Source organism: Nomascus leucogenys, chromosome 4 (assembly GCF_006542625.1).
Source record: "Nomascus leucogenys isolate Asia chromosome 4, Asia_NLE_v1, whole genome shotgun sequence".
In the NCBI taxonomy this organism is placed as follows: Eukaryota; Metazoa; Chordata; class Mammalia; order Primates; family Hylobatidae; genus Nomascus; species Nomascus leucogenys.
The window spans coordinates 71,232,122-71,299,766 of NC_044384.1; the positions used below are offsets into that span (position 1 = coordinate 71,232,122).

General features: G+C 40.1%; 1 protein-coding gene, 1 non-coding gene and 2 pseudogenes across 2 annotated transcripts; 2 read left to right on the top strand and 2 right to left on the bottom strand.

The window, feature by feature from the left end:
• Positions 1-20,166: 20,166 nt before the first annotated feature.
• Positions 20,167-22,146, bottom strand: LOC115834647 (annotated as a pseudogene).
• Positions 22,094-57,674, top strand: ANKRD62 (ankyrin repeat domain 62). Its single transcript, XM_030810783.1, is given in 15 exon segments — positions 22,094-22,556; positions 23,227-23,341; positions 23,480-23,653; positions 24,243-24,349; positions 25,697-25,834; positions 28,249-28,316; positions 31,774-31,844; positions 35,911-36,083; positions 44,302-44,335; positions 44,607-44,748; positions 51,519-51,732; positions 53,324-53,504; positions 54,659-54,710; positions 54,713-55,581; positions 56,609-57,674. Coding segments are annotated over 15 exon segments (2,748 nt in total). The 5' UTR covers positions 22,094-22,338; the 3' UTR covers positions 56,801-57,674.
• On the top strand, positions 27,064-27,169 carry LOC115834864. Its single transcript, XR_004029865.1, has one exon. It is a non-coding gene; the product is annotated as a U6 spliceosomal RNA (small nuclear RNA).
• Positions 30,474-31,089, bottom strand: LOC100591746 (annotated as a pseudogene).
• Positions 57,675-67,645: the final 9,971 nt, after the last annotated feature.

Sequence of the window (67,645 nt, forward strand, 5' to 3'; positions counted from 1 at the left end):
GGGCTCCATGGCGCCAGGGAGGAGGGGCTGGGAGCCGGGGAAGCCTGCGGGAGGCTGACTTGGCATCCACAGTGTGGGCCGGGGGCCCCCTGGGAAGGGCAGTGACATGAAGGGCTGACCGTGAGGCCCCATCATGGGGGCGTTGGGGTTGTGGGGGGACGGCTGGGAGCCGGGGGGGGCCCTGGAAGAAGCCAGCTGCCATGAGGCCTGTGGCCATTGCGTCACCTGGGGCCATACTCCCCATCACAGGGCTGGGGGCGGCTGCAGCGCTACAGTCCTGGAAGGCCTTGGCCTCGCCAGAGTGCTCGCAGGCCTCTCTTCCGTCAGGCGCTGCGCAGTACAGGTCCCAGAAGACGCACCACCAGGAGTGCAGGAACCCGGGGCGCTCCCCCAGCGTGTTGTTCTTCTCCCATCGGATCTCAGACAGGAAGGTCTGGGCTGACTCCTGGGCACCGATGTGCAGCAGGTACTCATAGACGTACAGCGCCAACCACCTTCCGGCCAGAAGAGCCTCTTCTCCAAAATGACCCAGAGGCTGGGCAGAGGGGACAGTCATCCTTGTGGAGGGGTGGGGCATCCCAAGTCAGCTTCTCGCGGGCCTGGCTGTCGGAGGGCACGGCCGAACCCTTGCCCCCTTGGCGTACATGTTGCTCCGCGCCGCCGCCGGGGCCCACACCTGTCAGGCGGCGCCGCGGGCCGCGCTCGCCGTCGCCATAGCTACCCCGCGCCCCGGGCCTCACAGCCCCGAGTCCCGGGCAGGCACTGTGGGCATCGTCCGCGCGGGGGAGCTCCAGATGGCGGCAGCGGCGGCTCCAGCTCCGGCCCCGGCCGCAGGGTGGCTTTTTTTCTTCTCATCACATTTTATCAAAAATCTAATTTTAATGTCACATACTACCCACTATATTTAAATGTCACATACTACCCACTATATTTAAATAGTATAATTTTATAACTACTACATATTTAAGCTATTTCCGGTGTTCATGTTGGATATTGCCAGGAATTTTCAGTCCCTAACTGTTCCGATAACTTTTTGCTGATGAGTGCTGTATCTCCTGAAAGACACTGGGCTGTGGGGCTTGGCTTCTTTCTTTCTATGATTCCCAACACACACGCTATGCACACACTCTCTTACCGCCCAATTGCCCTGTTGTTTCTGAGAGTGGGACTAGATGTAGAAAGATATAGAAGTCAGGGGAAGGTGGGGTGATCATGATAATGATAAGAGCAAGAGTCTGGCTTTCTCAGAAGGAGGCTTCTATTCAGGAAGGACACAGTTGCCCAGTTTCTATTTAGTGCGAATCTTGTGTTTCTGAGTTAGGGGGAACACTGTGGGAAAAGAATGAAATATACTTGTATCTTCTTTAAGGCTGGCTTGTTTGCTTGGTTTCCATGGGAGACATACGCATACGACACTATAATTTGAGTTTTGCAATTCAGTTAAACTGACCTACTAGTGAAAATTCCTTTACGATTCTATTTAAGATTCCTAAAGGGATTTTTACTAGTAGCTCAACTTTGTGTGTGTTTGTCTACTTTCCAGTGTGTCTACATCTACTTTAGTGGGAATTGGTAGAGGAAGCGTTATAGACTGCCAATCAGAACCAATCTTAAACCAGAAATCTTGTAGTCAAAGATTATCTTGGAAAACTCATTATTTGATGACGGAGTTAATTATTTAGGATTTATGTTTCTTTTGAGAGTAATATGAAAGCAAGTTTTGGAAAGAAACAATGTTAAGGTGTTGCAGCACCCTCCGTGCAGAGATGAGAGTGTTGAAGCATGGATGTTTGTGAACAGACCTTCCCTAGTCTCTACAAAGAGTGAGTAGGTGTGGCGGAGTCTTTTCAGCCTGACTGGCCAACCCAAAATGAGGGCATAACTCATGTGTTGAGCTCATTCAATACCTTCTGGAGTTGAGCTATTTGGATATTAAAAAATTGCTAAGGGCCAAAGAAACAAATATAATATCCGTTTGCACTTACTGGGACAACGAAAGAAAATTGAAAAATTCAAAAGCTAAAATGGTAGAAATTAATAATGATAAACATTCATCAGTTCTGTTCAGGGAAGTTAGTGTATGAAATTTTTAACCTAAAGGGCAAATGTCTTGGCTGCACATATGCCATATTTGGGATTAAAGGATTAAAGACAAACATCTAATAGAAGAGACAATTCACACAACACACAAATAAAATGTTAAAATTGCTGACAAACCTAAGAAAATTTATTACTAATTATAAAAATATAAGCTAAAATAAAATGTTTTGTAAAAGATAAAACAGATTTATAAAAACTCAATTCAATTGAGCACATATATTTGAATAAATTCGAGGGTTAGAAGTTTGATAGTGTTAATCAAAATTTTACATATACATGTAATTATACTTCTACGAATTTGCCCTAAAGGAATAATTGAATGAATGTTCAAAGATATAGGTAAAGTTGCTTATCGCATTCTTATGTATAATAGCAAAACTGTAGATATAAATTTATATACTAATCAGAAATTAAATTTTGTTAAATTATGGAACACCATATAAGCAGTAAAGTGATTACATGGCTATATTTATAGACATAGAGTTAATTATATATTAATATGTAATTAAAGCAGGATTCAAAACAGAGTGGTTGTATTTTATATGTGCTGGTCTTAGTGTGTGGAGTGTCTATGCAAAAATAAAAGATTTTTAGTATTTTTATGTTTTGTAAATCATTATGATATTTTACAAATAAGGAAAAATATAAAGCTATTTATTTTGAAAAGTGCACTGTTGAACATATGTTGATAGTGAAACTGATGAATTCTGACTTTTGTCTTTTATGAAGGGATCACCCACCCATCATATAAGATGATAAAATATTAAGACATTATGAAAACTGACAAAGGATACATGGTTGATAAAAAGCAAAATATAAACAACAGCAATTGTCATATACTTATGGGGGTGCCATCTAGATATTTATGATCAGACCGGGGAAAATAGACATTGCAAGGGAATTAGGTAGATGTGAAAAATGATATTTAAAAAATAGTGTCATTAAATATGAAAACTATTAATTAAGGGATGATAAGTAATGTTTTGTCTTACCTCTACATTTTACAATTACTTTTAATCTATTAATGATAAATCTCGTGTGGGAAATAGGACTTGGAAAATTTTATAGCTCTCACCATTTAACCTAAAAGGCTGAAATTACTTATTTGCTGAGAAAATTGTGTTACTCAGGTACATATCATCCATTAGAGTAGCCATTTCTGGGGTTAAACAGATTTCAGCTAAATTTCAACAGAAGATCATCTTAGTATTGGCAAAGTAAAATGTCACTATTGGTTAATTGAGAAGAAAAATCTATTTTTCTCTTAGAATTTCACATTATGTTCAATGTTCAATGCATGGTAAAAAATCTTGGCTCCTTTGATTAGATATGAAAATCTCTTCCTCTGAAGAGTTAAAAATAATGTAAATGAAGCTTCTGGCAGAAGAGCTATGAGTGGTACAATTTCCTGATATTTTAGTTTCATCACCAATTTCCATGCCAGGTCACATGTTCAGCTGCCTGGCAGCCTCTACAGTATGTGAAAATATTTCCCTTTTTATAGGAATATGCTGGCAACAAACCACCACTTCCATGAATTATTAATCCTTTTCTGCTGATTATTTTGAAGAAGCAGAGGGGCAGGTCCACATTCAGGTGGCTCTCAGTGGCTGAGACATGCTTCATGAAAAACTGTTGAATTAGATGAAAACTGTGCTTCCTTTGACCACCAGTTTTACCACTACATTAGATAACCTAGAGGGAAAACGAAGTTACTTTTTTCTGTACTAAAAATTGAGCAATGAATCCATTGAAAGAATGATTGGTAAAAGTAATCGATGAAGAAACATGACCAAGTGAATAATGAATTTACAATATGAAGACAGAGATGTCTGCTTTTCCAGTGATGATGTTCATGAAAATATAAAACTGCAAAATGAAAGGAGCCTGTTAAAAACCATTTTGTGGCCAGGCGCCGTGGCTCACACCTGTAATTCCAGCTCTTTGGGAGGCCGAGGTGGGCAGATCAAGAGGTCATGAGATCGAGACCATCCTGGCCAACATGGTGAAATCCCATCTCTACTAAAAATACAAAAATTAGCTGGGCATGGTGGCACGTGCCTGTAGTCCCAGCTATTCGGGAGGCTGAGGCAGGAGAATCGCTTCAACCTGGAAGACAGAGGTTGCAGTGAGCCGAGATTGCGCCACTACACTCCAGCCTGGGCAACAGAGCCAGACTCCGTCTCAAAAAAAAAAACCCTTTTGTGTTATATTAAGGGAGGAGAAAGACTGAAGAGTAACTTGTCTAAAGAAATAAGGATAACCAGAGGCAGAGCTGTTACTAGAATTCAAATGTCTGATTTCAAGTAATAAGCAAAGCCCTGTGATTTTAAACCACTATTACAGAAAAATCAGAGGAAATAAAAAATAATCGCCCTTGTTCCATCAGCTGTGGAGAGTATATTGGTGAATGACCTTTTGTCTATGTATATTTGCACAGAACGAACTCTCCCTGTGCTTGTGGAGTGTTAAACAAAATTAACACAGGAGAATTCTCAGGGCCTGGATGGAAGGTCGTGTGTGAGGAGGTTTGATGACAGAGAACTTCTATAGGCATTCACAGGCTTCCAGAATTCATCATCAGACACTAAAACTTTGTGGAATAAAAAAGGGGTTTGTTTTTTTTTAATTATAACCAGATGGCAGAAGGAAGACACATGATAGGGAGGAGAATAAAAACAGGAATATGGAGAAGGAAGGGGAGACTAGAACACAGTCCCCAAGATAAGACAATCCAATGAGTAAATAAGAACATTGGCCCTGGGGTCCCTAATCTCTAACTCTTGGTTTCCTCACCTGAAACAGGGGTGTAGTAATAGTACTAATTTCACAGAGTATTTGAGAAGTTTAAGTTAGCTAATATATAGGAAGTTAGCACCTACTTGGTAAGGGATTAATAACTGTAAACTATTTTATTGCTGTGTTAATTTGGGGGAAACGCCACTCTTGATTTAAAATAGGACTAAAGATGGCTAGAAATTGTTTTTTTTTGTTGTTGTTGTTGTTGTTTTTGAGACGGAGTCTCGCTCTTTCACCCAGGCTGGAGTGCAGTGGCACGGTCTCGGCTCACTGCAAGCTCCGCCTCCTGGGTTCACGCCATTCTCCTGCCTCAGCCTCCCGAGTAGCTGGGACTACAGGCGCCCACCACCACGCCCAGCTAATTTTTTTATATTTTTAGTAGAGAGGGGGTTTCACCGTGTTAGCCAGGATGGTCTCAATCTCCTGACCTTGTGATCCGCCCACTTTGGCCTCCCGAAGTGCTGGGATCACAGGCATGAGCCACCACACCCGGCCTAGAAATTGGTAAACATGCTTCCTCACAACCTAAAATTTGGATGCTCAAGGAATTGTTCTTATTTTCATTGTCTATATTGAGTGCTCTTTGAGATACAGGTATCAGAGCCCCGACTTAAAATGAGAATAGGTGACCCAGGTTATTTTTTCTTCCCTGTAACCGGGAAGTGAGGGAAGGCGAGGACATCCTGATGGAGTGCACAGAGGCAGATGGGGATGCCATGAGGAGTCAGCCTCCTTTCTCCATCCCTGCTTCCTTCTGCACACGTGACCCATTCTTCCCTCTTACACACTGGCTGTTGCATGTGGCAGCAAACTTGGTCATGGGTGAGCCTGGCTTTCTGGCAGCTGAGGAGAGAGAGCTTCCTACCAGATAGGTGGAGAAACTGGCAGAGGTTCCATCTTAACCCCATGTAGCTAATTGTGGTGCAGCAATGTTATCAGAGAGGAGGCAAAATGGAAGCCACAGAGGTTGACAGGAAGATAAGGTGGAAGAAGGAGGATGAGAGGAGAATGGACAGGCAGATCTGGATTCATTCGTAAAGGGGCAATGGCTGGTTTACTTATTGAGGAGGAAACATCCTACCTGAAAGGAGTTTAAAGGCTGGTTTGTCACCCTGGACACACGTGGTAGACCCTGGGACCTGCTGTGCAGCTGAATGCAATTTAGTCCAAGGTTTGTTTACTGTCTCTGGACTCTGCCATCTTCCACTCTGCATTTCAATTCTGTTGACTGGATACTGGATCTACAGAGGACTGTTTCTGAAAGTGAAGAATCACAATTCATTATTTCTAACTGCTTCTTCTAAGATTTGAAAGGAAAAAATCCCTTCTATGAATTACAGTTGGCTGTCCGTATCCATGGGTTCTGCACCCACAAATTCAACTGATCTCAGATCAAAAGTATTTGAAAAAGCATATTTGAAAAAAATACAACAATAAAAACAATACAAATGTAAAAAAAGTACAATATAACAACTATTTACATAGCATTTATATCTATTACTAGGTATTATAATTAATCTACAGATGATTCGAAGTATGCAGGGGATACAAGGTTATATACAAATTCTACACTGTTTTATATCAGGGATGTGAACACTTGCAGATTTTGGGGTCCACAGGGGTCCTGGAATTAATTCCCTGTGGATACTGAGAGATGACTGGACCTCCATTCTCCATGCTATATATTTTCCTTTTAATTATTGTTGCTGTTTTGGTTTCCCTGAAAAATACAACATGTTTTAAACTTCTCTATATTATAAATCTCATTTAAAAAGTGTTGAATCAAGGAAGTCTGCCAGCTACTTCTTTCCCCGTGTTGGACTGCTTTGGCGAAAGTGAGTAGTATTACCTTACCATGTAAAGCATGGTTAATGGCTTTAAAAGAATTCCCCAGCAACTGAATAACGGGCTGCCAGAAATATTCTTGGTGCCAAAGGATCTGGACGTGTCTGTTCCATTTATTGTGTGTTTCTTGTTTCATCATGACTAAGTGTTCACAAAAGACATAAAAATCCAAACCTCTAGGGTATGTGGAGTTTGAGGGCAGAAACCATATTTTAATATATCTAGTCTCATACCTAGCATATTAAGATCATTAGGAAAGTATCAGTGGCAAAAAATGATGAGCCTGTGGTATGTCGGATACTATAATTATTAATTAAGTTGATTTCTGGTGAATAGAAAGAAGTCGTTCTGCCACTGCTGTTGTGCCTGGTTGAGTGGCCTAATGTTTATTCTCAGGAGTACTGAGTGTCTTGCCCTGAAACCTTTTGACTTGTCCTGCCTGTTTGAATAAGTTTACATTTTGCAGAAATAGGAAAGTGGGTCTTATTTTTAAATTAAAACACCCTGTTAAAAAAGCCTGTTAAAACACTCCCTGTTAAAAAAGACAATGTAGGGGCTGGGCGCGGTGGCTCACGCTTGTAATCCCAGCACTTTGGGAGGCCGAGGCAGGCGGATCACGAGGTCAGGAGATCGAGGCCATCCTGGCTAACATGGTGAAACCTCGTCTCTACTAAAAAATACAAAAAAATTAGCCAGGCGTGGTGGCGGGCGCCTGTAGTCCCAGCTACTCAGGAGGCTGAGGCAGGAGAATGGTGTGAACCCGGGAGGCGGAGCTTGCAGTGAGCCGAGATTGCGCCACTGCACTCCAGCCTGGGCAACAGAGCGAAAAAAAAAAAAAAAAGACAATGTAGTATAGCAAAATCATTTAAATTAAAAAATTTACCTGAATAATAAATGGAACCTATTAAGAAAAAAATTGAACCTATTAAAAAATAGGAATAATACTGAAATATCTGAGAAAACAATGGAAATGCAGAAAAATGTAAAAGGTGCTTTGTTTCTTCCATGAAGCAAGAGAAGTCAAGGCGAGCAGCATCTCAACCTGCTCACTGTCCAATCCTTCCCTCACTCTGGGGACCCTCCACACTTGGCCTGTGCTTGGCCACCTGGTTCTCACTTTGGTAGGAGATTCTCATCTCTCCCACCTCGTAGTCTAGGCAGGCAGTTGCCATTGGCCTTGAACACATTGTGGCTTCCACAGGTTATGTATTCTCTGCCAGTCTCTTAATTGCTAGGATTTCAGGGGCAGAATAATTGTCTGAGAATTACACATCGTACACATGTATCAAAATATCACACTGTTCCCATAAATATGCGCAATTATTATGTGTCGATTAAAAATAACACTATTTTTTAAAAGAATTCCTGAGAAAAGGATTCTTAATTGTTTTGCATGTGACTCACAGGACAGAAGACATTCACATGGGACCCACTCCCCTGGGCCAGGGGCCAAGAGAAATTCCTGGGCTGGTTAGCTGAAAGTCCGTGTTGTTTTTACTCCTACTCAGCAAAACATACTGGAATTCAGCCGGAGAAGAATGACTTCATGTGAGAATATAAGCCTGAATCTGCTTTATGTGTGTGTGTGTGTGTGTGTGTGTGTCTAATCCACATCTGAAATTTAGTCCTTTATTATTTATCAAAATGATTTAAAACACTCCATCATGACCAACTAGTATGAACCCAGGTCCCCTGGCAAAACCCCATGATCATGATCTCCTGGGACTAGTTGAGTCCTTAGAGAAGGCCAGAGAATTGGCCCTGGGGCCTCCCACTCCTCTTGAGAAAGCCTAATGTCTAGGAGACACTGAGTGGCCGTCCGAAGATGAAGCCTTTGAGGCAGAGTTCTCAAGAAATAAACCTAAGCACCGTAGAGTTTAATTTGACTTTAGAAAAGGAAGCCAGGTAGCTTTTCCGCTGCCTTTTAGCTGGGGACTCAGTGCTGAACCCACCATTTCCTATTGACAGAAGTAACTCTATCAGAAAGGCAGTAATTATCAATAACTACCTGCTGTGATTATCAAGCAACTAGTGCACAACACAATTTATGAATTTAGGGCTAGGTGGGTATTTACCTGCAATAGTTACTGAAATCAAAATATGTTTACCATTGATTAAGCATCAGGAAAATGTAAACAAATGCCATGGGTTAGCACAAATCCTTAATTTTGGTAAATGCAGAATTTTTATTAAAAAGGTTTTTCCTAAAATTTAGCACTTTTACTTATATCAAGTACTCAGAAAATTATTATATGCCTGTGATGTAGGGAAGAAAGATTACATAGAAAAATTGTATAACATCTTTTTTATACCCAGCTGTCCTTCTCTTATGGATTTGGATATACTGTTCTTGATATCAGTTGGAATAGCATTTTTGTGTTCTTCTGATTTAACACGTTTAGCTTAGAAAAAAAAAAGAAAATGTGAATTATGTGCTTCAACACTGATAAGATAAAGGCATGATGGGTCATGTGTTGGAACTTCAGTGTCACCTGGCTTTCCAGATTGCTCCACAAAATTACAAGTTGAATTTTAGAATGTACAGCTGTTTGATTATGTTTAACAGGAGAGTTCCACCATATTTCTCTGAGCAAGACCCACTTAGATTTTTAGAGAATTATTGGAGTGGCCTAATGCTTTACCAGAGGGGTTGGCATAGAGAGTTCTGTCACATGCAGATTTTGTTGTTTTGTTTTTTCGAGATGGAGTTTTGCTCGTCGCCCAGGCTGGAGTGCAATGGTGTGATCTTGACTCACTGCAACCTCTGCCTCCATGTTCAAGTGATTCTCCTGCCTCAGTCTTCTGAGTAGCTGGGATTACAGGCGCCCACCACCATGCCCGGCTAATTTTTGTATTTTTAGTTGAGACAGGGTTTCACCATGTTGGCCAGGCTGGTCTCGAACTTCTGACCTCAGGTGATCTGCCTGCCTTGGCCTTCCAGAGTGCTGGATTACAGACGTTAGCCATTGCGGCCGGCCACATTGCATGTTATATGCACTTAAATCCCTATGTGGACTCAACTTCTGTAAATGCAGACTTTTAATTAAATTTTCTGTACTCTACAAAGGCCATCTGGGACTGGAGGTGGGGAATAATGCATTTGAAGAAAAACCAGTCATCCTACCTAAACCTAAAACCAAATATCTAGCGTGTGTGGAAAAGCCGGACAAAACTGAGTCCTTGATGTGCACTGATTATGTGTCTCCCTTCCATTACGGGCTCAACATGGGAAGAGACATTCCAGCAGATTGGCTTTGAAAGGTAAGCAAGGGTTAGCATGTCTCCATTTTAGTTACTCTTGTCTTCTAAGTAATTTTTTCTAAGTAATTTATTGATTATAAATCAATAGTCCTGTCACCACCCTTTTGGTAACTGTATGTCCTTGATCAAGTCATCATTTTGCCCCTCTGAGTCTCAATTTCTTTGTAGAGCATTACTTTATAAAGCCTTGCCTGCACACAGAGTGGAAATAAAGATGGAATGGGGCAATTGATGTGAAAACACCTCTTGAACTGTAAAACAGTACACAAGGTAAGTTATGGAATTAGAGAATCCCAGGAAATGGTTGACTCTCCCCTAGCTTCATCACCTCATATGCCATAATCAATTCTACAGTTTTAGAACAGAAAAGTTTATATTTGTATTGATGTCTTCCCAATTATTAAAATTGTTAGATCTTTTTAGCTTTAAGTGAAAATCTAAGATGATGTTTTTCTTAGCTAAGAGTATCACTACACCAGCATCTCCCCAAAAGAAACAAAAATAGACTCATTAAAACATCAGAAAATGTGCTGGTAGGTCAATGCAGTTTTTTTTCTTTTTTCTCTCTCTTTCCTTTCCTTTTCTTTTCTTTCTTTCTCTTTTCTCCTTTCCTTCTTTCTTTTCTTTTCTTTTTTTGAAACAGGGACTTGCTCTGTCACCCAGGCTGGAGTACACTGGCATGATCTCGGCTCACTGCAACCTCTGCCTCCTGGGTTCAAGTGATTCTCTTGCCTCAGCCTCCCAAGTAGCTGGGATCTCAGGCACCCACCACCACACCCCGCTAATTTTTGTATTTTTAGTAGAGATGGGATTTCACTATGTTGGCCACACTGGTCTTGTACTCCTGACCTCAGGTGATCTGCCCACCTCGGCCTCCCAAAGTGTTGGGATTACGGGCATGAGCCACTGCACCTGGCCGGTCAATGCAGTTTCTAAACCACCTGCCCTTGGAATTGAAGGGCAGCATTTTGCACAGCTCTCTGCCAGTGATATTTAGCATCTTATCTCAAAGTTTCAATGGAAATATGGCTATTAAAAGAAAAAAAGTCATTTTAATTTTATTTTACTTTCACAGTAGGTTTTGACTAGTTCTTTTTATCATAGTGAAAATGTGTTTTTCTCTGTATTGATCAAGCTGACAGAGCACTTAAAGGATATAAAGGAAATAATAAAGTACTTGAAAATGCATTATTTCTCTTGTAGCAATAAAGAATAGCACATCACCAGACCCACTGTGGTAGCACTTTCTTTGCCATTTGTTACATGATTCAAGGATGATTTATTCCTCTACCTACACTTCCAGTCACATCAGTACCATCGCTGTTTGGTGTCTCAGTAATTGCTCATAATTCTTAAGGTATTGGGGAAGTTGATTTGGGATGGTCAGATCCCACAGGCCAACTTAAAGAATGGAAAGTCATGCCCAGCTTCAGTTCCATGTGAAATCTTTTTCCAAAGCATCTTTCCTTTGATCCTTCTTTCATATTATCAAACATCTCAAACATACACAAAAATAGAGATAATAGTAGAAAAAGGTCACCTATCCACTCCCCAGCTCCAATTAAGTCTTTGCCACATTTACTTTATGTATTTATTTTGGCTGAAACATTTTAAAGAAGATCTCAGATACTATGTCATTTCATCCCTACATAGGTCAGCTTCATCACCTCATATGCCATAATCAATTCTATAGTTTTAGTGCAGCCATTTCTGGGGTTAAACAGATTTCAGCTAAATTTCAACAGAAGATCATCTTAATATTGGCAAAGTAAAATGTCACTATTGGTTAATTGGGGGCCCTATCTGGGGCTGCACTGCCCTTGGCGGGGAGCGGGTTGGGGGCGCTATCCCGGACTGTATTGCCGGCAGCAGTGAGGTGGGTTAAGGGTGCTATCTAGGGCTGCACTGCCCACGGGGGCGGATGGGGTGTTTCGGGTTGAGGGCGCTATGGGGTGCTGCAGAGCCTACGGTGCGGGGAGGGGGCAGTTTGGGTGTGCTTTAGCTAGGATTTTGCTTTAGCTAGGATTTCCAGTACTATGTTAAATAACAGTGGTGACAGTGGGCATCCTTATCATGTTCCAGATCTTAGAGAAAGAGCTTTCCATATATCCCCATTCCATGTGATTCTAGCTGTGGGTCTCTCTCGTGTGGTTTTTATTATGGTGAGGTATGTTTCTTCTGTACCCAGATTTTTGATGATTTGTAGCATGAAGGGATGTTGAATTTCATCAGATGCTTTTTCAGTTTCAATTGACATGATCAAACGGTTTTTGTCCTTTATTCGGTTGATATGGTGTATCACACTGATTGTGTGTTGAATGGCCCTTGCATCCCAGGGATACATCCCACTTGATCATGATGAATTATCTTTTTAATGTATTGTTGAATTTGATTTGCTGGTATTTTGTTGAGGATTTTTGTATCAATATTAGAGATACTGGCCTGTAGTTTCCTTGTTTGATGTCTTTGTCTGATTTTGGTATTGGGGCAATAATGGCCTCATAGAATAAGTTTGGAAGTATTCCCTCCGTTTTTCAAAATAGTTTTGAGTAGGATTGGTACTAGGTCTGCCCTCCTGTTTTTCAAAATAGCTTTGAGTAGTATTGGTACTAGGTCTGTAAATGTGTGGTGTGAAGCCATCAGCAATGAAGACATCAGTTCCTGGGCTTTTCTTTACTGGGAGACTTTTCCTGATGGCTTCAATCTCATTACCTGTTACCGATCTGTTCAGGCCTTGGATGTTTTCGTGGTTCAACCTAGGTAGATTGTATGCATCTAGGAATTTGTCAGTTTCTACTAGGCTTTCCAATTTACTGGCCTATTAAATATCCAGTTATGATCCTTTGAATTTCTGAAGTATCAGTTGTAATGTCTCCTTTTTTTTATCTCTTGATTTTATTTATTTGAATCTTCTTTTTGCTTAGTTAGCCTGACTAAAAGTTTGTCAATTTTGTTTAACTTTCCAGAAAACCAACTTTTTGTTTAATCTTGTGTATTTTCTTCATTTCAATTTTATTTCTGCTACAATCTTTACTATTTCTTTTCTTATTTTGGGTTTAGTTTGTTCTTTACTAGTTGTTTAAGATGTATTGTTTATTTGAAGTTTTTCTTCTGTTTGGATGGTAGGCACTTATAGCTATAAATTTCTGCCTTTCTACTGCTTTTTGTGTATCATAAGTTTTGGTGTATTGTGTTTTCATTACTACTTGTTTCAAGAAATTTTTCAATTGCCATCTTAGTATCTTCATTGACCCACTAGCCATTCATTCATGAACGTATTGTTTAACTTCCATGTGATTGTATGGTTTCCAAAATCACTCCTTGTATTTATATCTAGTTTTATTCCTTTGTAGTCAAAGAAGATGGCCATGGAGACAGCAGCATGGTTGAAGTGGTAGGAGGCGGCCGTCAGCAAGAGCTGCTCCATGCCTGGCTGCTGGAGGCTAGAGCCTGTGGCCCAGTGGCTCGCCTACTGTGGTTGGTGGTGGTGGCGACAGAGACTGCAGCAGTACTAGAGTGGTAGGACAGGGGCTATCTGGGGCTGGACTTCTCACAGTGGAGGGTGCGTTGGGGGTGCTCGCTGAGGCGTCACTGCCTGCGTTGGGGGTACCTGTTGGTAGCACTATACGGGGCTGCACTGCCCATGGTGGGGAGTGGGTTATGGGTGCTCTCTGGGGCTGCAGTGCCCATGGAGGAGTACAGGTTAGGGGCACTAATCAGGTACTATGCTGCTGGTGGCTTTGTAGGGGGTGGAAGTGGGGGGCGCTATTGAGGCAGGACTAGCCATGGAGGGTGGCTAGTTGGGTGCTGTTGGGGGCTGCACTGCTGGCAGCGGTCAGCAGAGGTGGCAGCGACAGTGGTGGCATCCAAGGAAGGAGCAGTTCTCCTCTCCCTGGACTCCACACTCCAGAGGGCGACCTCCTGTTGCTCATACTGGAGCGCGGCAGGTGCACAGTGTTTCTGTGGGAATCCTGAGCATGGCAGAGCCCCCACACCCACCGTGGTTACTGGGCCTATGCATTCTGGGTCTGTGCCACAGAGACTGCCTGGCACCTCTGGGTATGGAGTAGCGGACACCACGGGGAACAGGGCCCTGTGTGTGGAGGCATCCAGAAAGGGAATTGGCACCTGGATGCAGAGGGTTGGCTTGATCTCTGAGTTTCTGCTGCTCCTGCTCCCCGAGGAGTGCAGCCCCAGTGGGCCCAGCAGTTCCTGTGGAGTGGGGAGCTGGGCTTTGTGGTGTCTCCAGCACCCATCTTAGGCCCCAGTTCCTGGCCAGCTTGGGCCAAAAGGAGAGGCTGGACTTTGGAGGCTGGGTGTGAGTGCCTTTGCTGAAACTGGCCTCTGCCACCCAGTGGCCGGCATGACAAGGTGAGGCTCTGACGCTACCACCCCTTGCATCTTCCTCTAGGCTCTTCTGGCTTTGTCTGCCCAGCTGCTCCATGCCAGGAGGAGGAGGAGACACCTGCCGTACGCTGAAGGTTGCAACACTGCAGCTCGCCTCTCTGCAGCGTGCCAGAGAGGTAGGAGGGTGGCAACACTAGGAGGGCAGGTGGCAGCAGCCAGGGTGAGGGCAGGCCTATGGCAGTGGTGGAGCTGCGGCGGTGGCCAGGTGGCAGGAGCCTTGTAGGGAGGGCCGGTGCATTGGCATTCAGCCTGGCTCCGCCCTGTCCTGGACTGCCCTACTGTTACCTGGCTGTCTTGGCCCTGCCCTGCCCTGCCCTGGCCCCACCCTGGCCCTGTCTTAGCCCTGTGTTATTGTGTCCCTGCCCTGGCCCTACCCTTGCACTGGCCCTTCCCTGGTTCAGGTCCTGGCCCTGCCTCTGCCCTGGACCTTCCCTGAATCTGTGCTGGCCCAGCCTTGGCTCTGATCTGCCCCTTGTGCTGACCCTGGGCCTGCCATGGCCCTGGCCCTGCCAAAGGTCATGGTCCTGGTCCTGTTCTGGCCCTGACCTGGACTTGGACATGTCCTGGCCCTGATTTGTCCCAGCCCTGCCTTGGCCCATCCCTGCCCTGGCCCCACCATGGCCCTGCCCTTTTTGCCCTCTGCCGGCAATGACTTCACCCTGCCATGGCCCAGTTGTGCCATTGCCCTGCCTTACCCTGCCCTGGTTGTCCCCTGGCCCTTCCTGGCACTGGCCGCTCCATGGGCCTGCCCTGACTCTGCCGTGGCTTTTGCCCGGCCCTCACTATGGCCTGGTTCTGGCCCTGTCCTGGCCCCGCCCAGGCCCTGGCCCTGACCCTGGTCCTTCCATATCCCTGGCCCTGACCGTTATCCAGGCCCTGTTCCTGCTGCTGCCATATCCCTGGCCTGGGACCTGGCCCTGCCAGGGACGTGCCCTGACTCTGCCATGGCTCTGGCCCTACTCTGCCTTGGTCCTGGTCCCGACCTAGACCTTTTCCTGGCTCTGCCCTGGCCATGGTCGTTTCCTGGTTCTGAGCTGGCACTGGTCGGCCCCTGGTCTTGGCACGACATGCCCTGCCGTGCTCTGGCTGTGTCATCACCCTGCCCTGGACCTGACCTTGTCCTACTCTGGTTTGACCCTGCCATGGACCTACCTTGGCCCTCACACTAGCCTTGGCTAGGCCATGCTCTGGACCTGGCCCCAGCCCAGACCTGGTCCTGGTCCTGGCCCTGGCCCTTGCCCTGGCCTTGGTCTTGCCATAGCCCTGGCCCTGGCCCTGAACTGGACTTGGAGATGTCCTGGCCTTGAAGTGACCTGGCCCTGTCTTGGCCTGTCCCTGCCCTGCCCCTACCATTGCCTTGCCCTGTTCTGCCCTGTCCCGGCAGTGACCCGGCCTTGCCATTGCCCTGCCCTACCCTGACTTGGCCGTTCCCTGGCTCGGCTCTGGACCTGGCTGTGCCCTGGACATGCCCTGACACTGCCTCAGTCCTGGCACTAGCCTGGCCCTGCCTTGGCATCATGGGCCCTGCCCTCTCTATGGACCAGCTCTGGTCCTGACCTGCACTGGCCATGCCATGCCCTGCCCTGCCCTGACTCAGCCCTGGCCTTGGCCTTGCCCTGGTCCTGCCGTATTTCTAGTCCTGTCCCTACCCTGACCTTGGCCCTGACCCTTACCCTGCTCTGGCCCTGCCCTGGCCCTGCCCTTGTTCTGGCTCTGCCCTTGTTCTGGCCCTGCCCTTGCCCTACCCCAGCCCCTGGCTGTGTCATGGCCCTGCCCTGGACCTGTCCTGGCCCTGGCCCTTCCCTGCTTGAGATCTTGCCCTGGTTTTGCCCTGGCCCTGAACCTGAAATGCCTGGCCCTACCCTGGTCTTGCACTGCTCTGGCCCTTGCCCTGACTCTGGCCCTGTCACTCTCCTAGCCCCAGCCCTGTCGCTGGTCTTGCCATGGCCCAGACCCTTCCATGGCCCTGCCCTGACCCTGTTCTGGACCCTGGTTGTGCCATGAACCTGCACTGTCCTTGCTCGTGTTTTGCTTCTGCCCCGAACTTGGTCCTGCCCTTGCCATGGCCATGGCCCTGGCTCTGCCCTGGCCATTCCCTGGCCCTGCCCCAGTATTGGCAATGTTCTGGCCCTGCCCTGGCTCCTAACTGCTGTGGTTTTCCCTTGGCCCTGTGCTACCTTGGCCCTGCCTCTGCCTTGGCTCTGCTCTGGGCAAGGCCTTGGCCTTCAGCCTGGCCCCGCCCTGGACCTGCCCTTCCATTACCTGGCTTGTCCTGGTCCTGCCCTGCCCTGCCCAGGACCTTCCCTGAACCTGCACTGGCCCTGCCTTGGCTCTGGCGCTGTCTCTTGTCGTGACCCTGGTCCTGCCTCTTGTCGTGACCCTGGTCCTGCCAATGGTCATGGTCCTGGTCCTGTTCTGGCCCTGAGCTGGCCTTGGACGTGTCCTGGCCCTGATTTGTCCTGGCCCTGCCTTGGCCCGTTCCTGCCCTGGCTGCACCATGGCCCTGCCTGTTCTGCCCTCTCCTGGTGCTGACCTCACCCTGCCATGGCCCATTGGTACCGTTGCCCTGCCTTATCCTGCCCTGGTTGTGCCCTGGCCATGCCTGGCGCTGGCCCCTCCCTGGACCCGCCGTGACCCTGCCTTGGCTTTTGCCCTGCCCTTATGGCCTGGTTCTGGCCCTGTCAAGGACCTGCCCTGACTCTGCCATGGCCCTGGCCCTGCTCTGCCGTGGTCCTGGCCCTGACCCTGCTCTGCCATGGTCCTGGCCCTGACCCAGACCCTTTCTTGGCTCTGTCCTGGCCCTGGCCTTTTCCTGGCCCTGAGCTGGCACTGGTCTGCCCCTGGTTTTGGCACCACCCTGCCCTGCCGTGCTCTGGCTGTGTCATCACCTTGCCCTGGCCCTGTCCTTGCCCTACTCTGTCTTTGACCTTGCCCTGGCCCTACCTTAGCCCTCACCCTAGTTTTGTCTGGGCCTTGTCTTGGGCCTGGCCATAGCACAGACCTGGCTGTGGGCCTGGCCCTACCATGGCTCTGCCCTTACCATGGCCCTGCCCCAGACCCTGGCCCTGCCAGGTACCTGTCCTGGCCCTGCTCTGGGCCTAGCTTTTTTCCTGGTCCTTAGATGACCCTGGCCCTGCCCTTGCCCTTCCCCTTTTCCTGGCATTGGCCTTGGACATGACTGTGGTCCTAACCCTGGCCCTGCCCTGGAGCTGCCACTGTCTTGGCCCTGCCTTGGCCTTACACCTACCCTGCTCCCGGCTCTGGCCTTGCCCCCGGCCATAGATGTGCCCTGGTTGGCCCTGCCCTGCCTTCCCCCTGTGCTACCCTGGGTCTGCTGTACCCTCCCCTGCCCTGAGTTTGGCCCTGCCCTGACTCCGCCTTGGCCTTCACACTGGCCCTAGCACAGACCTGGCCCTAGCCCTGGCCTTGGCCTGGCATTGACCCCTGCTCCTGACCTTGATCCTGCCACGGCCCTGGCTCTGGCCCTGTCTTGGCCCTGGCCCTGAACTGGTTCTACCCTAACCCTGACAGATTACATTAGAATATTATTTAAAATTTTTATTTTAGATTTTTAAGATAACTATAGTAGTAATAATATATCATATGTTATTTATAATAGTAATAGTATCTGTAGTAGTTAATAATCGCTAAAATTTTAACCAGTACTTTCTTTGCTCCTGGTACTGTTCTAAGAGTATAGCTGTATAAATTTGTATATATGTGAGGCATTAATTCTCACAATAACTCTATAGGCTAGGTACTTACAGCATCCCCACTTCCGAATGTAAGAAACAGGCATAAAGAGGTTAAATACTTGGCCTGGTGCAGTGGCTCACACTTGTAATCCCAGCACTTTGGGAGGCCAAGGCTGTCGCATCTCTTGAGCTCAGGAGTTTGGGACCAGCCTGGGCAACATTGTGAAACCCTGTCTCTACTAAAAATGCACAAAAATAGGTGATTGATTTGTTTACATTCCTTATAGGATTCTGGTTATAAAACATTGGTCAGATACACAGTTTGCACACACTTTCTTCCATTCCGTAGCTTGTCTGTTCAGTTGTTTGGTGATGGCTTTTGCTCTGAGTCAGCTCTTTCAGAAGTTTATTAGATCCCACTTGTTAAGCCCTATTGTTTTGGCGTTGCTGTTGGGAAACCCAGCCTTATCAATTCTTTGCCCAAGCCCATGTCAAAAATGGTATTTCTCAGGTTTTCTTGTAGGATTTTTATAGCTCAAGGCCTTCCATTGGCATCCTTCATTTGCCTTGAGTTGATTTTTGCATAGGGTGAAGGTAAGGGCCCAGGGATATTCCTTTGCACATGGCTGTGCACTTTCCCAGCACCATTGATTCCATAGAGAGTCCTTTCCGCATGGCTTATCTTCCTGGATGTTATCAAAGATCAGGTGGTTTTTGGTGCGTGGGTGTACTTGTGAGTCCTCTTTTCTGTTCCAGTGGTCTGTGTGGTGGAAACGGGTCCCTAGCTTTTCCCTGACATTGGAAATTGGGGAGTGTGATGCATGCGATGGAGTCTGGATGTCTTAGGATTGCTTTGGAAATTTAGGAAATTTCATGGTCTCATGTGAGTTTTACCATTGCTTATTCATATTTCTTAAATCACATTTGACAAATAGTAAATGATTACACTGCGAGGGTAGATTGGGACATGTTGGTCCACGTGTACACTGTGGAATGATGACATCATGCTATTGAGTGTCTCCATGACCTCATACCACTGTGAAAATTTCTTTGTGGAGGCCAGGCACAGTGGCTCACGCCTGTAATCCCAGCACTTTGGGAGGCCGAGGCAGGCAGATCACGAGGTCAGGAGTTTGAGACCAGCCTGACCAACATGGTGAAACCCCATCTCTACTAAAAATACAAAAATTAGCCAGGTGTGGTGATGCATGCCTGTAATCCCAGCTACTCAGGAGGCTGAGGCACAGAATCATTTGAACCTGGGAGGCAAAGGTTGTAGTGAGCCAAGATTGGCCACTGCACTCCAGCCTGGGTGACTGAGCAAGACTCCGTCTCAAGAAAGAAAAAGAAAAAGAAAATTTCTTTGTGATGAGAACATTCTGAATCCTCCTTTTCAAGCTTTTTGGAAAGAGGTGCGATGATGCCATGAACCGTCATCACTCTGCTGTGGAATAGAAGAGTGGAATTCCTCTCTGTCATCTGAATGTTACTTTGTACCTGTTTCCAGTCCCTGCTCAAGTCTTCTCTTCCGCCCCCCATCTGTGGTAACCAGAGCTGGGGCTGTGCTTTCCTGCCCGGTGGAGCTTTGGCTGATGGAAAGGTCTGTCTAGGGACAGGGGGCAGGGTGGAGAAGGAGGCTCCAGGAGGCCCCTGCCCCTGTGCGCAGGCAGAGCAGGCTGTGTTCCAGGAGCCCGGGCTGATTGAGGAACACAGGTGGATTGGTGAGAGCACGAGGGGTTGGGGAAATGCCTGGCTTTTTTTTTCCAAAGTTGGGAATGAGGGGTCCTCCCCTTCCCATGAGAAACCTTTATTTGTCCCAACTGAGGGGTGGGTGTGGGGTGTTAAATTTAAGATTTGAAATAGGTTGGGATGCCGTACAGGGGGGTCCGGGAAGGGGGCTGGGGCCAGGCAGCAGGTCAGTGCACCTGAAGCTGGGGGTGCCCATGGCAGAGCCCTCCTGGTGGATCAGGGGTTGGGCCAGCTTCTTTGCCTCCTGCTCCACTGATTGGCTCCTGTACCCCGTGTCTTCCTTCATCTCTGCTGTGCTGGGCAGCTTGTCTCAGGTCTCTGGACCCCTCAGCAGCCTCACTCCCTCCTTTAGGCCAATGCCAGACAGCACCTCCAGCAGACCTGCCAGGTCCTCGCCAGCCAGCTCATAGCTGTGCAGGAGTCTGTCACTGGGTGAGGCCGTCTGTTGGTACATGTCCACCAGGCTGTGCAGCCCCAGCTGCTCTGCCAGCTCTGCTCAGCTGCCCTGGGCTTCTGGCCCGTCTAGCAGCTGCTCCAGGTTCTGCAGGGCTGTGTCACCAAGTGACAGCCCTGGCCCTGCAGGACTGGGTGGGGTCAGGGGCAGCTAGCTCCATGGTGCTCAGAGTGGCATTTAGCAGCAAGGTCTTCACCTTGGTGCTGTGGATAAGGTTGAGGCATGTGGCCCCGGAAGCTGCTTTGGGCGTCCTTCTCAGGCCCCTCTGAGTCCGAGTCGTTATCAGAGGTAGGGGGTGAGGGCAGTGGGCACAGGGGCTCCTCGTTCTCAGCATAGATGTCAGCACTAGCCTTCAGAAGGAGGGTGAGGGTTGGGGACTCCAGTCCAGCTGCCAGGTGCAGGGATGTGTTTCCCAAAAATGTGTGAGCATTCCCATTGGCCCGAAGCTTGGTGACCAGATGGGTGACCAACCCCGGCTCCTGCATCTCTGTGGCTAGATGCAAGGCTGTTTGGCCCCCTGCCACTCTGTGGCCTCCACTTCAGCCCCACTGTCCACCAGCAGATCCAGGCACTCGGGGCTTTGGGCTCGGGCCGCCAGGTGTACTGCAAAGTCAGGCATGTGCAACAGCCGAGGCACAGCGGGAGCTGCACTCCAAAGCAGTGCATGCAGCAGCTCGGAGGTATTAGCGCCTGCCTGCAGTGCCAGGTGCATGGCTAAGTCTCCATGCCGATCAGCAGTGCTGGGTCTGCACCCACCTGAAGCAGAAAGCTCACCACCCTCATCTGCCTGGTGATCATTGCCAGGTGCAGGGGTGTCTGGTGCAGGTGGTTGGTGAGGTTGGCGATGCCAAGGTGCTTGGTGTGGTAGATGACATGGGCTATGTGCTTGATGACCCTGGTCGGCCCATGGATGATGGACAGGTGTAGTGGCGTGTCTCTGTTCTTGTCCTGCTCCAGCAGGTGGCATTGTCCCGCCAGCAGTGCGCGGGCGTCCGTGGTGACACCATAGTTGAGTAGGGCCCGGGCACTGCGCTGTGCCGTGCCACACCAGGCCGAAGAGCGTTGTACTCTTGGGCTCACTGCAGCATCTCCGGGGCCTGCGGCTGGCACTGGGGCGGGGTCCTGGAAGGGGCTAGGGCTATGGCCATGCAGGGCCAAGGCTAGGGCTAGGGCCAGGTCCGCACTAGGGCCAGTGTGAGGGCCAAAGCAGGATCAGGGCAGAGCCAAAGGCAGGGCAGGGCAGGGTAGAACAGGCCCAGGGTAGCACAGGGGGAAGGAAGGGCAGGACCAACCAAGGCAGATCTGTGGCTCTGCAGCTTCCTCCTCGGAGTCCTTGCCGGGCACTGAAAGCCTGGCTTTTTTTTTTTTTTTTTCAGACGGAGTCTCGCTTTGTCGCCCAGGCTGGAGTGCAGTGGCGTGATCTCGGTTCACTGCAAGCTCCGCCTCCCAGGTTCACGCCGTTCTCCTGCCTCAGCCTCCCAAGTAGCTGGGACTACAGGCGCCCGCCACCATGCCCCTAATTTTTTGTATTTTTAGTAGAGACGGGGTTTCACCGTGTTAGCCAAGATGGTCTGGATTTTCTGACCTCGTGATCCGCCTGCCTCGGCCTCCCAAAGTGCTTCAATCACAGGCGTGAGCCACCCAGCAGGCGGCGCTCGCGAGAGTGCGCGGCTCCCGCGAAGGGCCTCGTGGGCAGGCTGAGGTGCGCATGTGCCCTGGTGCCTAACGGTTTTGGGGTGGGGGTGCGTCACCAGCAGGTAGCGCCCGTGAGTGGAGGGCGCCAGGCTCAGGGCTGTTTCTCCGCGGATTGCCTCGTGGGCCGGCTGAGGTGCGCATGCGCTCTGGTGCTTAACGGCTCTGCTGGGCTAGGTGCTCCTCCGAGCGGCTGGAGACTGGAGTGTCCCTGACGGAGGTTGCGGCTGGACCTGGTTACGTGCTGGTGCTGTGCTCCAGAGCGGCAGAAAACGAGTGGGAGCTGAGGTGTCTTGAAGCCGTCCCTCAGCCTGGGAGAAGATCTTTGGCTTCAGGATGGGGGTCAGGGAGTCGTTCCTGGGGGCCTGCAGGAGACGCATGGCTACCTGGAGGGAGAATCGTGGCAAGCATGGCTTCTCAAATCCTGGGTACCGAGTCCGGCAGAAGGATCTGGGCATGATCCACAAAGCTGCCATCGCAGGTGACCTGAACAAGGTGATGGAGAGCATCTTGCTCAGGCTGAATGACGTGAACGACAGGGACAAGAAGAACAGGTAAGGGGAACAGGAAGCCGGCGCTGGGGGCTGCGGAAGGAGGCCTGGGGATATGGGAGAAGCCCCTGTTCCTGGTTTCGGGATGGGGGAGATACGGTGCGGGGTGAAGGCATGGGTGAGGTGGAAGTCAGGTGAGGGTGGGTGGGGTGGGGGACTGTGGTGGGGGTAGAGTTGGGTGGGGTGGTGGGGTGGGGACTGTGTGGGGAGTGGCTGGGGGCGTTGGATGTTGGGGGACGGTGGTGGGGTAGAGTTGGGTGGGGGACTGGTGGGAAGTGGAGTTGGGTGGGGGTTGGATGGAGTGTAGGACTGGTGTGGGGGGTGGGTGGGTGGGGGACTGTGGTGGGGAGTCGAGTGGAGTGAGGGTTGGATGGGGTGGGGGTTGGATGGAGTGAGGGGACTGGTGGGGGCTAGAGTTGGGTAGGATGTGGGTAGGATGCAAGGGTGGGGGTGGGGGTTGGGTGAGTGCTGTCACCAAGGGCACTGGGCTTTCTACTCTGGCAGGCTCAGAGCACCTGGGATGTGGAAACCTTGCCTTTCTTCACAAGAAAAGTAACTATTTGTTCTGAAGGCAGAGGGATAACATACTATTTGATGTTTACAATTACATGCGTCGTTGTATGTTTTGGGACTGTGCACTACAATTGCCTAAAACGACCTCTCACTCTCATAGGACTGCTCTACATTTGGCGTGTGCCCATCGCCGTCCGGGAGTGGTAGCTGACTTGGTGGCCAGAAAATGCCAGCTTAACCTCACTGACAGTGAAAACAGGACAGCTCTAATCAAGGTATATGGTAGCCAACTCTTTCAGCATGGGATGGATTTAATTTAAATTCACAGAATAAAATTGAAATGTAACTAGTTGGTGAATCCTGTGGAAGATTTCCTAGAATTTACAGTCTATTTCTTGGTCTAATACTGACAGGCTGTACAATGTCAAGAAGAAGTTTGTGCATCCATCCTGCTGGAACATGGTGCCGACCCAAATGTTAGAGATATGTATGGCAACACTGCTCTGCACTATGCCATTGATAATGAGAATATATCAATGGCAGGGAAACTGCTTGCATATGGTGCAGATATTGAAGCAAGAAGCCAGGTATGATCAACCAATGTTCTTTTCAAAATATTTCAAGTATATTTGTTTTACCATTGACATATGATTTTTTTTAGTAAAACATCTGAAACTAGAAGGAAATATATTACATGCAAATATTTGCTTTACATACAACTATTTAAAAACACATTCATAACAAATATGAAAACACGAGGTCTGTAGACTAAATGTGTCCCATAGATTTAGTTTAGTTTACCTCCATAAGTTGTGTCAACATGTAAAATTTAGGAAACTCATACACGTGTCTAGATTTTGGGCTTCTCTTAAAGGATCACATCTGGATTCCCTTGAGCTCATATCACTGTTCAGTATGCTGTGCAGCGGTTATCCCTTTATGTGAGGCGTATGTGCTCCAGTCTGCTACTGTGCCTTCCAGACACCCTAGGAGGGGTATCTATCTGAAAGGGAAGGAGCAGCATGTGGGCAAGCACAGTGGAGTGAGAAGGAACGGATTGCTTTTTATTTACTTTCTGCTTCATGTTTAAGTTCATAGGCTCTTAACATAAGGTTTTCAGTTCAGTTGGGAAGTATGTAATTTTGTGAATTATAAATTGTTTTTGCTGTTTTGCAGGGTGAACATACATCACTTTTGCTTGCTGTAAATAGGAAAAAAGAGCAAATGGTGGCATTTTTGTTGAAGAAAAAACCAGACTTAACTGCAATAGATAATTTTGGAAGGTACAATAGTTCTTTTTTTGTTCATTTTTAAACCTGAGTGGTGTTCTAGAGTGGTAACAGTCACTTGTCAGAAATATTAAGTTGATAAGAGTAACTTATTATTATTGGGATAGAGAGAAATACCAGCACAAGTCATCAGGTAGAAAAACAATTATTTGGACTGGGCAACATAAAAAATAGTGTATTGCAGGATTTGTCTTCTCTTATTATATTGACTGATGTTTGTTGATGGATGAGATGATACTTTGAGTCATATGATCTTATATTAACTAAAGGGATTTCATATTGGTTTTACTTGTTTTAAAAGTGTAGACTTCAACTTTTAGTTTACTTTGTGACTCAATATTGAAATTTCTTAACTCTTTTATAGTAGTTTCAACCTCTGCTTCTTACATGCTTTTCCTTTAAAAATACTATGTTAAAGATAAATTAGAGTTGAAAATCATTTTGTCTCTCGGATGACTCTTTGCTTTAGCTTGCTTTCTTTCAAGAATATTAATGTCAGGTTATTCCTAAGTGACTATTAATTGCTATTTCCAGATACTGTGGGTTCATTGGGTTTTTTCTTCTTTTTACTTCTAGTGTATTTTGAGGTTATTTTTAATTAGTATGGGCAGAGGGAAAAAAGATAGCTTCAACTGGGTAAACTTTTCTTTTAATGACTACAAGCCGTGGGTGAAAATGAGAAAAAAGAGATAGGCTATAGATTCACACAAGACTGGGTTTAATTCTTAGCTTTTCTGCTTACTAGATGTGTGACCTTGGGAACATTACTTATCACCAAGTGTTTTCCTTTATGAAAAAAGAGGATAATAATATATCCTTCAAGGATGGTTGTGTATAAGTAATATATGTATATATGGCATTTAATCCAGTGCCTCGCATATGATTATCAGCATTATTAACTGAAACTACTGTGGCTATTATTAGCATTATTATTATTCTTTTAAACCTGCAGATAGCTCTTATTGACCCCACGCTCATTTTGAATTACAATATATTATATCCGACTAGGGAAGAAATGGATAATTTTTCACTTAAATTTTTAGCTACTTTAGATAAGTGACCTGAGCATTGCATTCTGCCCATCAAAGGACTTTACTTTAGCAACTTCTGCTATGTCATATCCCAGTGGGACAAGAGGCTTCCTTGTTGTTCCTTCTGTTTGGCTTTGGTGGCAATTTACAAAGATGAACCCTTGAGCACCCAAGATGTTTGTGTTTATTAGTACATATAATTGGTTAATTCTGCATGGACAGGCATATTAAATTGGTAAAGTTTATAAATTTAGCTTTTAACATAACTTTGCTAAAGTTCCTAAGCATGAAATTATCTCTCTTATTTTAGAACAGCCCTGATACTTGCTGCTCGTAATGGATCAACAAGTATAGTCTACCAGCTTCTTCAGCACAATATTGATGTCTTTTGCCAAGATACATCTGGATGGACTGCAGAAGATTACGCTGTTGCTTCTAAATTTCAAGCGTAAGTGTTTAAAAGGCTAGTGAACACTAAGTTGAGGTTTAAAGTAATTGCAACCATTGCGTGTTATACATCATGTGAGATTTCATAGTTTGGTTCAGGTAGTTTTGGAGTGGCAGTGAGTTAGTCCACTTCATCAGCCAGAAATCAAGCATAAGACTAGACAAGTTAGAAGTAGCAATAAGTGTAGGATTCTTTAACTCAAGACTCTTAATACTTTTATGCTTAGGGATCCTAATGTTTTCCATTCCAAGTATAACCCCTATGCAGGGGATAAAATGATTTTTATAATTAGTTATGAGTCTTGAAGTGTCCAGTGTATCAGAAAATGTTGGACTATCTCCTGGGAGCTATCTCCTATACCCTCCACCTTGAATTTTTCAAGAACCTAAAAGGTTCCCTAAGTCTGAGGAAGACAATCATGTTTTACAAGTCAGTGGGGGGTGGTGGGGGGGGAAGGACATTCTGATTATTTTGTTCTTTCTATGGATTCTGTTACTGCTTTTTGCCATTGAAACTGCTCCTGCAGTCTGGCAAAGATTGACCTTTGCCACCAGGATGCCCCTTCTGATTCAGATCCTCAGTCTTTATAGTAATCTATACATGGGCTTCCAAGTCACATCTTATAGTTCACCTAAATATGCTTATATGCCCAGCTGTTGTTTCCAAAGCACCAGTACCCTGCTCTGGCTGCTGGACATCCTACCTTTACCCACACACGTAGTGAGCAAATTTACCCTTCCCCCCATACTCAAAACTTCATGTGGAGCCCACATCTTAGCCTGGAATCCTAGACCTTCGTGGTAAGTTATTCTGTGAGTCCCTTGTTTGTCTTCTCTCTAGCAAATATTAGTTGGGATAGTTCTAAGCTGTTAGAGATGTTCAGATAGTGTTGCAGGAAGATATCAAAGTTTTTTCTTCTTTGTTACCAGATTTTTACCCCAAGCCCCTTTATATCTTATGTAGCAGCTTTTCTTAGATAGAGGAAGGTCCCATGTTATCCGCAGTGGGCACCAACTTGTGGTTGGCCCCTCGAGTGATCTGTTTTCCATAATAATAAAAATCTCCCAGCCCGCTTGCTTCTCTACCTGAAGTTTTTAAAATGTCTTCAAATATTACGTCATAGGAAGTCATTAGTCAGAATTATCTCAGTCTCAGTTAGGTGAGTTGGACTGAACAGAGCCAAGCTTCATCCATGACTGATCAGCATCCATTTATAAAAGTAGGGCTTTGTGCTTGCTTCACAGCACATATGCTAAAGTTGGACCAATACAGAGAAAATTAGCATGGCCCCTGCATAAGCATGACACACTAATCTGTGAAGCAGTCCATATTTTACACAGTTACAAGAAGGCCATTTGACTAGTTTGCTGACAAGTTCCCAGAAAACAGTGTGAGTCAAAGCAAAACAGGTGCTAGCCAATAATGAAATTACGCATTTTCATTACAAAAACATTGGGGTAAGGTAATCTATGAAATGAGAATGGAGCTGAGTAACTCGTGGTGTGTTGTGTGCAAATATATTGTTAGTATGTATCTCAGAAATGAGAGAATAACCACTTGCATCTCCTTCATGACACTTCAAAAATATGAGGGTTTTTGTCTTCCATGTCAGTTGGAGATGACCATGGAGAGGAAGCATCATTCTAACAAAGATCTGCTGGTTCAGAGTTAGAGTCTATAGAGGAAAAATAGTAGTAGTCCAAGCCAGGTCTTGACATCTGTTAGCTTTCTGCCTTTGCTGTGATTGATGACATAAGTAACAATGGATAATCATGTTATCTATTTTAATGAGACAATCTATTTATCAATTTAGTTACAAACTGTGAAATAGTTGAGATGTCCTGAATCATAAGCTACAAATAATAGAACAAGTAACAAGCAAAATTAGGACTTAACATTTTCAAAAGATCATAACATTTTAATATTAGAACATATGGGAAAATACACATTGGGTTTCATCTGGGATTCCATAATAATTTCAGCAAAAAAGTTCAAGAACAAATTATTCCATTGCTTTACTATTTCTCTGAGCACATTAAAATGTGGTTTCATTAAACGTTTATAATAACCTAGTGAATAAGGTAGTAAAACCTTCATTCTTTAGAAGAAGACATTGAGCCTAAGAGAAGCAACTTGTTCAAGAACAAATACCCGTTGGTCCTATTATGAGTCAGATCATTTTCCATTATGTCAACTTCACATGAGTTAATTTACTGAGTTATACTGTCCTCACTTCATACTTTTTTCTTCTTTAATTAGAAGCTTAATAAGAGTTTTGTAGAGCTTACAAACTAAAAGTGTGTAATTAAAGTTCTGATATTGTTTGATATACTCTTAAGAATTTAATGTATTTGGTAAAGTTTTTCATATCAGTATTAAAATAGTAATTGTATTTACTGCATTTTGATACATAGCATTCGTGGACTAATTTCTGAATATAAAGCAAACAAGAGACATAAAAGTCTTCAAAATAGCGATCCAGGTATGACTTCTGATAGTGAATTCCTCTCGATGGTCCTGTCACAGACAAAAAAGTAAGAGGAAGGAAGTTTTGATTACAAAACAGCAGTTTAAAAAAACCACTGTAAATTGAATGTATATTTTTTAATTACTTTCTTAGTAATCTAGATTTCAGAATTATTTAAAAAGTTACTTGTAGGCAATTTATAATCTCAAGCAGTATTATCTGAAAAAAATTCATTATCATAGTTTCTGAAATTCTAGATGATATTTTTGTGTAAATAAGAAAAAAGATTAAGTTAGTATGTGGTATGTTTTCTTTCTAGTCACCATATGATGAATTAGACTTGTTATAAAATTAGATATTTTAATTTATAAAATAAGTGCTTTGCATTTAGTAAATACATGTTACAGCTGAACCTTGAGCAGTGTGGGATTTAGGGGTACCAGTCCCCCATTCAGTTTGAAATCTGTGTATAACTTTGGACTCCCCCCTAAAACTTAACTACTCATGGCTTACTGTTGACTAGAAACCTTATTGATTATACAGTTAATTAAGACATATTAGTTATATGTATTACATACTATACTGTTACTACAATAAAGTAAGCTAGAGGAAAAGAAACTTATAAAGAAAATCATAATGAAGAAAGAATATATTTTTATTCAGTGGAAAGTGGATCATCATAAAGCTTTTCATCCTCAGAGTCTTCAAGTTGGCTAGGCTGAGGAGGAGTAGGAGGTGGAGGGAGATTGATCTTGCCATCTCAGGTGGCAAAGGCAGAAGAAAGTCTGCAGATAAGTGGACCCTTGCAGTTCAAACCTGTGTTGTTCAGAGATCAACTCTGACATAGTGATTTGTGTCACTCAAAAAGTAACTGTCTTTAAAGTAAGAATTTCAATGAGACCTTTCTGGTAGCATGAATAAACATCAATAAGAACTGTACCAATACTAACAGGATGTTATTTTTTAAAGATACCTACTGTGTAGAGAAGTCAGAAAATAAATTCCTTATTGAGAAGCACAGGCCATGTTACCTATTCTTATACCAAGAATGTCTCACTAGTATTGACTTAATTCCCCCCAAGTGGAAATAAAATGAGATATATTTACTTCGTTAGGGTGAGATTTGTTCTATCTGCTAGTTAATTGTCATGATAACATCAATTTTGTTAGAAGAAGACACTCTGTTACCATTAGCTAAAAGATTATTATAATAATAATCGAATAGCCCAACTCTAGGCTCAGCACATTGTAGTAAAAGTACAGCAACCATTACCAGAACAGACCAGGGGCTGCCTCTTTGAGGTAGGACACATGCTCTGCCACACAGCCCCACAACTTAAAAATACGTGTAGGATAATGGTATAATTAAGTGTGATGTGTTTCATTAAAGATATGCCACAGCACTCTCACATAAGTTTTGACATTTATCCTCTCAGGATCATGATTTGCTATTCTTACTGAAAAACACTTTTTTTTTGCAAGCCATTAGGTTCATTTTGGAATATGTGTACTTTTCTTTTTTTAATTATACAACATTTTATTTAAAAACAATTCATAGAATACATTTTCACATTAGAGATTCCCATAGTGGGAAAATAACAATGTATTACTTATAGTTTCATATTCATGGACAGATTGTTTCAGAACAAGTAAAACACATTTGAGAATTGAGTCTCAGTTTAGAATTTGTAATATTTTGATATGTCTACAAGGGGAACCTTGCCCTTAAATGGAACTTCTCTATATTCAGAAGCACTCCAAGCTTTTTTTCCTAAGATTTAGAAATTCATAATGTGAGATATCAGCATTTCCTAATTTTAAAATTTCCCTAGTATATGTAACCATCAGTTGGTGGTATCTACTGAATAGAGAGGGAAGGTTTCAAAAACTGAACACTCTGCGACGTTTTTATTCATGAATTAACAGTATTTCCCTTTGTCCATTATTCCCAGGGCAAAAACAGAAGTTTGATCATATATTAATAGTAATAAAGCTGAATTCTCTTTAAGAGATTGATAAAAGGCAAAAGCTCATATCATGTTTAGTTATACTGTGACTCTTATGAGAAGCCGGGAGGCAACCCCATTAACTCACCGCAATACAAAACTCAGTCTCACAATTTCTTAGTCATAATTCCTCTCAAACATTTTCCTCAAATATTAAATTTGGAAAACAGTTTTGTGATTAAGAGAAAAAGGCTGTCCACCAATGGATTTACCCTGTTATTTCTTCCTTATTGTGAGTTGAATGGCATGACAAAGCAGAGGCAACGAGGCATACATCAGTTCTTCAAAGTATTAAGTCAGAAAGGTCAGAGCTTCCACAGTGTGGCAACAGCTTTGCAGATGCCCACGTCATGATAGTTGAAATAGCAAAGCCCAGCAAAGGTTAAAGCTGAAAGTGCCAGAAGCTCTGCCTTGGAGCTTTCTGCAAGGCATCCCCATGAACATAGTAACAACTTGTCCAAGGCCCCAGTAACTATGAAGAGTGAGGGTTGCATCCAGGAGTGGAGTCGGTCACAGAGCCAAGGATTCAAATAAGCAGCTGGAAGCAGGCCCAGGAGCAAAACACTGAGGACCCTCTCACTAGTCCAGTGGAGAGACGCAACCTGGGAACCTGAATGGTGGCTCGGTGACAAGCCAATGTACTGCACTCCACACCATTCTGGGGTAGGTCGGTTCTGAAGTAATGCTGAGATATGAGCAGGTCTGACCACTGGGGTTTGCAGCAACAGAGCTCGGCCTCCTTAGGCACCGCAAAGGGTACTCAGTCTCCAGAGAACCGCCATCTCATTCCTGAAGACTCAAGATCATCCACCAACCCCCACTTTCTATTTTAGTTATAGTCAGTTAAAACATAAACTCACTTTTGAAAGCTTAACTGCATGTTTTATGAAACCTGTATTATATAAAACTGTTTATCTGGGGAAAGAGCCAGAATCAAAGAAGAGTTTACACAGCTGTTGAAAAATGAAATTTGTCAGAATAGTAGAGGAAAACATGTCAGATATAATGAATGGGGTGTATATGGATGAAGGTATAAGCAGTAACAGTCATATTGGAAGTTACTCATAATGAGAAGCAGGTTTAGTGTGTTATTATAAAGGTAATATTAGGAAGTAAAGAACAATATATAGTGTTAGTTAATCTGTTAATACTGGATTTTCAAATTTTGTTTTTCTGATGGTTTTGTTCATTTATATTGGGTGGATTCATTTGTGAGCGAATCTTTGAGATGTTGGTCTATGGCTTGAATCTGGTGACATCTTGTGTCTTGCCAGTAGTTTGTTGAAGTTTTGGAGAACTAGAAGTAATTCTTAAGAAGTAGATATATCGCTAAAGATTAAGCTTCATTAAAATTCTCAATTTATAAAAGAAAAATGTATGTTATTTTCTATTTTTATAAAGACTAAAGTTTTTATCTAATTGTTCTAAGTAGTTCATTTTAACTAAATATATGGATTTGTGAGCAGAACAAGACTTAGAAATGACATCAGAGGGAGAGCAAGAAAGGCTTGAAGGATGTGAAAGTAGCCAGCCACAGGTATGTAAAAATTTAATTTCAAATTTCTGGTTTTCTTTGGTAATGTAGCATAATCCAAATTAAATTACTTTTGGACTAGCCTTTTAGAATCAATTGAATATAATTTAATAGTTAATTTTAATAACATTTTAACTGTTTATAAAACTTAAAGTGTTCTAAGGATCTACAGTGATTTACAGCTAATATTAACCTCGGAACTGAGGCAAAAAGTTCCTGAATATTGTTTGCTGTTCCATTTTTATAACCTAATATAATAAAGAAGGTAATATCAAATATTGAATTATAATTTTAAGCAATAAAAATTATGAATAATTTAACAATGATGGCTGCTGAGTTGGATTCCTGTTAAAGAAGAAATCATTGCCAATGGTCCAAAATTTGCAGTTTTATATTACTGGTGACTAATACCAAGATTAAAAACTATTCTCCATTGTGATCTCTTACTAATTTCAGTATCTATGTTCAGGGCAGAATGGGGTCATAAAATCAAACCAACTCTACCCATCAAGAGAATCAGACCTTGCAAAATGGCACTTTTGGTGTTCGGGTTCGAGCAAAAATGTTCCCAATTTATTTCAACATAGGAAATCTGCAAATATTGTTAAATTTTTAAAATCAACTGTCATTTGTGGACCTGAAAATTTATTAGAACTTGACTTAAGCCTATAGTTTATATAGCTATATAACACTATCATATTACAGTATATAATTTGAATTAAAATGTAAGAATTTGCTTTTCTTTTGATTGGTGTTGATTTTGATTCCTAATAATTTAAAGTTTGCCTACTCACCAGTTAGTAATCTTTGGAAAAAACACTCAAATATGCACTTTGGGTATCACTATTTCCAGTACAGTGAGATAAAATCTTGTTAAGTGAAGATGCCTTTGTACTACTAAAAATAATCTCTTATTTTCATTTTCAGTAAATCTATCACACAATGAATTAATGTTACTCCAAACACTGTCAAAGTAAAGTTTCATAGTTTGTGTTTTTCTTATATTTTAGGCTTATGCAAACTATTTTTCACTTTTTGGTTACAAGACAGTAATTTGGGATTAGGTAAACATAGATTAAGAAATTTAACAGTTAAATTTTCATTTTTTCATACTTCATTATTTAAAGACAAAGTTATCCTTAAAACATATACCCTGACAGAAAAGACATCTGACAAACAAAACTCATAATCTTCCACTTTCACATCTGCAAAAAATGTCTCAACAAACAGAAGTGAACAAGTATTGTAACAGCATATATCTGTATATACAAGACTCCCTTATGTGCAAAAGTATGAGGAAAATGTGGATCAAACAAGACAAATGAGGTGGAAAAAAACTTTAAAACTCATCAAAATTGAGTTAAAGCAGAATTTGGGTGAAATTTGTGAAGAATACGAAACTGCTGCCTCGTTTTTAGGAAGAGCCACTCCATGATAACTCTACAGGAATAGCAAACTTAAAGAAAATACCCTCAAATTTGACAAATAATGCACCTGATTGTCAGGAAAAGATGTATCTGGAGTGTTCATCTAATATGTATTCCTAATATTTCCTGTTTAAAAATAGTGCAGCTTCATAAATGTCTTTTGATCTCATTTATACTCTTGGTCTCCAGAATTTGCTTGCCAGTCATCTTCTGATTTTTATTTAAATGAAAATAAAGTATACTGTGAAAATAGTAACAAACCAGACACAGAACATGCTTTTAACATAGACCAGGAGAATTTTATAATGACACAAAAAGTACAAAAGCAAGGAACCCAGAAGTAGTTGCCATTGAAATAAAAGAAGACCAAGAGTGTTATAGGTACATGATGAAAAAAATCACCAACATAACATTAATTGCAAATTGGACATCAGAAATGTGCCTCAGTTTAGTGATCCAACAAGCCTTTTAGATTTGTGGCTTACCTGCTCCAGAGAAATTAAGTATGTGAGAAAAAAAAAAACCATAGTGTTTCTGTTGTTACAGACACTTAATAAGAATACAAAACAAATACAGAACGTGTTCCAGAAACCATTATATCATAATTACAGTACAAATAACTATAAAAGAATAGAACTTGGATTAGAAAATGTGCATGCTTTTCCACCACACAGTGACAAAGCATCAAAAGTACATCTAGAAGAATAGTTACAGCACAATATACAAAGACTTAAGAATGAGGCACGCATATTACAACTAGAGTTCCAGCCCTTGTGGCTGCTTTCATGGTCTGATGTTGAGTGCCTGCAGCTTTTCCAGGTGCACAGTATGAGCTGTCAGTGGATCTACCTTTTTGGGGTCTGGAAGATGGTTGCTCTCTTCTCACAGCTCTTCTTAGAAAGAAAAAAGAAAAGTTCAGAAAGATTTATAGGGTCACTTGCTGCTACTCGTTTTTTTTTCTCTTGACCAATTATTTGGTGCATTCTAATTTTTTTACTTATGAAAAGCTCTTATGTAAAATCGGGTTATCTATATACATAATTGTGTGTAGAAATAGATTATTTCTCAATTTAAATGATAGGAGTTCAGGAAAACATTCTATAATGTTCATTACTTAATCAACCCAAGTCTGTCTGTCCATTTTACAAGTGGCAATAGGGACTGGGAAAAAACTAATCTATTCATATATCATGGATATAGACACTTGTAAACTAGGGTTAGCCTATAGGAAATTGCTTAAAAATTTAATAAGCTCTAGGGTTTAATTTTTCCTTATTGACTTAAAGATGAATTGCACTTACTTAAAGTGGGAAATCAGTGCGAAAAAAGCAATGACTGAGAAGTGCTATAAAAATGTATCTGTCCTTGAGAGTTGGAACAAATATTCATGGGCAAAGGAATCTGTATGTTGTGCTTTCAGGTGTGCAAGTTGATCCATTTAACTCAATGTTAAGGCTTATAATTTCATCATGACAACCTTAAGTATGTTTGAAAACAAATGTATATAGATATCTCCATCTATTTTTTAATCACAACTTCCACATGTTTCTGTTAAAGCAGATCTTAATGTGATTTTGTTTAATAGAGCATAAGTTTTAGCATGTATAACTTTATTATGTCAGTACCATGGACTCTCAGCCAAAAATTTAGTATTTGACTCCAAAGTAGAAACCTGATTTCGGTACATTGAGTTTTAAAGATGGACAAAAATCTGGTGATGTTCACCTTAAAAAGTAAAAGTAGATGAGGCCTCTCAGCCCCTTCTGAGGCATTACGTTACTTTCCCAGAGTTACACTTTTAATTCTTCTGATTAATTTGATGAATTTATCGGTAATTTATCTGATTCAGCATTATGAAACAGTATTATCAGGTATTGTGCAATAAAATGCTAGAAAATGCCAGGGGCTTTAGATGAATCATTTAATCTTTTTTGATAATGGGGCCAAAGTAGATAATCACTTACACTGTATATCCTCCAGCTATAAAATGTCATGGTTACTGAATGTGAAATTTGGGAAGCATCTCATTTTCCAGAACTCTAAAGTAGCGTCTCAGCAGTTTCACTCTGCTTCTTTTGTGGTTTCAAATTTTGGTTCTTGTACTTCAGCAAGCACCTTCACATTTCCGATATCCTAGGATCCAAAGGGAAAAAGTAAAATAAAAGACAGTGGGAAAAGAAAGCTTACCGCAGAAAGGGGAAAGCTTCCTTTCTGTTCTTGAAGCCCCACAATGTCACATCCTCTAAATCTGGCCATTTAGTGTAAACTCCAGGAGGTAAAGATAGAAGAGGACAGATTTGATGGCTTTGTCTTTTTATTTCTCTATTTCTGCTTGTCACAAGGACACCAGGGGGTGAAAATGTATATTAGACAGCAGTGGGAATAAAAGCACAAATTTGGAATGGGCCCATTTTGAAAGTTTTGAAAATTTTATTCACTCAGAAATAAATCAGACCTTATATGAATTTCAATAAAAATTATAATATAACATATATATAATGAAAAAGTAAGCACAAGGTATTTTATCATGTCATGACTAATATGACAGACTGAGTCAAGTGATTAAATGAATGAACACAAAAAAGTTATTTCTATTGGATAAAATAATGACAATTATTCTCAGTATGAAACTTTCATTGAAGGTTGAAGAAAAAATGAAGAAATGCAGAAATAAGAAAACGGAAGTGTCAAGAAACGTACATGCTGATGACAGTGACAATTATAATGATGATGTTGATGAATTAATTCACAAAATAAAGAACAGAAAACCTGATAATCATCAATTTCCCGAGGAGGAGAATGACGAGTTTGATAGGTAATCCTGTAGCAATTTAACAGCAGATCATTGTTAATTGTACTATAAAATGAATTCTAATTTGGGTTAATATCTATGATTAACAAATTTTATACTTTTATGAGGAATATTCTGCCTTGCCTGGTAATCATAAAATGCAAATTAAGAAGCAATGAGATACGGTCTTTCCAATCATATTGATGTTTTATTTAAAAAATATCTAGATAAATATGAAGAAAGACATGCTCTTATACACTGTTGCTAAATGAAATTGGTAAATCTTTATTGAAGGGTAGTTCAGTAGCAAGCATCAAAATTTTAAATATGTCATTTCGTTAACCTGACAGCTTTACTTCTGGGTCTAGATTCTACAGGAAAATATGAGTTTACACATACACACAAGCAGTTAAGGTCATTAATTATATATTTGTTACATATATGATATACAGTATATCTTGTATATCATATATATAACACACAATAGGCCAACATATATATGTGTGTATGTAGTTATTTCTTTATATGAAATTGTTGCATGCATACATATGTATGGTAAGAACTTTCATTATAGCATTGTCATATCAAAATGTTTGAGATTGTGTAAAAGTCTATTAATTAAAGGAAATAAATAGTCATGCCCATAAAATAATGTACTATGCAACCCTCTTTTAAAAATGAAGTTCCATTTATAGTGTAGTGATTATTTCACCAGTAAAGTATCTTTAAAGCATTTGGTTTGATAACACATCTTGTATTAGTCTATTTTCATACTGCTGTAAAGACATTACCTGACACTGGGTAATTTATAAACAAAAGAAGTTTAATTGACTCACAGTTCCTCCTGGCTGGGGAAGCCTCAGGAAATTTACAATCATGGCAGAAGGCAAAGGAGAAGCAAGCACCTTCTTCACAAGGTGGTAGGAGAGAGTGAGAGCAAGGAAGTGCCACACTTTAAAAACATTAGCTCTTGTGAGAACCCACTCACTATCACAAGAACAGCATGGGGGAAACAGCCTCCATGAACAAGTCACCTCCCACCAGGTCTCTCTTCTGACAGGTAGGGATTACGATTTGAGATGAGATTTTAGTGGGGACACAGCACCAAACCATATTATTCCACCCCTGGCCCGTTTCAAATCTCATGTCCTTTTCACATTTCAAAACCAATACTGCCTTCCCAACAGTGCCCCCAACGTCTTAACTCAGTCAAGCATTAACCCAAAAGTCCCAAGTTCAATGTCTCATCCGAGACAAGGATGTGAGCCTGTGAAATCAAAAACTAGTTAGTTAGTTCTAAGATACAGTGGGGGTACATGCATTGGGTAAATGTTCCCATTCCAAACGGGAGAAATTAGCCAAAACAAAGGTGCCATGGGCCCCATGCAAGTCTGAAATTCTACTTGGCGGTCATTAAATCTTAAAGCTCCTAAATGATCTCCTTTGACTCCATGTCTCACATCCAGGGCACACTGATGCAAAATGTGGGCTCCCATGGCCTTGGGCAGCTCTGCCCCTGTGGGTCTGCAGGGTTCAGCCCTTGTGGCTGCTTTCATGGTCTGATGAGTGCCTGCAGCTTTTCCAGGTGCACAGTATGAGCTGTCAGAGGATCTACCTTTTTGGGGGTCTGGAAGATGGTGGCCATCTTCTCACAGCTCTTTGAGGCAGTGCCCCATTGGGAACTCTTTGTGGGGACTCCAACTCCACATTTCCCTTCTGCACTGCCCTAGCAGAGGTTCTTCATGAGGGCTCTGCCCCTGCAGCAGACTTTTGCTTGGACATCTAGGCATTTCCATACATCCTTTGAAATCTAGGCAAAGGTTCCCAAACCTCACCTCTTGTTCTGTGCACCTGTAGGCCTAACACCACATGGATGCTGCCAAGGCATGGGGTTTTCACTCTCTAAAGCAACAGCCTGAGCTGTGTCTTGGCCCTTTTTATCATGGCTGGAGCTGGACCAGCTGGGATGCAGGGTGCCATGTCCCAGGTCTGCACAGAGCAGCGGGGCCCTGGTCCCAACTCAAGAAACCATTTTTTCCTCTAAGGCCTCTGTGCCTGTGATGGGAGGGACTTCTGGGAAGATTTTTGACATGCCCTGGAGACATTTTCCCCATTGTCTTGGCTATTAACACTCAGCTCCTTGTTACTTATGAAAGTTTCTGCAGGAGGCTTGAATTTCTCCCCAGAAAACAGGTTTTCCTTTTCTATGACGTAGTCAGGCGTCAAAGTTTCCAAACATTTATGGTTGCTTCCCCTTTAAACATAAGTTCCAATTCCAAACCATCTTTGTGACCACATGAATGCTTTTCAGAATAAGCTAGGTTACATCTTGAATGCTTTTCTGCTTAGAAATCTCTTTTGCCAGATACTTAAATCATCTCTCTCAAGTTTAAAGTTTTACAGATCTCTAGGGCAGGGGCAAAATGCCACTAGTCTCTTTGCTAGAGTATAGCATGAGTGACCTTTACTTTAGTTCTCAATAACTTCCTCATCTTCATCTGAGACCATGTCAGCCTGGACCTCATTGTCCGTATCACTGTCAGCATTTTGGTCAAAACCATTCAGCAAGTCGCTAGGAAATTCCCAACTTTTCCATCTTCCTGTCATCTTCTGAGCCTTCAAAACTGTTAACCTCTGTGCGTTACCTACTTCCAGTCTCTTCCACGTTTTCAGGTTATCTTTATAGTAGTACCCCACTCTGCAAGTACCAATTCTCTTAAGCAAATTTTGTCAGAATACAATACTGTATGATCTTAATACTTACAGTGTTTACTGAGTTAGAAAAGGAAGCTACATGCTACATTGGCACTTTACTTTGTTACCAACAGAATCGTTAGTTATAAAATTGTTGTTTTTCTCAATGCAAAAGTGCTCAAATATTGGACCTTTATAATAATCTGAATATTGCCAAGGGATTGCACATGGGGATCCATATTTTATATAAATATTTACAATATTGCTAAACATTGTCAAAGTATATCAAAGGACCTTTGATCTACCAAGCCAAGAGTTGGCCAACTTTTTATGTAAAGAACCAGATAGTAACAATTTTAGGCTTTATGGACCAGAGGGTCTGTGTTGTTGTAGTCCAACATCTTTCATAGACAATAAATGAATAGGTGTCACTCTGTCACTCAATAAATGAATTACTCTCATTCAATAAATGAATAGGTTTCATTGTCATTCAATAAAAGAACAGGTTTCACTGTTACAAAAAAAACCCACAAACTGGTAGTAGGCTGAATTTGGCACACACTATTAATTTGCTGACCCGTGTGCTTAAAACCAAGGTGCTGCCAATACAGTGTATTTCCTGTTTAGAGGCACTCTCAATGCATGTCATTACTCTTCCTTTGAAAAGTATGCACCACACCGTATTTTTCAATAGTGACTTCATATTGTATAATTTACAAAAATTAAGTTTCAAAATAAGCTATTTTTGCATTGTCACTTTTTATTCTTGTTACAGAATTGAGTGTTTTAGTATGACTAATTGCTTTGTGTATTTGATGAGTATAAAATGTCTCAGAGTTGGGTGAGTTTTCTCAAGTAAGAAATACTGTCCTTGAAATGATTAGTCTTTCTGTGGTCTTTATAAGCATGAGCAAAATGATAATCACTTTCATATAATCTAGAAATGCTCAAGGGGACTTCTAGTTCTATAATTTTATGGCTTTATTCATTTATACCATGGTCTGGCTTATAAAAATGCCATATGTATATAATTTTTAAAATGCTTAAGGTGTTAAAACATACTATGTAATCATTATAAAAGGATTGGGAAATACAGCTGATCAAGAAGAAAATTAGGTCATCCACGATAATGCCACTTACGTATGATGTCCTTGTAATTGAGCCGTCTGTACTCATGGACTCAACCTTCCCTTCCATTCACTCTTGAACTCACTGCCGTAACTTTCACTCTCACCGCTCCTCCAAAATTGTTATTCTCAAGCTTGTCATTTTTTCACTGTAGTACATCTAGACACAATTTCTTAGATCTCATTTTATTTAACCTGTCAGCAATATTTGACCCCATGGAGAACTTTCTCCACCATATCACTTTGTTCACTTGGCTTTCAGAATGTCCCTCACTCACCTAGATTTTCCTCCTGCCTTTCTAGTTGTTTTAGTTGTGACATTAGGTTGTTAACTTGAGATCTTTCTTTTTGATGTGGGCATTTAGCTTCATCCCTGTGATGCAAGGTTGTTTCAGCATGTGCAAATCAATAGGCCAGGCACAGTGGCTCACGCCTGTAATCCCAGCACTTTGGGAGGCTGAGGTGGGCGGATCATGAGGTCAGGAGATCGAGACCATCCTGACTAACACGATGAAACCCTGTCTCTACTAAAAATACAAAAAATTAGCCAGACGTGGTGGCAGACACCTGTAGTCTCAGCTACTCAGGAGGCTGAGGCAGGAGAATCGCTTGAACCCGGGATTATTCTGTTTATTACTGAGATAATCACATCTCAATAGATTCAGAATTGTCTTTTGATGAAATTCAACATTTATGTTAAAAACTCTCAACTAGTTATTGAACTAACATATCTCAAAATAATAAGAGCCATATATGACAAACCCACAGCAAACGTCATACTGAATGAGCAAAAGCTGGAAGCGGTCCCCTTGAAAAGTGGCAGTAGACAAAGATGCCCTCTCTCACCACTTCTTTTCAACGTAGTATTGTAAGTTCTGGCCAGGTTAATCCATCAAGAGAAAGAAATAACGGGAATCCAAATAGGAAGAGAGGATGTCAAACTATCTTAGTTTGAAGATGACATGATCCTATACCTAGAAAACCACATAGTGTGAGCCCAAAATCTTCTTAAGCTGATACGACTTGAGGAAAGTCTCAGGATACAAAATCAATGTGCAAAAATTACTACCATTCCCATAGACCAGCAATAGTGAAGAGCCAAACCAAAAACGAACTCTTAAAATTGCCACCAAAACAACAACATAAAAACCTAGGAATATAGCTAAGTAGAGAGGGGAAAGATCTCTACAAGGAGAACTACAAAACACTGCTCAAAGATAGAGTTTGAGACCAGCCTGGCCAACATGGTGAAACCCCATCTCTACTAAAAATACAAAAATTAGCCGGGTGTGGTGGCAGGCACCTGTAATCTCAGTTACTCGGGAGGCTGAGGCAAGAGAGTTGCTGGAACCCAGGAGGCAGAGGTTGCAGTGAGCAGAGATCATACCATTGCACTTCAGCTCAGGCCGACAACAGCAAGACTCCATCTCAAAAAAACAAACAAACAAAAAAGTCATACTGCCCAAAGCATTTCGTAGACTCAATGCTGTTCCTATTAAACTACCATTGATGTTCTTTACAGAACTACAAGAAACTATTTTAAAATTCATAGGGAACCAGAAAAGGGTGTGAATAGCCAAGGCAGTCCTCAGCAAAAAGAACAAAGCTGGAGGAATCACACTACCTGACTTCAAACTATACTACAGAGTTACAGAAACCAAACAACATGGCACTGGTTCAAAAACAGACACATGGACCAGTTGAACAGAATAGAGAACCCAGAAATATGACCACACACCTGCAACTCTCTGATCTTCAACAAACCTGACAAAAAGCAACAAGGACAGGACCGTATTTAATAAATGGTGCCAGGATACCTGGCTAGCCATATGCAGAGGATTGAAATTTCACCCTTTCCTTACACCATGAACAAAAATCACCTCAAGATGGATTAAAGATTTAACTGTAAAACCAAAAACTATAAAAACCCAGGAAGACAATCTGGGCAATACCATTCTGGACATAGGCACCAGCAAAGATTTCATCATGAAGATGCCAAAGCAATTGCAACAAAAGCAAAAATTGACAAATGGAATCTAATTAAACTAAGGAGCTTCTGCACAGCAAAAGAAACTGTCATCAGACTGAACAGACGACCTCCACAAGGGAAGACGTTTTTGCAAACTATGCATCTGGCAAAGGTCTGATATCTAACATCTGTAAGAAACTTAAATACAAGAGAAAAGCCCATAAAAAGTGGGCAAAGGACATGAATAGATACTTTTCTTTTTTTCTTTTTCTTTTAGTCTGGCTCTGTGTCCCAGGCTGGAGTGCAGTGCCGTGATCTCGGCTCACTGCTACCTCCCCATCCCAGGTTCATGTGATTTTCATGCCTCAGCCTGCTGAGTAACTGGGACTACAGGCATGGCCTACCACACCCTGCTAATTTTTGTATTTTTAGCAGAGATGGGTTTTTGCCATGTTGGTCAGGCTGGTCTCGAACTCCTGACCTCAGGTAATCTGCCCACCTTGGCCTCCCAAAGTGCTGGGATTACAGATGTCAGCTGCTGCCCCAGGCCAAGAACAGATACTTTTCAAAAGAAGACATACACAGGATCAACAAACATGGAAAAAAAGCTCAACTTCACTGATCGTTAGAGAAATGCAAATCATAACCGCTATTAACATGCCATCCAATACCAGTAAGCATGGCTATTATTAAAAAGTCCAGGCCGGGCATGGTGGCTCACACCTGTAAAACCACCACTTTGGGAGGCCGAGGCAGATGAATCACGAGGTCAGGAGTTTGAGACCAGCCTGACCAATATTGTGAAACATCATCTCTACTAAAAATACAAAAATTAACCTGGCGTGGTGGCACTCACCTATAATCCCTGCTACACAGGAGGCTAAGGCAGGAGAATTGCCTGCACCTGGGAGGCGGAGGTTGCAGTGAGCCAAGATCACGCCACTGCACTCCAGCCTGGGTGACAGACTGAGACTCCGTCTCAAAAAAGAAAAGTACAAAAATAACAGATGCTGGTGAGGTTGTACAGAAAAAGGAATGTGTATACGCTGTTGCTGGGAGTGTATATTATTAGTTCAGCCATTGTGGAAAACAGTGTGGCATTTCCTCAAAGACAGAAGTACCATTCAACCTAGCAATCTTATTACTGGGTATATACCCAAAGGAATATAAATTGTTATAAAGACTCATGCATGTGTTCATTGCAGTACTATTCACAATAGCAAAGACCTGGAATCAAAGTAAATGCCTATCACTCATAGACTGGATATAGAAAATGTGGTACATACATACCAGGAAATATTAGGTAGCCATAAAAAATGAGATCATGTCATTTGCTGGAACATGGATGGATCTGGTGGCCATTATCCTTAGCAATTTAACACAGTAAAAGAAAACCAAATACCACATGTTCTCTCTCAAAAATGAGAGCCAAATGGTGAGAACACATAGACACATTGATAGGAGCAAAACACACTGGCACCTTTTGGAAGGTGGAGAGTGGAGGATGAGTGGAGGGAAAGGATCAGGAAGAATAACTAATGAGTACTAGGCTTAATACGTGTGTGATGAAATAATCTGCAACAAACCGCTGTGACACAAGTTTACATACATAACAAACCCGCAGTTGTACCACTGAACTTAAAAAAAATGTCAAGGTTAAAATCTTATTTTTAAAATATTGCAAGATTCAGAAATTATTACTTATATTCAGAAATGGAAAGATAATATGAATTCATCTGCTATCATATTACTTGAAAATAAATATTACTTTCATAGCATATTGTGAAACACATGTTTTGGAGCCAGAGTTCTTGGGTTTGAATGCTTAGTCTGCTATTGAACAGTTTTATGTGTTTGGGCAAGTTATGTGGCCTTTCTGTGCCTAGTTTCTTTCTTTATAAAATATCTAGTATGTTACCTACTTTACAGAATTGCTGGGAGGATTTAAATGACTTAAATACATGTACAGTGTTTAGAATAGTGCATAGTACTTGCACAGTATGTCCCCAAAAGGCTAGCTAATGTTATCATTAAAAAAGGGATTCTGTTACCTAAGTAATATTTATCAAATAGGTTTTAGTACCAGTAAAACTGTGTTTGTATTGAAAAGGGCGATGAGAGAAAACCCCAAGATACATATTTTTCTATCAAATACTGCAAATAACATGTTTTTTTCTGTCTTTGATTATCAGAAAGCTTGATTTAAACTTAATTTTTTGATACTAGTATATTTCATTTGTCCTATAGTGCTACCGTTTCCATTTATAGTTTTTCCCCTTGTAAAAAAAATTGTATTTTGCATCACCTGTAAAAACATTACCTGTAAACATTGTAAATAAGAGAGAGAAACTACAAACACAGAGGTTTTACATAAAAAAGTTTTAGATATTCTTTGTATTTTACATATTTACTATTTGCCTGATCGGAATTTTTTGTTTTTTTTTTTATTTAGGCTTGCAAGGAAAACCTTTAATGAAAAGAGCAAGGTATTATAAAAGTAAATTGTCAAGAATGTCGTTGAAAATACCTTAAAAAAGATCATGGTAAAAAACAGAAAATCTTTTGCTGTAAAGACATTGACTTTGATAAAGCAGCGGTAACCATTCATAAAAGCGCCCTTTTAACCAAAGTCAGTTATTTTAAGAAGTACCTGTGTTTTTGCTCATGTAAAAAGATGGATAATTCCCACTGATGTGTATTTAGTATATGCTATAAATATTTTGAGGGCATTTTGAAACAGTTTTATTTATTTTATAGGTTAAAAGCCAAATATATTTCAGGGATGACCTTAATGACATAAGTGAGTCATCTGAAAAAACCTCAGAGGATGATGAGTTGCCTTACTCTGATGATAAGAATTTTATGTTACTCATTGAACAACGTGGAATGGACTGTAAAGGTAGGACCAATGCATGAATATAAGGCTCTTTCCCTATCCTATAGTAATGTATGCACATATTGCTTAGCACTGTACCATAGAACACTGATGTGTTATAGGGATGTTCATCTCGGAAATATGCTTCTTGTGAACATAGAATGAGAACTACTCTATCTTGTATACTCTTAGCCAAAGAGCTGTGATCATTCCACTGTACCTTTCTCAGTGTGAATGACACTCCCAATCTATTTGTTGACTCTGCTTCTCTTCTATGCCTTTACCCAGGGTCAGGTTGTCATTATCTCGTACCTGGAATACTGTGATAACCTTATAACTCTTTTCCCTACTGCCCCACCTTCCAAAACCATGGTCTATTCTGCAATCATAATTATATACATTTTTAAAATTCACATCTGATCATGTTACCTGCTTGCTTAACACCCAACTGCCACTTGTCATTGCTATAAGGTAAAGATGACAATGCTCTAGCTTTATACTGCTTCATTTCATACCCTTGTTTCTCTCTGTCTCACAGCCAGTGCCCCAGGTGTTTGCTCCTACAATCAGTAGCTTCAGTGAGGTATAACTGATACATGTTAAAGTGCACATATGTAAAATGTATAGTTTGATAAGTTTTGACAGATACATACACGTGTGAAACTGTCACCATAATCAAGATAGTTATCCATAACCCACAAAAGTGTCCTATGCCGCTTTATGTCCCCTTTTTAGAAAAAGCTGCCAAATTGTTTTCAAAAAAAGTGTACCATTTCTATCTGATCAGCACAACAGGACAGTTGCAGTTACTGTGTTGTCACACTCAGTATTGCAGTATTTATTTGTAGCCATTCTTATGGGTGTGGTTAATATGCATGATCCTAATGACTAAACATGTTCACCTCATATACATAAACTTTGTTTCATGCACAAAATTATTAAAAGTATTTTTTTAAAATTATCATCTGTCTTTGTCAAATAGTATTTTGTGTTTAGACTTGGGTCCTATCACCAAGATATCTCATTATGTAGATGCAAATATTCCAGAATCCAAAACCTGAAACACTTCTGGTCCCAAGCATTTTTAATAAGGGGTATTCATCCTGTACCAGTGGCCAAGTGTTTTGGTTACTGTTGATGTATGATAATTGTTGAAGCTGATTTTTCTGTTCTTCGTTGTGTTTTGCCTATGCTAGATTTTGCATTTCCGCATGAACTTTAGAATCAGCTTGTCAATTTAAAAGAAATTTAGAATCACCTCGTCATTTAAAAATGTCCAACAAGTGCTGGCTTGTTGGACATTAGGTTAGAATTGTGTTGCATTTATAGATTAATTTATGGAGAATGGACATCTTAACAATAATGAATCTTCCTACTCTTTAAAAAAATGGATGTCTGCATTTATGTAAGTCATATTTAATTTTTCAGTAATATTTTGTAGTTTTTAGTGTATACATCTTTCTATAGTTTATCAGATTTATCTCTGTTTCAGTTTTTGATGTAGTTGTAAATCATATGCTTAAAAATTTAATCTGATTGTTTATCATGAGTGTATGGAAATACAGTTGATTTTTGTATGTTGGTTTTGCATACTTCAATCTTACTGAACTCACTTATTAGTCCTGTTACTAATACTACTCACTTATTAATTCTTGGTAGATTTGATCAGATTTTCTACATAGACCAAAGATTTTCAAACCTTTTCTTTCTCAAAGTACCCTCTTATTAAAGACTTGTGGCAAAAGGGGTTTCTGTTGTAGCTGATAGACTCTGCCATTGTAATATGAGAGCAGCCATAGACAACCTGTACAATTAATGAACACAGCTGTGCTCATTGACGAAGACAAGAAGCTGGCCCACAGGTTAGAGTTTACCCAAACCTATTGTGTGGTCATGGTTGTGTACAAAGACAGTTTTATTTATTTTTTCAACTGGGATGACTTTTATTTCTTTTTCTTGCCTGACTGCGCTAGCTAGAATCTTCAGAACAATGCTGCATAAAAGCAGTGAAAGCAGACATTCCTGTGTTGTTCTTCATCTTCTGGAGAACATATTCAGTTTTTCACCATGATACATGTTAGCTGTAGGTTCATCATAGATGTTCTTTATCATGCTGAAGAAGGTCCCTGGGTTCTTATTTTGCTGAGACTTTTTCATTTTTACAAAATCAGAAATGAGTGTTGAATTGTATCAAATGCCTCTATCTGTCGAGATGATTCTGTGGATCTACTGTTTTCCGTTGTTAATCTGGCAAATAACTGATGTTTGAATGTTAAGCCAACCCTGCAGTCCTGGGAAAAAAACCCATGTGTTTATGATGTATTGTCCTTTTATTATACTGTTGGATTCAATTTGCTAAATAAGTTATGATAAAGTCTTTATTGGTTTATTATAAAGACTTTATTTATTTGGCCAGTTTTATGTTCACAGCAAAATTGAGAGGAAGGTACAGAGATTTTTCAAATACCTTCTACCTGCACACATATGTAGCCTCCCTCCTTATCAGTAACCCTCCCCATAGTGGTACAGTTGCTATAATGGATGAGCCTACATTGGCACATCAGAATCACCTGCAGCCCGTAGTGTGCATTGTACACTGGTGCTATATACATCGTATGGGTTTGGTCTTAAGGTACACTGACATGTATGCGTGTCATATACATTATTTTCACCTCCCTAAAAGTCCTCAGTACTCTGTCTGTGTATCCTTTCCTGGTGTCCCTCATCCTCTGGCAGCCACTGATCTTTTTACCATATCCATAGTTTTACATTGTCCAGAAAGTCATATAGTTGGAATCATACAGAAAGTAGCCTTTTTAGGCCGGGCACGGTGGCTCACGCCTGTAATCCCAGCACTTTTGGGAGGCCGAGATGGGTGGATCACCTAAGGTCAGGAGTTCAAGACCAGCCTGGCCAACATGGCGAAACCCTGTCTCTACTAAAAATACAAAAAGTAGCCGGGTGTGGTGGCAGGCGCCTGTAATCCCAGCTACTCAGGAGGCTGAAGCAGGAGAATTGCTTGAAGCTGGGAGGCAGAGGTTGCAGTTAGCCAAGCTTGCGTCATCGCACTCCAGTCTGGGAGACAGAGTAAGGCTCTGTCTTAAAAAGAAAAAAGAAAGTAGCCTTTTTAGGTTGGCTTGTTTGACTTGGTAATATGCATGTATGGTTCCTTCATGTATTTTCATGGTTTGATTTGTCATATCTTTTTAGCATGGAGTAATATTCCATTGTTTGGCTGTTTAACCACAGTTTATTCATTCACGTATTGGAGGATGTCTTGGTTGTTTCACAAATTGGTTCAATTTTTACATTCATGCTCATGAGGGAGTTTTTTTTATTGGTAATACCATTGTCTGGTTTTGGTTCAGGGTAATGCTAACATTAAAGAGTGAGTTGGGATGTACTCTTTTTTGTTTCTTTTTGGAGAGTCAGTGTTGAATTGTTTATTTCTTCTGAAAATGTTTAGTGGAGTTCACTGCCATAGCTAGTTGAGTTTGAATTTCTTTTGCTAGGACAGTCCTCAGCTATGACTGAAGTTTGTTTTTTAGATTTAGGGCAATTCAGGTTATTTATTCCTTCTTGGTTGAGATTTAGTAATTTTCCCTTTTAAGGAATTTGTTAATTTTATCTATTTTCTCATGTTTACACATAAAAATTATAATGTCACCTTGGTTTTTTTTTGTATCTGTACGGTCTATAATCATGTGACATTACTCATTTCTGAAATTAGTAATTTGTGTCTTCTCTTCTTCCTGATCAGCCAGGGTAAATAGAGATTTCTCACATTTATCAATCTCCCAAAGTGTTTGGTGTTGCTGATCTTCCTTTTTTTTTTTTTTTTTTTTCTGAAACCAGTAGTATAACAAAATACCATAGACTGGGTAGCTTATAAACAGTAGAAAATGATTTCTTACAGTTCTGGAGTCTGTAGAGTCCAAGGTCAAGGTGCTGTCATATTTGCTGTGTGGTAAGGAACCTTCCTGGATCATGCATGTGTTCTTTTTCTCTGTGTCCTCACATGGCAGAAGGGGCGGAGGAGCTCTCTGGGGTGTGTTGTGTAAGAACACTAATCCCATTCATGAGGGCTTGGCTCTCATGATATGACTACCTCTAAAATCCGCCCTTGTGATTAGGTTTCAGCATATAAACTTTTGAGAACACAAACATTCAGACCACAGCAGGTGGTTTTGTTTTTTATCCCTCTGCTTGCTTTGGGTTTAATTCTCTGATTTTATTTTATTATTTATTTATTCATTTATTTATTTTCATTTTCTTAAGATAGAAGTCAGGGTTATTGATTTGAGACTCTTCTACTATTGACATTTAGTGCTAAAAATTTGTATTTAAGTGAAGTTGTTGCTGCATTCTACAAACCCTGATATGTTATTTTTTCATTTTGATTCAGTTCAAAATATTTTCTTTTTTCATCATCTCTTTGAACCAGTGTTATTTAGATGTGTATTTCTTAGTTTTCATGTATTTGAGTATTTCTTAGCATTATTTTTGTTATTGGTTTCTAATATCATTGATTTGTGGTCAGGATATGTACTTTGTATGACTTACATTCTTTTTACTTAATCTTTTTAATGAGATTTATTGTATGGCCTAAAATATTGTCTGTTTTGGTAAGTGTTCCATAGGTACTTGAAAGGCATAGTGTTGTTTAAGTCTGCTCTATTCTTGCTAATTTTCTGCCTCCTTGTTCTATCACTTCCTGAGTAAAGGGTATCGAGACCTCAGATTACTTAGAAATTGTCTATTTCTTTTTATAGTTCTATCTACTTTGGCCTCATGTATTTTGAATTTCTTATGTTATTAGGGGCATAAACATTTAGGACTATTATATCTTCTTGATTAACTGAAACTTTTATCATTATGACATGATCTTATTTATTGCTGGAAATTGTTTTGCTATGAAATCTACTTTGATATTAATTGAACCATTTCTCCTCAGTAGTCTTCTGTCAAGTGTTAGCATGTATCTTTTTCTATTCTTGCAGCCGATTTGTGTCTTTACATTTAACGTACATTTCTTATAGACAGCATGTAATTGGGTATTGCTTTCTTATCGAATCTGGCAGTCTGCATTTTAATTGAGGCTTGTAGACCAGTTTCATTTATAATGTGATATTCAATATAGTTAAGTTGGTCTGTCATTGTGCTGTTTGATTGCTGTTAGTCTCGCTGTTATTTGTTCCCCTTCTTTTTCTGCTTTCCTTTAGATTAATCAGCTATTTTCTATGATTTAATTTCATATTTCTTTTTTGGTTTATTATATATAACTCTCTGTTTGCTATCTCAGTGGTTTATTTAGGATTTATAGTATATAATTTTAACCTATCACAGTCTACCTTCAAGTAATGTTATACCACATCATAGATGGTATAAGAAAATGACAATGGTACACTTTTATTTTTTTGTCCCAGGCAGTTCCTTCCTGGATCTATGGGAATATGGATTTTGCCAAGTTTAGAATGTTTTTGGCCAATTATTTTTCAATTTTCTTTTCTGACTTTGTTCCTTTCTATTTGGGGATTTATATATTAGTAGCTTGAAGGTTTCTCGTAGCTCATCATGACAAATTTACCATTGTGATCTGTGTTTATTTTCCTCCACTGTAGTTTTACCTCTGACATTGTAATTTACATTTCTGCAAGTGTGGTTTGATTTTTAAAGAAATACCTTTCATGCCTCCAGTTATTGTCTCGAGCTTTGTTTGGGGTACAGTGATTTACTTATAAACAGAATTCTTTTTGTTCTTGCTTTTAGATTTTGAGTAATTTGCCACTCCTGAGGCAAGAGTTTTCAGATTATTTATTGTCCTGTGAAGTATGAGTGTTTTGGGCCTGGCTCTTGGGATTGGACCCTCTTCTGGGCACTTTGTGAACAGCAGGCTTGGTTTCTCCTCATCTTTTTCTATTGTGTCCCCCCACCGCTCACCACCCCTTCGTCTTAGGAAGTTTCCTAGCACACATCCATTTTTTTCATTATTCCACCAAATACTTTAGAGGGGACCTCTGCAGATCTCCAGGGTTTGTTTCCTCTGCTGCTTTCTCCTCTCCAGTGTTCTGTCCTGTGATTTCGCTCTGCTTTTGTTTTATCGGATTCTTAGCGTCACCGCCCCAGCTCAGGGAGTCTATGTCAGATTTTCTCGCTTTGTCATGGCCTGGAAGCTCTGTCAACAAAAGCAGCTCTGTCAACAAAAAGGCCTACATTTGTTTCCTGTGTTTTAGTGATGACCGTCTTTATTATCTGAAGACCACTGTGTTGAAAATCATTCTTTAATATATTTTGTCTGTTGTTTTTGGTTGTTTTGGGTAAGGAGGAAAATCAGCACCCGTTGCTCCCTCTTGGCTGGAAGCAGATTGCCGCAGAGCTCCAGCACCTGCAGCAGACTAGCCAGAGTGCTTTGCTTCCTCCTTGGCTCAACTGCTTCCTTCTCATTTTTTATTTCTCAGTGTATCCTTCTCTTCCTCAGGGAAATCTTCCCTGAGCCAAGTAAAGGTCATATTCTCTTACGTGACTAAAACAACTGTGTATTCTTATAGCTTCTATCTGAACTTGTAATTGTCACATTTTTGTCTGTGTTCTTTACTACACTTGAAGCTAAACAAGATCAGATGTGTTGTCTGTTTTATCTGAAGAGCTTTCTGAAATATTTTCCACATTGCAAGCACTTAATATGTACATGTTCATTCGGTGTATGAATGAGTGCCATGTTGAAATGCGTAGTCCTTTATATTTAAAAACCTACTCATGTATTTTATCTCTATTTTGTTTTCTCCCGGTTACAGATTTTGTTAGCCTGTTGAAAATCAAGGATGCAACAGCTGCATGTGAAAGATCAATAGAGGATAAAAAATGTTACTGTGAACGACTTAAAGTAAAATTTCAAAAAATGAAAAATAATATTAGCGTACTACAAAAGGTACTATCTGAAACAGACAAAACCAAATCACAGTTAGAGCATCAGAATCTTGAAAGGAAGAAAAAGCTCTGTAATTTGAGGTATCACATTCTAGTTTTAAAGAAATATTTGAACCATTTATACTAAGGATATGTAGGATAATTTTTGTAATAGCCGACTTACTTTTTAATAGAGAAAAAAACCTCCTAAAATTGTGGAACATGAAATTTTTGGGTTAAAAATCACAAGTTCTTAATTGTGAATACTTCTCTAATAATTGCATATTCCTTTAAATCATTATTTTAATGGCTATATAGAATTCCACCCTATGGAAATTTCATTATTTAATAAATTGAAATTGGGGGTTTTAATTTTTTGTATTAATGCTGTAAGAAACATCTTACGTATCCATAGTTTTGTACATCTCTATTTCTTTGGACAAATTTTTCAAAATAGAGCTATCTGGTCAGAGTAGAGGAGCTTTTTACAAGAGATCTTTGATTAATATTACTAAGTTGTTCTTAAGAAAGTTTACAATTTATAATTTGAGTATGAAATGTATACTTTTCTCCACCCAGAGTAATTATTTTTAAAATTAACCAGTTGTTTTTTTTTTTTTTTGTCCTTTTGAGACAGAGTCTTGCGCTGTCACCCAGGTTGGAGTGCAGCAGTGAAATCTCGGCTCACTGCAGCCTCTGCTTCCAGGTTCAAGCGATTCTTGTGCCGCAGCCTCCCAAGTAGCTGGGATTACAGGCATACGTCACCATGCCTTTCTAATTTCTGTTGTTTTTTTTTAAAAGTAGAGATGAGGTTTTGCCATTTTGGCCAGACTGGTCTGAAACTCCTGACTGCCACTTACCTGCTGGCTCTGGCCTCCCAAAGTTCTGGGATTACAGTGTGAGCAAACATGCCTGGCCCGGTTTTAATATGCAGCGAATGTAAAGTAAAATGGAAAGTGATTACTGATTAGCTTAGTGAACATCTGTCTCTGCTACAGAGTTTAAATTAATTCAAACTTCTATGCGGAAGGCAGATATTATTCTTTGTTGTTTAAATATTAGATCTTGTCTTGTTTGAGAATGGATTTTAAAATTGTTTGTAAAATACATACTAATCGACAGAATAAGTCAAAAGTGTTACCAGAAAAAGAAACGTAAAACGTATGGGGTAACATCTTAGATTCCTTAGCTTAGTCTTGGATTATTGTCATCTGGAGATACATGTTGCGAGAAGGCATCTGAAGGTGCTATCTTACAATGTAAATCATGTTTAGGGATACCTGCAGTATTTCATGAAGATGAAAATTTATTTCTAGTGAAGGTATCAACTTGTTTATAAAAAATAACTTTTTTTAAATTAGCTAACTCTAAATGATTCACCCTGACTGAGGAGTAATTATTACCTTGTGAAGAAAAGGTAATTTTTAACTTGTAACTTTACCTAATAATTTTCAACATCCTTTTCCATAATATTTACTAGAATTACTAGTAACAGAAGCTAATCAATTAGCAAGATGTTCATTCCTTACTACCTTTCAATTTATAGGTCTTCTTTGGAAGACATCGAAGTGAGAAATTAACATGAAAACTAGAAAAAAAATATTCAAGAACATGGGCACTTTATTAGGATAATAAACCAGCATGTGAGTGTTTTGTTTTTAAAGGATTTTAAGATAAGTATATTTAACTACAGATTTATCTTACAAGAAGAAGAAGAAGAAAGAATAAAGGCTGAAGAGTTGTTTGAAAAAGATACAGAAGAGTTAAAAATAACGGAAGAGCAATATGTGACACAAACTGAAGTGAAACAACTTAAACTGGCTCTCAAATCATTGGAAGTGGAATTGAAGACTGTTAGAAGTAACTCAAATCAGGTAAATTAATGTTTGGTAAAATTTTACATTTCTAATTTTATTTTATTAATATTACTTAGAATATCCCTTTGACTTTATATATGTGATTTAGTTCTAAAACAAACCACAAATTTTATTTCATCTTAAAAATAAATGATACTTATAGCTACAATTATTTATTATAAGTCTTGGCTTCAAAGTTATATTTTATTTCAGCTCAAAGACCTTTGGAAAACAATGATATCCCATAATATATATACTTAGTGATATTTTGTTGGTAAGTAATTTGTTCCTAGTGACATAGTTCAGTGTAGTTTTCCCTATTTTGCATTAATTATGGTTTCAAACATTGTGAAAAGGAAATAAAAGTTATCATAATAGTACATAATCTCAGGATTTCCTAAGAAGAGCTTTATAAATTTCATCTTCTTTGGTGTTTTGAAAGAAAAGGTTTCTATTGTATTTGCATATCTACCCCATGGAAGTAACTGTGATCTGGTGGAGGAGCACTAGAAGCAGAGTCAGAGGACCTAGGAAAAATCCAGCAGCTTGCTTCTATTTTTAACCTTTCCCTGCAGAATTGTGATAACTAAATGAATTTATTGATGTATGCATACAAAAGTGCTTAGTACAATGCCTAGATCTGTCATTTATCAATACATGTCATTGTTAAAACTGACTCTAAAAATGTAAGAAAAGTAGAATTATCTACAAAATATTCACAGGAAGAAGAAACTTAAGGAATTTGGAAAATTTCATCTGTCCAGATATCTGTAGAGCTAAGGCTGTTACCATAGGGAAAATAAAGGTTAGACGTTAGTGTGTAAACCCAGTTTCTAAATGTAATCATAGTTATTAATCATTTATGTTTTTGGGTTTGTTGAAATTCAGTAAAAGCCTTTTTTAAAAAAAATCAGATTCTTAAAGAATTTCTAGTGGTTTCTTTTTTTTTTGCTTTCATAGATTCATTGTCTTCAAATACGTTTTTGAACTTTTGAGAATTTACGCTCTAAAAGGGTTGAGGTTTTGATTCAACTTTTTCTTTCCAGTTGGATATCCAGATGGCAACTCTTTCATTGTATAAACGTACAGGTTATTACTTATTTAGTTTCAGAAGAAATCATAATATGTCATTTTATTGGGTGCTAGTTGAAAGTTTTCTTTGTTTTATTTAGAATTCTCATACTCATGAAAAAGAAAGAGACCTGTGGCAGGAAAATCACTTGATTGGGATGAAATTGCCAGACTTGGGCTGGAAATTGACACAATAAAACATCAGAACCAGGAAACTGAAAATAAATATTTCAAAAATATTGAAATTATAAAGGAAAACAATGAAGACCTTGAAAAGACTCTAAAGCTGGATGAGGAAACATTAACAAAAACAATAACCCGGTATAGTAAAGAGCTTAATGTTCTGATGGATGAGAATACAATGCTCAATTTTGAGCTAGAGAAGGAAAAACAAAGCAAGTCAAGACTGGAAACAGAAATGGAATCATACCGTTGTGGACTGGCTGCTGCCCTATGTGATCATGATCAATGTCAGTCATCAAAAAGAGACCTACAGCTTGCTTTCCAGAGCACAGTGAATGAATGGTGTCATTTACTAGAAAATAGGTATTCTCACATTCAGATTCTTTCTCAGCAACTTTCTAAAGCTGAGAGTACATCCAGTGGCCTGGAAACTGAGCTCCGTTATGAAAGAGAGGCTCTCAAAGAAAAGACGTTGGGTATAGAACACGTGCAAGGAGTCCTAAGCCGAACACAGTGTCGATTGAAGGACATTGAACACATGTACCAAAATGACCAACGAATTTGGGAAAAATACGTGAGAAAGCAGCAATCTGTAGAGGATGGACTATTTCAACTACAAAGCCAAAATCTGTTAATTCAACAGCAATGTAATGATGCTCATAAGAAAGCTGACAATTGGGAAAAAACAGTAATTAATATCCAAGCCAAATGTGAAGATACTGTAGAAGAACTTCAAGCTGAGTGTAGAAAGCTAGAAGAGAACAATAAGGGGTTGATGAAGGAATGCACTCTTTTAAAAGAAAGACAATGCCAATATGAAAAAGAGAAAGAAGAAGGAGAAGTAAGTATCAATATTCATACCTAAAGTGTTATTTTGAAATTGATTCAATTAATTAGATTACTTTGACAGTTAATTCCAGATTTCCCAGATGAACTACAGTGTATTTCCTATTTTATAATTATTCTTCCTCAATAGCTTTTAATGTATCTTAGTTGGTATAATTTTATTTTTATTCATGTCAATTTGACTTAAATCTGAAAATAATTCAGTCTCAAATTATATATTGATACAACCATTCCATTCTTTAAAGACATCTTTCTTACATTATAATATGGGGAAAATGTGGTAAATGTTAGCCAAACCATGTTTGATTTAATCTTCCCACTGGCATTTATAACTTACTTTCGATTTTTCAGTCAAAAATATGGTCATAATTTTTATTTCAAGGCTCAATGACTCTCATTTGGCTATAAGGTTGTCCAGTACAAAGATCAGCTTAGCTGTCTGTGATTTATTAGTTTCACATTGGATCCTCATTTTTAGACTAATGAGGGGTGGTAGGAACGGTGGGAGTAGGGACGAGAGACAGCAGCCGGGGTCAGGGAGGGAAGTGGAAGCCAGGTTAACTAGAGCCTCTAAGGCCATTGGAATGTTAGTTTTCTTCTGAGATGGAAATCTATTGGAAGGATTTGAGCTGGTGACTGAATATGTGAGGAACTCTGAGGTTGATTTGAGCTGCTTCTTATAAAAAAGAGGGAAAACATTGCAGTGTAAAATTCACTGCCACCAGTCCCACCCACATACCTGTTTCTTTTTGAGACCTCAGAAGGTTTTTAAACATTGCACATTCATCAGTGCACTGAATCTGTTGTATGAGTAACACAGCACCAGTTTGGCACAAAGATAACACCTTCTTTATCCTTAACTGGATTCAGTAATAAACAGGAATGTGTACACATGAGGAGGAGAAGAAGAATCAGTGTGTGGTGATATTTTTCAAAGTGTATATATTAGAGTTAAATATTATTAACAAAATTTAATAATAAGGTGATATGTAAAATGAGTAACAAAAATAACATCTTACCAGGTAGTCGTGAGACAGCTTCAAAGAGAAGTGGGTGATGCCCTGAACAAACAATTGCTGTCAGAGGCTATGCTAGAGATTTCATCACAACATCGTGTTAATTTAGAAGATGAGACACGAAATTCAAAAAAGAAATTAGGCCAGATGAGAAGTCAAGTATGTATGAAACTTAGCATGTCAACAGTTACTCTGTAGCTGGTTAAATAATATCAAGTGTTTCAGGACACTAGTTTCAGTGGAGAGCTTTCTTTTGTATTTTCATTATAATTATTTTTATTAAAATTTGGTTATAATACACCCATTTCTCAATCTCTGCCATGTTTTATAATTATAAATATTTTTCTTACACTATTTCCCTTTATGAAAGTTGAGAATTACACATCATTTCTCACAGAAGATTAGAGAATTCTTTTTTCTTTTTACAGTATATTTTTAGTGATTTTTTTCATTGCCACGTGGAGACAAGCCAGATTAATTCAGAGGATAATGTCTAATGGAATGTTTCAGAAAATTTTCTTTTTTTAATCTCTACTTTTCTGTGTGAATAAAGACTTGTGCTTACTTATTTCATGGGTTTCTGGTTAACTGGTACAGAAAGGCCATTCTGCAGAATAAATTAGTATTTTGATGAAAATCCTTACTCTGACTTTATATTGGGCTGTAGTCGTAGTCATATGACTATGGACAGTTAGCATTTGCCAGCATGTATGTGTCTACTTTCTCTTGTTTAAAACAAAAACAAAAAACTTTACAAATGGGGTTATAGAAGGTCAGCAAAGGGTAGGTTTGAGATGTTTGGGTGGGTCAAGTGGGCATTTTGACAACGTGGCTTCTCCTTTGGCATGTCAATGGACATCCCTGCATTTTAAGATGACACTTTTAAATAAATTCTCTCCTAATGATGACGTGAGCCCTGCCACTCAATAGGAGAATCTATCTATTTTAATTATTTTTCTGTTTATTTTAAAATTTTCTTGTGGTTTCCCTGGAAAGGAAAGATGATGCTTAGTTTTAAATGTTAAAAATGGGTCGAGCGCGGTGGCTCACGCCTGTAATCCAAGCACTTTGGGAGGCTGAAGCGGGTGGGTCACCTGAGGCCAGGAATTTGAGACCATCCTGGCCAACATGGTGAAACCCCATCTCTACTAAAAAAGATACAAAAATTAGCTGGGCATGGTGGTGGTGCATGCCTGTAGTCCCAGCTACTTGGGAGGCTGAGGCAGGAGAATCGCTTGAACCTGGGGGGGTGGAGGTTGCAGTGAGCCAAGATGGTGCCACTGCACTCCAGCCTGGGTGGCTGAGCAAGACTCCATCTTAAAAAAAAAGTGCAAGTTTTCTTGCTACAACAAAAATTAAATGCATACAGACAAAAAAGAAAAGAAATTATAGTTGATATAGTGGTGTTTGGAATTGAAAAATATAAATGCTTACTAGAATTTCCTGTGTTTCTCCATTTTACCAATTTTGTAAATTTGAGTATCTGATAAAATATAAATTACAAAAGAAAAATATTGTGTTTTAATCCTAGAGCATAGGTCAGTAAACTTTTCTGTAAAGGGCCAAGTAGTATTATTTGAGACTTTGTGAGCCATAAGATCCCTGTTGCAACAACTCATCACTACAGTTACAGCACAAAAGTAGCCGTAAACAATATGCAGACTGAAGGGGTGTGGCTGCATTCCAGTAAAATTTAGTTAAAAAACAGGTAATAGGGGCCGGGCGCGGTGGCTCATGCCTGTAATCCCAGCACTTTGGGGGCTGAGATGGGCGGATCACGAGGTCAGGAGATCGAGACCATCCTGGCTAACACAGTGAAACCCCGTCTCTACTAAAAACACATAAAATTAGCCAGGCATGGTGGCAGGCGCCTGTAGTCCCAGCTGCTTGGGAGGCTGAGGCAGGAGAATGGTGTGAACCCGGGAGGCGGAGCTTGCGGTGAGCCGAGAGGTGCCACTGCACTCCAGCCTGGGCAACAGAGCGAGACTCTGTCTCAAAAAAAAAAAAAAAAAAAAAAAAAAAAACAGGTAATAGGTCGATTTGTCCTAGATTATCATTTTTTAATAAAATAGATTGTGATAGTCTAAACACAGTATTTTATATATAACCATATTTTGTTCATTCATTCACCTATTGATGGGCATTTGGGTTATTTCCACACCTAAAGATTGTTTTTAATTCTTTGTTTTAGTTGCAAGAAATGCAGGATCAATGCACAGAGACTCCAAGATGTGCTGAGGAGATGTCAGACCACGTGCAAAAGTACAATTTAAAGCAACATACAAAATATCTTGAGTATTTATAAAGCAAATGAGTAGTGTAGTAGGAGAATTGTATCAGTTAAGATAATAAGTATGTCTATGTGAAGCCAAGGAAAAATTTCAGCTTTAAGCTATTTTGAAATGCATAAATTTTCTACATTATTTTTAATTTTACACATCATCCACAAAACAAAGGTAGAAAAATAACAGTTTCTCAATTTTCAACTTTTCAGATGTCTCAGAATTTATATAATTATTCCTTCAGATGTTTGTTCAGAATTTATATGATTTAAAAAAAATTATGTCTGAGAGTAATTATTTTAAAATATATATTTTAGGCTTAAAATAGAAAATGCCATGTTAAAAATTAGAATGAAAAAGCGAGTGGACAAAATTGAGCAGCTTCAGAAAATTTTGGTAAGTTCAAGTTCAATAAGTCAATCTCTTATTTTCTGTCACACTGAAAAGAAATTTTATTTTTCTAGAATATCCCTTGTCCAAAATGTTTGGGAGGACCAAAAGTGGATTTTTTCAGATTTTGGAATATTTGTATACACCTAATGAAATAAATACCTTAGGGATGGTACCCAAGAGTAAACGTGAAATACATTTATGTTTCATATATACCTTATGCAGATAGCCTGAAGATAATTCTACATAATGTTTTACTTTTTTTTTTTTTTTTTTGCCTGGGGTAGGGGGGTGCAGTGGGGCACAGAGTCTTGATCTGTCGCCCAGACTGGAGTGAAGTGGTATAATCTCAGCTCACTGCAACCTCTGCCTCCCAGGTTCAAGCAATCCTCCTGCCCCAGCCTCCCAAGTAGCTGGGACTACAGGTGCGTGCAGCCACACCAGGCTAATTTTTGTATTTTCAGTAGAGACGGTTTCACCATGTTGGCCAGGCTGGTCTTGAACTCCTGACCTCAGGTGATCCACTTGCCTCAGCCTCCCAAAGTGCTGGGGTTACAGGCGTGAGTCATCACATCTGGCCTGTACAATGTTTTACAAAAATGTTTTGCATGTAACAAAGTTTTAACTGTGTTTCCACCACAGCCTGTCACATGAGGTCAGGTGTGGACCTTTCCAGTTGTGGTATCATGCGTGTGCTCAAGAAGTTTCAAATTGTACAGCATTTTGGATTTCAGATTTTCAAGTTAGTGTTGATCAACCCTCCTTGACATACAATAGGGCTACATGATAATGTCTCTTGTTTAACTTAAACATTATTAATAATATTTGACTATTTCAGATGCAGCAGGTGTACAAGGAAACATAACTGCAGAAGTAGATGAAGGTATGTTGCCATAAATTATGAATTAAATTTAAATCATGGATTTCTGAAATAAATATAAATAGTGAATGGGTTGCTTGGTTAACAAATACCACGTTAAATACTTTTTCTTATACACATTACTGAAAGATGTGAAAACATAAACATTCATAATGAAAAGTATACTTATGCCTCATTAGTTTATCATCTTCCATAGCTTTAAAAAAAAGTCTTAAAAAGTCTGTGTGTATCCCTTTTTTTTCTGGCTCTACACTTGTTCCATCTCTATGGAACTGTCAGCTGGCACACTGAAACTGTTCTCAGAAAACAAAGGCATCATCAACTTCTCAAGGTTGTGGTAGTGATTTAAGGCCAAGAGATGCTAGACTCATGTATCAAGCAATTACAGTTCATAAGCAGTCACTTGACCAGTCATATTTTAAGAGAGAGAGAGAGAGAGAGAGAGAGAGAGTGTGTGTGTGTGTGTGTGTGTATATGTGTGTTTTATGTATACTTGGTTTCTGGACTCTGTTCTGTTCTATTGATCTCTTTATCTTTATGCCAGAATCACACTGTTAAGATTTTTGTAGCTTTGTAATAATTCTTCAAACTGGGTTGTATTTTTCCTCTAAATTTATTCTTTTGTTTTTTTCAGAGTTACTGCACATTTCTGTGTCATCTACATGCCATGAAAGTCTTAAAATCAATTGTCAATTTCTACAAAATACCTGCTTGGATTTGAACTGTGATTGCATTATGTCATGAGAAAGAATGAACATCTTAACTATGATGAGTCTCTCAACCTGTGAATAAGGTATTTTCTTAGATCTTTGATTTTTCTCAACAATGCTTTTTAGTTAACATTGTACAGATATTTTGCATAGTGGCAGATATATTCCCAAGAATTTTATATTTTAATGCTATTATAAAGTATTATTTTTTAAATTTCAATTCCTAGCAGTTTATTTCTAACATATAGAATTACAATTGATTTTTATATGTTGATCATGTATCCTGTAATGTGGCAAAACTCATTGGTGCCAGTAACGTTGTAATTGGTTTCACTTGGTTTTCCACATAGATGATTATGTCTGTGAATAAAGATAGTTTTACCTATTTCTTTTCAGTCTAGATGCCTTTTGTTTTCCTCCATTTCTTCCTTCCTTCTTTCTTCCTTTTTTTCTTCCTTCCTTTCTTCCTTCTCCCAACTCCCTTTTAAAAAGTGATTACAGTGGCTCGAATTTGCAGTACAGTGTTGAATAGAAGTGGTAACAGCTGACACATGCCTTCTCGATCTTAGGGGAAAGCATTCGTCTTTCATCATTACATAGAATGTTAGCATTAGGTATTTTAAAGATGCACTTTGACATCTCGAGGAAATTCTCTTGTATCTCCAGTTTGCTGAGATTTTTTTTTAATGAAAAATGTTCAATTTTCTCAAATGCTTTTTCTGCATCTAATACATAATCATATGGTTTTTATGTTGTTAATATAATTATAAGATTAATTGATTTGGGGGAGAAGGTTAAGTTGATATTTAATTTAAAATAATTTTTAAATGTAGTTTTTTCTTGAATTTTTTAGTTTAAATCTTGTATTCTGTTTAAAATGCTCTAAACTTTGTCAATTCTTTTTTAAAGTTCTGGTGAAATATACATAACATAAAATTTAGCATTTTAACAATTTTTAACTCTGTAGTTCAGCAGCATTAAGTACATTCACAATGTCATACAACAATCACTACTATCCATTTCTAGAATTTTTTCATCATCCCTAATAGAAACTCTGTACCCATTAAATATCTTCCCATAATCCTTCTCTTCATCCCTAGTAACCTGTATTCTACTTTCTGTCTCTATGAATTTACCTATGCCAGGTATATTATATAAGTGAAATCATAAAACATTGGCTTTTTGTGTCTGGGTTATTTCACTTAGCATAATGTTTTCAAGGCTCATCTGTATCGTACAGCATGTATCAGTAGTTTATTTCCTCTTATTTGCAATTAATTTTCTATTGCAGAGAAATACTACATTTTATTTAACAGTTGATGGACATTTGTATTGTTTCCAGGTTTTAACTATTATGAATAATGTACTGTGGACACATACGTGGACATATGTTCCTCTTGGGTAAATACTCAAGTGGGAATCGAGGTCAAATGGTAACTGTGTTTAATCTCAAGGAACTGTCAGGCTGTTATTCAACACAGCTGTACAATTTTACATTTCCACCAGCAGTGTATGAGGGTTCCAATTTCTCCACATCTTTTCCAGTATTTATTTTTTATCTTTTTTATTATAGGCATTCTAGTGGTGTGAAGTGGTACCTCATTGTGGTTTTGATTTGCCTTTCCCTTTGATGTTGGAAAGGCACCCTTTCATGTGGTTACTGGCCATTGTCTATGTTCTTAGATGAAAAACCTGGTCATTATCCTTTGACCATGTTTTAATTGATTGCCTTTTTGTTGTTGATTTGTAAGAGTTCTTTATATATTCTGAACAAGAATGTATTTTTTTACACTTTTTTCATAAACTTTGTTCTAAATCTTGTATTCTTTATTGTTTCTGTGTTTTAAAATTTTGTTTTATCAGCCTTTCTCAAGAATTTACCATATATATTAGTATCATATTTCTGTATTCCAATCTTGTTTTCATGATTTGCTTCCTTGCCCCAAAGAAAAAAATATATTCTCATTACCCAAATAATTTCCCACTTTACTCACACCCACTATTTTTCTATAATCCACATTCTCTCCTGGGGCAAAAGATTGGGAAGATTTATCTTACCGAGGGAACCTCCTTTATATTGTTCAGGAATAGCTTTAATGAATTTTACATACTTGGAGACATCAGGAGAAAGCATGTATGTCACTGCTTTCCTCAGGAGCACTGGCTCACATGCCTTGAAAGGTTTTAGTAGACCTTCAATAAATGGCGTAAGATACTAACAGCTGCCATGTCATTAAGCATCACATTTACTTATCAAGAAGAAAATAAATTTAGAATTTACCTGTCAAAATCTACTACAAAGATGGCACGTATTTGATTAAAACTGCAGTGTTTGTCCCTGTTGACATAACTATAGACCCTGCCTTTCTCATTTGTTTTCCTTTTTTTTTTTATTATTATACTTTAGGTTTTAGGGTACATGTGCACAACGTGCAGGTTTGTTACATATGTATACATGCGCCATGTTGGTGTGCTGCACCTATTTACTCGTCATTTACATTAGGTATATCTCCTAATGCTATCCCTCCCCCACCCCCCCCACCCCACAACAGGTCCCAGTGTGTGATGTTCCCCTTCCTGTGTCCAAGTGTTCTCATTGTTCAATTCCCACCTATGAGTGAGAACATGCAGTGTTTGGTTTTTTGCCCTTGCGATAGTTTGCTGAGAATGATGGTTTCCAGCTTCATCCATGTCCCTACAAAGGACATGAACTCATCATTTTTTATGGCTGCATGGTATTCCATGGTGTATATGTGCCACATTTTCTTAATCCATTCTATCATTGATGGACATTTGGGTTGGATCCAAGTCTTTGCTATTGTGAATAGTGCCGCAATAAACATACATATGCATATGTCTTTATAGCAGCATGATTTATAATCCTTTGGGTATATACCCAGTAATGGGATGGCTGGGTCAAATGGTATTTCTAGTTCTAGATCCCCGGGGAATCGCCACACTGACTTCCACGATGGTTGAACTAGTTTAAAGTCCCACCAACAGTGTAAAAGTTTTCCTATTTCTCCACATCCTCTCCAGCACCTGTTGTTTCCTGACTTTTTAATGATGGCCATTCTAACTGGTGTGAGATGGTATCTCATTGTGGTTTTGATTTGCATTTCTCTGATGGCCAGTGATGATGAGCATTTTTTCATGTGTTTTTTGGCTGCATAAATGTCTTCTTTTGAGAAGTGTCTGTTCATATCCTTTGCCCACTTTTTGATGGGGTTTTTTTTTTTTCTTGTAAATTTGTTTGAGTTCTTTGTAGATTCTGGATATTAGCCCTTTGTCAAATAAGTAGATTGCAAAAATTTTCTCCCATTCTGTAGGTTGCCTGTTCACTCTGATGGTGGTTTCTTTTGCTGTGCAGAAGCTCTTTAGTTTAATTAGATCCCATTTGTCAATTTTGGCTTTTGTTGCCATTGCTTTTGGTGTTTTAGACATGAAGTCCTTGCCCATGCCTATGTCCTGAATGGTATTGCCTAGGTTTTCTTCTAGGGTTTTTATGGTTTTAGGTCTAACATTTAAGTCTTTAATCCATCTTGAATTAATTTTTGTATAAGGTGTAAGGAAGGGATCCAGTTTCAGCTTTCTACATATGGCTAGCCAGTTTTCCCAGCACCATTTATTACATAGGGAATCCTTTCCCCATTGCTTGTTTTTGTCAGGTTTCTCAAAGGTCAGATGGTTGTAGATATGCGGCATTATTTCTGAGGGCTCTGTTCTGTTCCATTGGTCTATGTCTCTGTTTTGGTACCAGTACCATGCTGTTTCGGTTACTGTAGCCTTGTAGTATAGTTTGAAGTCAGGTGGCATGATGCCTGCAACTTTGTTCTTTTGGCTTAGGATTGATTTGGCAATGCGGGCTCTTTTTTGGTTCCATATGAACCTTAAGGTAGTTTTTTCCAATTCTGTGAAGAAAGTCATTGGTAGCTTGATGGGGATGGCATTGAATCTATAAATTACCTTGGGCAGTATGGCCATTTTCACAATATTGATTCTTCCTACCCATGAGCAGGAATGTTCTTCCATTTGTTTGTATCCTCTTTTATTTCATTGAGCAGGTTTGTAGTTCTCCTTGAAGAGGTCCTTCACATCCCTTGTAAGTTGGATTCCTAGATATTTTATTCTCTTTGAAGCAATTGTGAATGGGAGTTCACTCATGATTTGGCTCTCTGTTTGTCTGTTATTGGTGTATAAGAATGCTTGTGATTTTTGCACATTGATTTTGTATCCTGAGACTTTGCTGAAGTTGCTTATCAGCTTAAGGAGATTTTGGGCTGAGACGATGGGGTTTTCTAGATATACAATCATGTCATTTGCAAACAGGGACAATTTGACTTCCCCTTTCCTAATTGAATGCACTTTATTTCCTTCTCCTGCCTGATTGCCCTGGCCAGAACTTCCAACACTATGTTGAATAGGAGTGGTGAGAGAGGGCATCCGTGTCTTGTGCCAGTTTTCAAAGGGAATGCTTCCAGTTTTTGCCCATTCAGTATGATATTGGCTGTGGGTTTGTCATAGATAGCTCTTATTATTTTGAGATATGTCCCATCAATACCTAATTTATTGAGAGTTTTTAGCATGAAGTGTTGTTGAATTTTGTCAAAGGCCTTTTCTGCGTCTATTGAGATAATCATGTGGTTTTTGTCTTTGGCTCTGTTTATATGCTGGATTATGTTTATTGATTTTCATATGTTGAACCAGCCTTGCATCCCAGGGATGAAGCCCACTTGATCATGGTGGATAAGCTTTTTGATGTGTTGCTGGATTCGGTTTGCCAGTATTTTATTGAGGATTTTTGCATCAATGTTCATCAAGAATATTGGTCTAAAATTCTCTTTTTTTGTTGTGTGTCTGCCAGGCTTTGGTATCAGGATGATGCTGGCCTCATAAAATGAGTTAGTGAGGATTCCCTCTTTTTCTATTGATTGGAATAGTTTCAGAAGGAATGGTACCAGCTCCTCCTTGTACCTGTGGTAGAATTTGGCTGTGAATCCGTCTGGTCCTGGACTTTTTTTGGTTTGTAAGCTATTAATTATTTTCTCAATTTCAGAGCCTGTTATTGGTTTGTTCAGAGATTCAACTTCTTCCTGGTTTAATCTTGGGAGAGTGTATGTGTTGAGGAATTTATCCATTTCTTCTAGATTTTCTAGTTTATTTGCATAGAGGTGTTTATAGTATTCTCTGATGGTAGTTTGTATTTCTGTGCGATAGGTGGTGATATCCCCTTTGTCATTTTTTATTGCGTCTATTTGATTCTTCTCTCTTTTCTTCTTTATTAGTCTTGCTAGCAGTCTATCAATTTTGTTGATCTTTTCAAAAAACCAGCCCCTGGCTTCATTGATTTATTGAAGAGTTTTTGTGTCTCTATCTCCTTCAGTTCTGCTCTGATCTTCGTTATTTCTTGCCTTCTGCTAGCTTTTGAATGTGTTTGTTCTTGCTTCTCTAGTTCTTTTAATTGTGATGTTAGGGTGTCAATTTTAGATCTTTCCTGCTTTCTCTTGTGGGCATTTAGTGCTATAAATTTCCCTCTACAGACTGCTTTGAATGTGTCCCAGAGATTCTGGTATGTTGTGTCTTTGTTCTCATTGGTTTCAAAGAACATCTTTATTTCTGTCTTCATTTTGTTATGTACCCAGTAGTCATTCAGGAGCAGGTTCTTCCGTTTCCATGTAGTTGAGCGGTTTTGGGTGAGTTTCTTAATCTTGAGTTCTAATTTGATTGCACTGTGGTCTGAGAGACAGTTTGTTATAATTTCTGTTCTTTTACATTTGCTGAGGAGTGTTTTACTTCCAACTATGTGGTCAATTTTGGAATAGGTGTGGTGTGGTGCTGAAAAGAATGTCTATTCTGTTGATTTGGGGTGGAGAGTTCTGTAGATGTCTATTAGGTCCACTTGGTGCATAGCTGAGTTCAATTCCTGGGTATCCTTGTTAACTTCTGTCTCATTGATCTGTCTAATGTTGACAATGGGGTGTTAAAGTCTCCCATTATTATTGGTGTGGGAGTCTAAGTCTCTTTGTAGGTCACTAAGGACTTGCTTTATGAATCTGGGTGCTCTGTATTGGGTGCATATATATTTAGGATACGTTAGTTCTTCTTGTTGAATTGATCCCTTTACCATTATGTAATGGCCTTGTTTGTCTCTTTTGATCTTTGTTGGTTTAAAGTCTGTTTTATCAGAGACTAGGATTGCAACCCCTGCCTTTTTTTGTTTTCCATTTGCTTTGTAGATCTTCCTCCATCCCTTTATTTTGAGCCTATGTGTGTCTCTGCACGTGAGATGGTTTTCCTGAATACAGCACACTGATGGGTCTTGACTCTTTATCCAGTTTGCCAGTCTGTGCCTTTTAATTGGAGCATTAGCCCATTTACATTTAAGGTTAGTATTGTTATGTGTGAATTTGATCCTGTCATTATGATGTTAGCTGGTTATTTTGCTCGTTAGTTGATGCAGTTTCTTCCTAGCCTTGATCGTCTTTACAATTTGGCATGTTTTTGCAGTGGCTGGTACTGGTTGTTCCTTTCCATGTTTATTGCTTCCTTCAGGAGCTCTTTTAGGGCAAGCCTGGGGATGACAAAAATCTCTCAGCATTTGCTTGTCTGTAAAAGATTTTATTTCTCCTTCACTTATGAAGCTTAATTCGGCTGGATATGAAATTCTGGGTTGAAAATTCTTTTCTTTAAGAATGTTAAAGCTGGGCACAGTGGCTCATGCCTGTAATCCCAGCACTTTGGGAGGCTGAGGCGGGGGGATCACGAGGTCAGGAGATCAACA